This window comes from Hordeum vulgare, chromosome 3H (assembly GCF_904849725.1).
Source record: "Hordeum vulgare subsp. vulgare chromosome 3H, MorexV3_pseudomolecules_assembly, whole genome shotgun sequence".
Lineage (NCBI taxonomy): Eukaryota > Viridiplantae > Streptophyta > Magnoliopsida > Poales > Poaceae > Hordeum > Hordeum vulgare.
In genome coordinates this window covers 530,493,518-530,565,606 of record NC_058520.1, presented here as the reverse complement: position 1 = coordinate 530,565,606, position 72,089 = coordinate 530,493,518, and positions in this window count along the sequence as shown.

Sequence of the window (72,089 nt, the reverse complement as noted above, 5' to 3'; positions counted from 1 at the left end):
ATTTGTGGCATCATCATCGCATCATTCACATCATCTGCATTGCATCAGCATCCCGTTGCCGCCCGTTTTCAAAACCTGCACCCGTTATTAGTTGGGGGTTCTCTCCGTTATCGTCGTTGAGCGTTTCGAGAACAACCACACACGCACGTGCCTGCGGCATCGTCAAAACCTTGTTTTTAAAGTGTGCGTAAAACTTTCTTTGATTCGGTTGAAAGTTGATGTGTGGATTTATTTAAATTTGGGTAGGCCGCCTGTCAATTTTCATCGCGATCGGAGCTCGTTTGTTACCCGTGCCGTTTATTATATAGCGGCACTATAGCCGGTCAATTGTTGGACGTTTCGGTATTTTAAACTCTGTCACCGGGTTGCCCGTTTTCCCCCTCTTCTATGCCTAGCCCCTCTGCAAAGTGCATCGACCCTACGCGCAGCCTAGTTCGAAAACCTCCCGGAACCCGAACCCGGCGGTCATGACCATTGGATCCGGATCAACCCCGTTTTACCACAAACCGTCATCGGTTTGTTCATTGGACTCTCCAACCTAATATTTTACGACCGTCCGATCGAATCGGAGGGTCCAGATCAGCCCTAGCCAAACCCACCTACCTATTTAAGCAGTCAACCCTAGATCCTAGGCCGGATATCCCATCCATCCGCTGTCCGCCGCCACTGTCTTTATCAGGATCCACTCCAGATCCAATCCCCCAACCATTGAACCCCTCCCGATCCACTTACAGCAGCCCCAACCCCCAACCGGACGCATCCAGTGCCCGCAGCTCACTGCATCCGTGCGCCAAGGGCCTCATCGCCGGCTGCCGAAGCACTGGTGCCCGTCCAGGCGAGGAACCCGCAGCCCTCTCTCTTCTTCTTCACCCCATCTCATTCCTCTCACCCCTTCTCTCCATCTCACAGGTGCAGAACCGCCATGGCCAGCCCAACGAAGCTCCCTGCGGTCGTTGCTGTGGCCAACCTCGATGAGCCCCGCTGCCGGGAATGGAGCAGGCACCTCGGATTCCCCCTCGACCTCGTTGATGCGTGTGGGCCATCGGACCACGTCGCTAGGTCCTGGAGAGTGTCGTGCTCGGCTCCAGCCTCTGCATCAAGCAGAGGAGGGTGATGCATCGCCCTGGACTCCCGTGCATCCCAGTGAGGTGAGGACCTAAACTGCCCCTCTCTTTCCTTCTCTTCCTATCTCCTCTGCTCTAATCTCCCTCTCCTTCTCGTGCATCCTAGTGAGAGACCAGAGAAGCTCTGTGCCGATGCCATGGACAGGAGCTGCCGCTCCCTAGATCCACCTCGTGTTTCTCGACACAAGCCACCAGAAGCTTCTCCGACCCTAGGAACGGGCCCCCCTCAACCGGAGATAGCCAGCCCGCTGGCGAAGAGGCCCGTCGGAGCCGCCTCCTCATCGCCCATGCCGCCAGCCGTTCGTCCCTGATGAACTGAACCCGTGCAGCCCCGCCCTGGCAACAGAAGGTTGTGTCTTCGTTTCTTCAGTTTCGTCAGATTCGTGCAAGGTATATGTCATATAGAGTAGTACCCACGTTTTACCACGAAGCCTAGTTAGTCCAGCTGGTTGGCTCTGTGCGCTTGCATCCTTGAGGTGCAGGGTTCGAACCCCATGGCTGCACCTTTTCTTTTTCCCTTTTGGCCTCGGTGGGTAACTCCTGTGTCATTTGTTCAATTGCTATTGCGCTGCCTTCATCATACAAACATGGAGTAGGCAATCTGGTTAACCCACAGCTCTAGCAACCAGTAGGTCTCTGGTTCGAATCCCAGTCAAGCACCAATATTTTGCCATGTTCTGTATTTGTTTTGCACAGCCACACACCCAAGCACATGGGCCGAAAGCTTCCGCTGGCTGCAGCCTTTGGCATAGATTCGGCCCAGTAGTGGTTTATTTAGCACGCGTGTTTTTTTTCTTTAATTTCAAAAAAAAGCATTGTTTTTCAAAATGCTCGTAGTTTCTTAACCGTGCGCCGGATCGGAGTGAGTTATATATGGTTTTTGACTAGAATTTTGCGTAGAGTAATATTTTCCAACTCTCATGCATAATTAGAATTGTTTAGTGTGCTGTTTCCATCGGTTTGCATGTCGACGTGTTGAAAACGGTTTAGGTCATAACTATTTGTCCGTAGCTACGTTGGAGATGTGCCATATACGTAAATGGGCCAGAACGATGAGTAGAAACACGTGAACCACTTTGTTTTGCTGTTTGATAAACTTAAAATATGATTAGGACAAATCTGGACAGAATTAGAATTTAGCACGTGGGGTCGTTTCGGAGATGCTATATGTCGTTTCCGGCCTCATTTAAAATGCCTAGATTGGTAGCTTAATTTGTGCTTCATCCCTTGCCATGTTAACAACATTTTAATATTGTCGTGTTAATAATCGGGATAGAACTAAATAAATTAACGTGGAGTTTCGTCAATATGCAACTCGTTGCATATTGAACTTCACTTAATGTGTAGTGTTTGATTGTGTGAATTGTCATGACGTGACTTGCATATATTCAGCTACTCATGCATCATATGTGTTGTGCATCGGGTGGTGAATTTCGTGTGTTGATTTGTGTTTCCGGTTTGCTTCGTCTCGATAGAGTTCTGCGGCATGTCGGATTGTGAGGACCCGTTCGACTACGTCGGTTCGTATGCTTCACGGAGGCATTCTTCTTCCAAGCGGGATCTCAGGCAAGATGATCATTTCCCCAGATACCATTACTATCATTGCCATGCTAGTTTACCGCTTCTATCGTTTATGTCTCGTTGCCTACCACTTGTTAAAAGTCAGCCTCTCAACAATTCCATGATTAGCTTCAACCTGTTCGACCTAGCAAACCACTGATTGGCTATGTTACTGCTTGCTTAACCCTGTGTTAGCGTTGCTAGTTGCAGGTGCAGATGCTTCCGTGCAAAAGCATGGGTTCCTTGTTATATCACCATATTAAATGCTATTTAATTTAATGCACCTATACACTTGGTAAAAGGTGGAAGGCTCGGCCTTTCTAGCCTGGTGTTTTGTTCCACCTTTGCCCCCTTTAGTTACCGGCTACCGGTGTTATGTTCCATAATTGAGCGCTCCTAACACGATCGGGGTCGTTATGGGGACCCCCTTGATAATTCGTTTTAGATTAAAGCTGGTCTGGCAAGGCCCAACATTGGTACTACATTTGCCTAAACACCTAATAAAATTGCATAGGGACTTTCCGGACCCCGAGGATAATTTAATCAACCCCCGGGCCAGTGCTCCTCATGAGTGTTGGTCCAAAACAAAGCAGCTTATTAACGCTACCCGGGGAAACTCGGCGTTTGGCGTGGTAACCATCGCTCATCCGTCGTGTCCTGAGAACGAGGTACGCGACTCCTATCGGGATCGACGACACGTCGGGCGGCCTTGCTGGATTAGTTTTACCTTTGACGAGATATCTTGTGCATCGGGATTCCGGTGACGCTTTGGGTAATCTCAGAGTTGAGGTTTTCCACTAGGGAATCCGACGAGATCGCGAGCTTCGTGATTGAGGATTTCTATGCGGCTTGTGGTAATTTGTGATGGACTAGTTGGAGCACCCCTGCAGGGTTAAATCTTTCAGAAAGCCGTGCCCGCGGTTATGTGGCAACGTGGAAACTTTGTTTAACACTAGTTCTAGATAACTTGAAGTTAACTTAATTAAAACTTGCCAACTGTGTGCGTAACCGTGACTGTCTCTTTCGTGAGTTCCTTCTCCGATCGAGGACACGGTGGGGTTATGTCTGACGTAGGTAGGTGTTCAGGATCATTCATTTGATCATCAGTAGTTCACGTCCGTTATGCGTAGATCTTCCCCCCTCTTAATTCTTGTACTCGTAAGTTTAGCCACCTAATATATGCTTAGCTGCTGCTGCAAGCTCACCACTTAACCATACCTCACCCATTAAGCTTTGCTAGTCTTGATACCTTTGGAAATGAGATTGCTGAGTCCCCTGTGACTCACAGATTACTACAACACCAGTTGCAGGTACATGTAGAGGTTACTTGACGCGAGCGCGTTGATTGTTCATTTGGAGTTGCCTCTTCTTCTTCTTCTTCATCGATCTAGGATGGGTTCCAGGCTGGCACCCTGGGATAGCAAGGATGGACGTCGTTCTTCTTTTGTCGTTTATTTTCGTCCGTAGTCGGACCCTGCTCTTACTCTTGATGATTATGTAATGTACTGATGTGACTTTGATGTAGCTTGTGGCGAGTGTAAGCCAATTCCATATATCTCTTCTTTTTAGTACATGTGTTTGTAACGATATCCATTCTTGCGACACGACGAGATGCGCTTCTATCCCTGACGAGGCCCTCGTGCCAAATTGAGGATAGGGTCGCATCTTGGGCGTGACAAGTTGGTATCAGATCAAGGACCGACCTAGGAGCCCCCTTGATTGATCGAACTTGGCCGAGTCGAGTCTACTGAAAAACTATTTGAGTCTTAGCTATATATCGAAGAGTAGGATTCTTTTTTCTCCTCTTCTATGCTCTGGGGAGGAATCTTGACGTAATAATTTATTCTACTCCTCTTCTCACTCAAAATTTCTTTAGGATCACGTGGATATTCTTGGGATCTATATGATGCCGATGTGACGGAGTTCTGTCTTGGTGCCTCCTGTCTGACTTGATCTTCTTCCGGGGAGTTGAGCTCCAGGGGATTCTTGAGCACATCGTTATCATTCAGATTTCATAGTATCTCAGAACGAAGGATGTTCGTAATTGCTTCAATACTAGTAGTGGCGAGATAACCCCGATGTCCCCAGTACTGGTGCAGATTGTTCGGGAGTACTGCCATACTTTGTATCGTTGTGATCACGAGGGTCTGTTGTAGATGAAGGTCCGAGATTCTGGTCGTGTGTTGACGGATGTGATACAAGTGACGGGTTAGTATAGGAGTTGTGTGATATTACTCCTTGTATCCGTGTACCAGATTGCATGACCAGATATTTCGGGAATTCATAGGTGGGAATTCAAGTAGTTGCTTATAGGACAATCTTCCAACAAATGCATGATGTTACATTGGGGTTCGACATCTAGTGGATTCGTTTGTTCACGGTCGACTTACAGCGGTACACGTTGTGTTTTAAAGAGTCCTTGTAGCTTGCTACGACTCGGGGACGCTTCGTATGTCAGGTGCACTGCCTTGCACTTGATGGCTTCTGTAAATCATGCCCGTGCGATCCTGTCCACGAAAATATCGAACGAAAATCTTTCTCATGAGTTTGTTCTGGCTTGTGTCATAAGCCTCACCCTTTGTTTTGTTGGAATATGGTAATTCGTGTTGCTTCGATGTCAAGTGGTGATTTCAGATCTTTCCTAATCTGTGTTCTCATATTTTTATGTGAATGCTAATTCTTTTGCTCAATCAGTTGTCTTATCAATTCTCGTCAACCGGAGTCGTCATGTTAATTCTTTCCAACCGGTGTGCTTCTCTTCAGTGAATTCTATCCTCTCCAGTTTCGTAAGATCATTCTCTCATTCTTACCGGAGTTGTCTTATCTGTCTCAAGTTGACCTTGTTTTTTTTCCCGCCCTCCCGCCCTGTTTCTTCAGTGATTGGATTTCATCCAACTGCATTTCATTTCAGTGATGCTTCCGCTATCTCTTCTTTCTTTCGTAACCAGTGATTCATCGTGAAGATTCTCAGGAGCTTCGTGTCATATTTGTTCAATCTTGTCATCTTTTCTGGTGAATTTAATTCAGTTGTCCATGTTCATCATATCCTTTTCATACTTGTAATTCTTTCCTAGGTTGGAAATTTTTTATTAGTCTATCTTCTTGTTGTCGTTTCTCTCTATTCTATCCGGAGCGTTGAAGATATCTCAGAGTTTCTTGTTTCAGATCTCTCATTATTTCGAGGTGCTATCCTCATCAAGTTTTCATTTCTACCGGTGCAATATTCCTCTTGCTAGCAATCTTTTCTGACGGTGGTTTATTGAGTGGGCCCATAACCCACATGTTCTTTCCCAGGATCTTACCTGGCTCTTTTAATCATCTCCGGAGATCTTTAAATATTTTCAACTATGACGTAAGTATGGTTTCATCAGTCATATCCCTTCTTCAAGATCTATTTGAATTAATTCTCATATTTGGCTCAACCTTGCATTCTTCTTATTCCGGAGTGTCTCATTAACTCTTGTTGTTGTTCCTCGTCATCATTCTCACCTTGCAAATTCGAAGGAGTGTTTCTCTCAGTCTTTTTCCATTCTTGTGAAGATTGTCATCTCAGCTTCGTGTTATCCTCTCATTTGTTGTCAATCATGAGTAATCTCTTTCTTGCTATCCGGTGCGTTTCTGAGTTGTTTTTTATTTCTCGTTCCTCCGAAGGCCATCATTTCAGAAGATTCTTCGTTCTCAGCTTTCAGCTTTCATCCTCAATTCTTCTCCATTATTGTCTCTTCGTCCGTCTCTCGATTATCCGGTGCCTTGTTCAAGTTTTCTCTCAGGTGGCTCATGAGCTCTTCATTCTCATGTTTCTCCATTAATTCGTGGTGTTCCCATTCAATTGTGAATTCTTACCATTGTTTCTTGCAACATTTCTTCTATTTTGTGCTTTATTTATCTCTCTGTCTCTTCAAGATTCTTTCAAGAGGAATAAGTTGTATGCTAAATCCGTTGATTTTCGTCAATTTAACTTGATGAAGGATTAGCTTAACATAATTCTTATTCTTGTTTCATCAAATGATTTCAATTCTTCTTCCGAAGTGGCTAATGATATCAATTCTTTTCTCAACTGTTCTTATCTTTTCTTTTCCGGAGTTCTAAGTTCTATCAAGTTTCTCTCCGTGGGGCTTCATCTAAGTCTTGGTAAGGTCATAATCTTATTCTTGTCTACCTTCATATCGTTGCATCGTTCATTGGTATACGGAGGTCCTTCATGGTGGTTCATCAAGGTTTCAATCCATTCGCAAGTGTTCTTCAAGATTCTTGTTGGAGAACCGCAAGTATCCTTTCTCTTGCATTTGTATGTGCAATTGTTCTTCCTTTATCCTTTGAGGTGGTATTATAGCATTCTTGTTAGTGTAGGAGCCTCGAAGAGATTTCCTTTCAAGAATGAGATAATTAAATCCACCAATCCTTTGATTATGAGATTATTCTTAACCCATGATTTCTTCATTGAGCTATCTTGGTTTGGATTTCACCTGAAAGATTTTCCTATGGACTATGCTATCATGGTGCTTGTCATTAACCCAAGTTCTCAATGGACCCTCTTTGTGTAAGAATTGTTCATATCTTGTTTCTCCCAATCTATCCTTGTTTCTTTTAGTGGTTGTTTGTCACCTCATATTTGTTGAGATGATTTTCATAAGCCCACTACTATCTTGTTTTTTTCGTTGTTGGTTTTCCAACTACTCTGTCAATTCTCTGTCCGGAGGCTCTTCAATTCTATTGTGATGATAGTTGGCATTCTTTCTTCATTCTCTTCTTCCGTTTGAGTTAGTTCCTATTCTCTTGTTCCGGAAGCATTGTGATGTTGCTCTTTTGGGTCTATTCTGTTGTTCTATCAAGATCATGGTGCTCCCTTGTTATATTTACTTGTTTGTTGTGAATCATGTCTAATTCTCTCTTCTTACCGAATTTTTTGTCCCATTTTCCTACCGAAGTGCTGCCGAAATTTTCCGTGAATTCTTGATTCTTTCCCATATCATTCCTCACCACCTTGCAACTTTCAAGGATCATTGGTTTCACTCGTTTGTCAAAGAAGCGACTAAGTTTTTACCTCGTGTTCTTTCTCATCCTCTCCCCCCTTTCATTCTTGGATCTCGGGGCGAGATCCTCTTGTAGTGTAGGAGAGTTGTGACAGCCCGATGCCGACGTCCCAGAAGATTCCCCTTCTATTCCGTTTTCGTCGTGTGGCTTATTTTATTTGTGGCATTATCATCGCATCATTCACATCATCTGCATTGCATCGGCATCCCGTTGCCGCCCGTTTTCAAAACCTGCACCCGTTATTAGTTGCGGGTTCTCTCCGTTATCGTCGTTGAGCGTTTCGAGAACAACCACACACGCACGTGCCTGCGGCATCGTCAAAACCTTGTTTTTAAAGTGTGCGTAAAACTTTCTTTGATTCGGTTGAAAGTTGATGTGTGGATTTATTTAAATTTGGGTAGGCCGCCTGTCAATTTTCATCGCGATCGGAGCTCGTTTGTTACCCGTGCCGTTTATTATATAGCGGCACTATAGCCGGTCAATTGTCGGACGTTTCGGTATTTTAAACTCTATCACCGAGTTGCCCGTTTTCCCCCTCTTCTATGCCTAGCCCCTCTGCACAGTGCATCGACCCTACGCGCAGCCTAGTTCAAAAACCTCCCGGAACCCGAACCCGGCGGTCATGACCATTGGATCCGGATCAACCCCGTTTTACCACAAACCATAATCGGTTTGTTCATTGGACTCTCCAACCTAATATTTTACGACCGTCTGATCGAATCGGAGGGTCCAGATCAGCCCTAGCCAAACCCACCTACCTATTTAAGCAGTCAACCCTAGATCCTAGGCCGGATGTCCCATCCATCCGCTGTCCGCCGCCACTGTCTTTATCGGGATCCACTCCAGATCCAATCCCCCAACCATTGAACCCCTCCCGATCCACTTACAGCAGCCCCAACCCCCAACCGGACGCATCCAGTGCCCGCAGCTCACTGCATCCGTGCGCCAAGGGCCTCATCGCCGGCTGCCGAAGCACTGGTGCCCGTCCAGGCGAGGAACCCGCAGCCCTCTCTCTTCTTCTTCACCCCATCTCATTCCTCTCACCCCTTCTCTCCGTCTCACAGGTGCAGAACCGCCATGGCCAGCCCAACGAAGCTCCCTGCGGTCGTTGTTGTGGCCAACCTCGACGAACCCCGCTGCCGGGAATGGAGCAGGCACCTCGGATTCCCCCTCGACCTCGTTGATGCGTGTGGGCCATCGGACCACGTCGCTAGGTCCTGGAGAGTGTCGTGCTCGGCTCCAGCCTGTGCATCAAGCAGAGGAGGGTGATGCATCGCCCTGGACTCCCGTGCATCCCAGTGAGGTGAGGAACTAAACTGCCCCTCTCTTTCCTTCTCTTCCTATCTCCTCTGCTCTAATCTCCCTCTCCTTCTCGTGCATCCTAGTGAGAGACCAGAGAAGCTCTGTGCCGATGCCATGGACAGGAGCTGCCGCTCCCTAGATCCACCTCGTGTTGCTCGACACAAGCCACCAGAAGCTTCTCCGGCCCTAGGAACGGGCCCCCCTCAACCGGAGATAGCCAGCCCGCTGGCGAAGAGCCCCGTCGGAGCCGCCTCCTCATCGCCCATGCCGCCAGCCGTTCGTCCCTGACGAACTGAACCCGTGCAGCCCCGCCCTGGCAACAGAAGGTTGTGTCTTTGTTTCTTCAGTTTCGTCAGATTCGCGCAAGGTATATGTCATATGGAGTAGTACCCACGTTTTACCACGAAGCCTAGTTAGTCCAGTTGGTTGGCTCTGTGCGCTTGCATCCTTGAGGTGCAGGGTTTGAACCCCATGGCTGCACCTTTTCTTTTTCCCTTTCGGCCTCGATGGGTAACTCCTGTGTCATTTGTTCAATTGCTATTGCGCTGCCTTCATCATACAAACATGGAGTAGGCAATCTGGTTAACCCACAGCTCTAGCAACCAGTAGGTCTCTGGTTCGAATCCCAGTCAAGCACCAATATTTTGCCATGTTCTGTATTTGTTTTGCACAGCCACACACCCAAGCACATGGGCCGAAAGCTTCCGCTGGCTGCAACCTTTTGCATAGATTCGGCCCAGTAGTGGTTTATTTAGCACGCCTGTTTTTTTTTTCTTTAATTTCAAAAAAAGCATTGTTTTTCAAACGCTCGTAGTTTCTTAACCGTGCGCCGGATCGGAGTGAGTTATATATGGTTTTTGACTAGAATTTTGCGTAGAGTAATATTTTCCAACTCTCATGCATAATTAGAATTGTTTAGTGTGATGTTTCCATCGGTTTGCATGTCGACGTGTTGAAAACGGTTTAGGTCGTACCTATTTGTCCGTAGCTCCGTTGGAGATGTGCCATATACGTAAATGGGCCAGAACGATGAGTAGAAACACGTGAACCACTTTGTTTTGCTGTTTGATAAACTTAAAATATGATTAGGACAAATCTGGATAGAATTAGAATTTAGCACGTGGGGTCGTTTCGGAGATGCTATATGTCGTTTCCGGCCTCACTTAAAATGCCTAGATTTGTAGCTTAATTTGTGCTTCATCCCTTGCCATGTTAACAACATTTTAATATTGCCGTGTTAATAATCGGGATAGAACTAAATAAATTAACGTGGAGTTTCGTCAATATGCAACTCGTTGCATATTGAACTTCACTTAATGTGTAGTGTTTGATTGTGTGAATTGTCATGCCGTGACTTGCATATATTCAGCTACTCATGCATCATATGTGTTGTGCATCGGGTGGTGAATTTCGTGTGTTGATTTGTGTTTCCGGTTTGCTTCGTCTCGATAGAGTTCCGCGGCATGTCGGATTGTGAGGACCCGTTCGACTACGTCGGTTCGTCTGCTTCACGGAGGCATTCTTCTTCCAAGCGGGATCTCAGGCAAGATGATCATTTCCCCAGATACCATTACTATCATTTCCATGCTAGTTTACCGCTTCTATCGTTTATGTCTCGTTGCCTACCACTTGTTAAAAGTCAGCCTCTCAACAATTCCATGATTAGCTTCAACCTGTTCGACCTAGCAAACCACTGATTGGCTATGTTACTGCTTGCTTAACCTTGTGTTAGCGTTGCTAGTTGCAGGTGCAGATGCTTCCGTGCGAAAGCATGGGTTCCTTGTTATATCACCATATTAAATGCTATTTAATTTAATGCACCTATACACTTGGTAAAAGGTGGAAGGCTCGGCCTTTCTAGCCTGGTGTTTTGTTCCAGCTTTGCCCCCTTTAGTTACCGGCTACCGGTGTTATGTTCCATAATTGAGCGCTCCTAACACGATCGGGGTCGTTATGGGGACCCCCTTGATAATTCATTTTAGATTAAAGCTGGTCTGGCAAGGCCCAACATTGGTACTACATTTGCCTAAACAGCTAATAAAATTGCATAGGGACTTTCCGGACCCCGAGGATAATTTAATCAACCCCCGGGCCAGTGCTCCTCATGAGTGTTGGTCCAAAACAGAGCAGCTTATTAACGCTACCCGGGGCAACTCGGCATTTGGCGTGGTAACCATCGCTCATCCGCCGTGTCCTGAGAACGAGGTACGCGACTCCTATCGGGATCGTCGACACGCCGGGCGGCCTTGCTGGATTAGTTTTACCTTTGACGAGATATCTTGTGCATCGGGATTCCGGTGACGCTTTGGGTAATCTCAGAGTTGAGGTTTTCCACTAGGGAATCCGACGAGATCGCGAGCTTCGTGATTGAGGATTTCTATGCGGCTTGTGGTAATTTGTGATGGACTAGTTGGAGCACCCCTGCAGGGTTAAATCTTTCAGAAAGCCGTGCCCGCGGTTATGTGGCAACGTGGAAACTTTGTTTAACACTGGTTCTAGATAACTTGAAGTTAACTTAATTAAAACTTGCCAATTGTGTGCGTAACCGTGACTGTCTCTTTCGTGAGTTCCTTCTCCGATCGAGGACACGGTGGGGTTATGTCTGACGTAGGTAGGTGTTCAGGATCATTCATTTGATCATCAGTAGTTCACGTCCGTTATGCGTAGATCTTCCCCCCTCTTAGTTCTTGTACTCGTAAGTTTAGCCACCTAATATATGCTTAGCTGCTGCTGCAACCTCACCACTTAATCATACCTTACCCATTAAGCTTTGCTAGTCTTGATACCTTTGGAAATGAGATTGCTGAGTCCCCTGTGACTCACAGATTACTACAACACCAGTTGCAGGTACAGGTAGAGGTTACTTTACGCGAGCGCGTTGATTGTTCATTTGGAGTTGCCTCTTCTTCTTCTTCTTCTTCTTCTTCTTCATCGATCTAGGATGGGTTCCAGGCCGGCACCCTGGGATAGCAAGGATGGACGTCGTTCTTCTTTTGTCGTTTATTTTCGTCCGTAGTCGGACCCTGCTCTTACTCTTGATGATTATGTAATGTACTGATGTGACTCTGATGTAGCTTGTGGCGAGTGTAAGCCAATTCCATATATCTCTTCTTTTCAGTACATGTGTTTGTAACGATATCCATTCTTGCGACACGACGAGATGCGCTTCTATCCCTGACGAGGCCCTCGTGCCAAATTGAGGATAGGGTCCCATCTTGGGCATGACAACAACCAAGGAGGAAGGTTGTAGATACATAGAGTAACGGGCCAGGTGCTGTGACTGCAACTCTGCTCCCCAAAAGTATTCATGCCATCTGTACTCACACCAAACCATAAGTTCCTTGCGTCAACTGCAAATCTCGGGAACTCTCTCTCGATTTTTCTCCACTGCCGACCATCAGTGGTGTGCCTCAACTTATCATCTTTCATACGATTTTCCATGTGCCATCGCAACAACTTCGCATGATCTTTATTTCTGAACAGACGTTTCAACCGTGGTATTATAGGAGCATACCACATCACCTTGGCAGGAAGCCTCTTCCTGGGTGGCTCGCCCTCAATATCACCAGGGTCATCTTTTCTGATCTTATACCGCAATGCAGTGCATACCGGGCATTTATCCATATTCTCGTATTTCTCACCGCGGTAGAGGATGCAGTCATTAGGGCATGCATGTATCTTCTGCACGTCTAATCCTAGAGGGCAGACAAGCTTCTTTGCTTCGTACGTGCTGGCGGGCAATTCGTTCTTTCTTGGAAGCATCTTCTTCATCAGTACCAGCAACTTTTCGAATGACGAGTCAGTCACACCGGTCTCTGCCTTCCACTTCAGCAATTCCAGTGTGCTACCCAGCTTCTTCTGGCCATCTTCACAAGTTGGGTACAACAATTTGTTGTGGTCCTGTAACATCTGCTCGAACTGCAACCTCTCCTTTTCTGTGTTGCAACCTTGCCGTGCATCAGAAATGACCCGGCCAAGATCATCAACAGGCTCATCTGGTTCCCGTTCTTCATCCTGATCTTCTTCTTCATTGTCTTCCATTGTGGTATCAGCATACTCAGGGAACATAGATCGGTAGTTGTCATCATCGTTCTCTTCTACTTCATCGTCGTCTTCCATCATAACCCCTCTTTCTCCGTGCTTGGTCCAAACATTATAGCCCGACATAAAACCGGACCAAAGCAGGTGGCTCTGAATGACTCTTGAGGAAGTGTAATCCTTCTCATTTCGACATTCAACACATGGACAAAACATATAGCCACCACCATGCTTGTTCGCATCGGCTGCATCTCGAAAAGAATGCACGCCTTCTCTGTAAGCGGTTGTGCGTCGATCACCGTACATCCATGGATGGCTCATCTGCGTTATACGACAGTATATCAAATACAATCACGATCCTAAAAATTAGTACCGCATGGTCTAAACGAGGAAATATAGTTGCTAACCTTTTAGAATAAGTAGAAATAAAGAGGAAGAGGTTTAAGCGCGGCTCGGGCATCTCATATCGTAGTTGTGTTCGGTGAACTCAAGCGGCATCGCTCTAACACACATTTCAACAAACACCTCTAGTGCATCCAAAAAAAATGGAGAGCTAGCACACACCCACACTCTTCCATCCAAGAAAAATGCAAGGAAGAGGGGAGAGGGGGCTGTGGCCAATATATATAGGCAGAGGACTTTAGTCCCGGTTTGAGACACAAACCGGGACTAAAGGTGGCGCACATGCAGGCTGCACACCGCGTAGCCCTTTAGTCCCGGTTTGAGACACAAACCGGGACTAAAGGCTCCTTACTGGCCGGGACCAAAGCCTCGTGGGCGGCATTGCGATTTGGGGCGACGTGGCCGGTCCTTTAGTCCCGGCCCACAGGGAGGCCGGGACTAAAGGGTCCAGGCCAAAGGTCCGTTTTCCACTAGTGTACCAAAGTGATCCCGGTATGGAACACTGGACAGCGGTCAAGAATATCCTTAAGTACCTGAAAAGGACTAAGGAAATGTTTCTCGTTTATGGAGGTGACGAAGAGCTCGTCGTAAAGGGTTACGCCGACGCTAGCTTCGACACAGATCCGGATGACTCTAAGTCACATACCGGATATGTATATGTTTTGAATGGTGGGGCAGTGAGCTGGTGCAGCAGCAAGCAAGAAGTCGTGGCGGCATCTACATGTGAAGCGGAGTACATAGCTGCTTGAGAAGCGGCTCATGAAGGAATTTGGATGAAGGAGCTCATCGCCGACCTTGGAGTGGTTCCAAGCGCGTCGGGTCCAATGACACTCTTCTGTGATAACACTCGGGCCATTGTTATAGCTAAGGAGCCCAGGTTTCACCGGAAGACGAAGCACATCAAACGCCGCTACAACTCCATCCAGGACCATGTCCAGAGTGGAGTAATAGATATTTGTAAAGCACACACGGATCTGAATATTGCACACCCGTTGACTAAACCTCTTCCACGAGCAAAACATGATCAACGCCATAATGCTATGGGTGTTCGATACATCACAATGTAACTAGATTATTGACTCTAGTGCAAGTGGGAGACTGTTGGAAATATGCCCTAGAGGCAATAATAAAATGGTTATTATCATATTTCCTTGTTCATGATAATAGTCTATTGTTCATGCTATAATTGTATTAACAGGAAACAGTAATACATGTGTGAATAAATAGATCACAATGTGTCCCTAGCAAGTCTCTAGTTGGCTAGCTCGTTAGTCAATAGATGATCATGGTTTCCTGATCATGGGCATTAGATGTCATTGATAACGGGATCACATCATTGGGAGAATGATGTGATGGACAAGACCCAATCCTAAGCATAGCACTAGATCGTATTGTTCGTATGCTAAAGCTTTTCTAATGTCAAGTGTATTTTCCTTCGACCGTGAGATTGTGCAACTCCCGGATACCGTAGGAGTGCTTTGGGTGTATCAAACGTCACAACGTAACTGGGTGACTATAAAGGTGCACTACGGGTATCTCTGAAAGTGTCTGTTGGGTTGGTACGAATCGAGATCGGGATTTGTCACTCCGTGTGACGGAGAGGTATCTCTGGGCCCACTCGGTAGAACATCATCATGAGCTCAATGTGACTAAGGAGTTAGTCACACGATGACGTGCTACAGAACAAGTAAAGAGACTTACCGGTAACGAGATTGAACAAGGTATAGGTATACCGACGATCGAATCTCGGGCAAGTTCTATACCGACAGACAAAGGGAATCGTATACATGATTGATTGAATCCTTGACATCGTGGTTCATCCAATGAGATCATCGTGGAGCAAGTGGGAGCCACCATGGGTATCCAGACCCAGCTGATGGTTATTGGCCGGAGAGGCGTCTCGGTCATGTCTGCCTGTCTCCCGAACCCGTAGGGTCTACACACTTAAGGTTCGATGACGCTAGGGTTATAGGGAATTGTTATACGAGGTTACCGAAAGTTGTTCGGAGTCCTGGATGAGATCCCGGACGTCACGAGAAGCTCCAGAATGGTCCGGAGGTAAAGATTGATATATAGGACAGATGGTTTTGGACACCGGAAGTGTTTCGGGCGTCACCGGTAAGGTACCGGGACCACCGGAGGTGGCCCCGGGGGTCCACCGAAGGGGGGCAACGACCCCAAAAGGCTAGATGGGCCTGGTGCGGGAGGGAACCAGCCCCTAGGTGGGCTGGTGCGCCTCCCACACCCAACCCAATGCGCAAGTGGTGGGGAGAGGGGGCAACCCTAGGCACAGGTGGGCCTTAGGCCCACCAGGTGGTGCACCACCCCCTCCCACCCTAGCCGCCGCCCCCTTTCCCATCTGGTGGCTGCCGCACCACCTAGGGGGAAACCCTAGGGGTGGCGCACCCCCTCCCCCTCCTCCTATAAATAGAGAGGGTTTTTGGCCTTTGGGAGACAGACTTCTCCCTCTCCCTCGGCGCCCAACATTGGGGTCTTGCCCAATGTCTCTCCAACACTCGCAAAGAAGCTTGTCCTCGGCCGCCGTGTATGCCTTGGTCTGCTTGCTCTTGCGCTTCAACTCCTTCGCCCAGGCGGCTTGGTTGGCGAGCTCGTCCTTGAACCAAGGCTCTCCTTCGATGTCGCACTCGTCCTCTTCCTCTTTCTCGTAGTCCTCCGGAAACTCGTGGTCGAGTGGAAAGCCCTCCAGGTCCATGCCGACCTGATCACGCATGAAGGCTGCTTGATCTTGATCAAAGGTGGATGGCGTGAACGCCCCTCGGCCTTTCTGACTTTGTGTCTCGTCGGGATCGTAGCGTGCGTCCGGCGCACCACCCTCGAAGATCAAATTCTGCATGTCGTCCTCGTCGCCGACGACCGGCATTCCGTCGAACAGGTTGCATGCGCCCAACAACACGTTGGCTGGCATCTGCCGCGCGCGTTTCCTCGCGCCTCCGGATGACGAGCCACCGGTGTGGCATTGAATTCGATGGGCGCGGGCGTGGAAGGCGCCACCATGCTCACCTTCGGCGAGCACTCCCCGGAGAGGTGGGAGGCCTGCGGGTAGACGTAGAAGCCAGGCATCGGGGTGCAAGCCGACGCACGGGGCGAGTCGGGCAGCACCATCCGAGGGAACGCGGATGAGAAGGTGCTGGCCGCGGCCACGACGACGTTGACGAGGTCGTGCTGGTTAGGATTTAACCCTAGCATATAAAGCGCCTCCCTCGTTGCCGCCGCGACGCAGGTGTTGGTGACCTCCTGTTGCGCGGCGGCGGTCGCCGCGATGGCTTCATCCCCCACGTCCGTCGCGTCCCTGCGACCCTTCCTCTTGGCCGACTCCCATGCACGTTGTTCGGGCGTCATCGTCTTCTTCGGCTTGGGCGCAGCGGCGGTCTTGCGCTTGCCTTTGCCGGAGGGGCTGGTCCTCATGCCGGACGAGGCGAGGGAGGCGAGGCCGGCGGCGGCGTCGAGGTCATCGTCCATGGTGGGGGTGGGGAGGGAGCGTGTGGGCGGGAGGGTTTTTGGGGTAAATGGAGGGAAATGGTAGAGGCTGCCACCGACCAGCGGGCCCGGGGAGGAGGAGGCGCGCGCGTCCGTCTCATGTCCACGCCGACGCAAATCCGACTGAAAAATGGACCGGAAATGGGTCGACAGGCGGACGCTAAGCGGACACGCGTCTGTTTGGGTCAGCGTGTTGGGTCGACTTTTGTGTCCGCGCCGATCCAAACGGACGCCAGCAGACGAAATAAGTCGCCCCGTTGGAGTTGCTCTTAGCCCCGATTAACATGTTTGACTCAAATACCTAGTCGTACGCTGATTATATCCCAAATACAAAATAACACCTACATATATCCGACACATTTATAAAAAATATCCGACACATATCCAGCAATATAAAATCTATTTATTTTAGGCAAACTAAAGTGAGACCATTAGATATGTGATAGCTTTATGAAAACAATGATGTTGACATTTGTATACTCAAGAGTATGTCCATATGTAAAAAAAACACAAATTTACTAATGTGGTGTGTGGCATTTCAGAATTTTAAAAAGCATAGGATGGAGCGGTCAATTGGAGCCCTAACAATAGTTGGCAAGATTGCTTTGAATTTAAGGTATGTTGGCGGTAATGGAGCCAAAGGATAATTTCATATCACAAAAAGTTCTTATTTATTTGGGGACTTCTAGGCATCCACCGGCAGATGCGCGTTATACATCTGCCACCTTGCTAGCCGTTGGATCTACACGCGGGCAGCCGTCGATCGCTTGTCATGTCCCGCTCGTCCCTCCTCACTCATTAATTTCTGAAACAACGGTCGTGTTGCAGAAACTACAGTTGTGTTGCAAAAACAATTCCTGAAACAACTGTCACGTTTCAAAAACAATTCCTGAAACAACGGCCACATTCCAGAAACAATTCCTGAAACAACGATCGTATTTCGGAACAATGACCATGTTGCAGAAATTTCTCTTCGTCGGGAGGCGTTTGGCGGCGCAAATCCAGCATGGATGCACTCACGTCGGCGATCTACAGGCGGCGGCGCTCGGTGGTGGTGGTGGGGGGGGGGGGGGGTGGGGGCGGACGGGCCAAGGGATGAACATGTATACCTGCTGGAGTCGAGGCCGGCCACCGTAAGAGATCGAGCAGCAAGAGAGAGCAACACGAAGCGGGTTCTCAGCTGCGGGAGACGATCCTGAAACAATCGCTCTGTTTCAGAAAAACGGTCGCCCTCCTAGATCGAGCAGCAAGAAAGAGCAACGCGAAACAGGCTCTCAGCTGCGGGAGACGATATTAATACAATCGCCATGTTTCAGAAAAAGGTCATGGCTAACGCATAAGTGGGGTTGGTCTGGTCCGTCCGATCAATGACCGATCTGACAGTTGCTGAGCCAGCGGACGAGGAAACGCGATCAACCGGCTGTAGGTAAGCTTTTTCCTATTTATTTTGAGATATTAGAGTGTAATCGGAGTACTATCGAATCGAGTCCAGTAAGCTGTTTAACAACTCTTTTTGCCATCCTTGGCATTGTGATACAGGAATGTTTTTTTACAGGGTTAGGTTTTTGCAAACTGGAGTATCAAATATAATAGTCTGTGTCACAAACAAATTTTCCAGGTTTGCCAAAAAAAGTTAGTAACAAAATAACTTTCGATAGGTTCTTTATGTAGAGGCCGAGTGTTTTCCTCCTTTTTCGAAAAATAGGGGCATGAGGTCATCAATACCTTTTGTACTTGGTAAGTACTCCCTCCGTTCCTAAATATAAGTCTTTTAAGCGATTTCACTAAGAGACTACATACGGAGCAAAATGAGTAAATCTATACTCTAAAGTATGTCTATATACATCCGTATGTAGTCCCCTAGTGAAATCTTTAAAAAGACTTATATTATGGAACGGAGGGAGTATTAACTAGATTAAAAATCAAATCATAAACAAAGTCTGACGTAGAACTAACAGGCGCTTGATAGCTTGGGATGACTTGAGTTCGGTAAATCTCCTACACATGAGTACGGTAAGTGACATGATATTCTATGGATTTGTCGTGGGATCGTATCCTAAACCGACAATTAAACTATGGGTAGATCAGAACATATTTATGATGCTTACTTCATCGACGAGTTGATCTCCAGTTAATTTTTTGGATAAGTCGAGTATCTAGCTTATTGAAGTTGTTTAGAGTCTGACGACGATAAACTTGATCCTACATCATGCCTGTTGAAAGGAGAAATTATTGACAATGATGGATGATACCAATTTAAAACCTGCATTCTTTCCAAAATATCCTGGTTAAGCTATGTTGGGGTATAGGGGGCAAACTAGCGGAAGAAATCAATATGTCATTTTTTATCGGGCAATGTTAAATATTACAATGGTGTGTGTCATTTTTTATCGGGCAATGCACTCAATAATGTCAGCACCAACAACTGGTGCTCGGAGAACCGTCCGTGCAAGCATATGCAACCTTTTGTTATTTTCTGACGAGATCTAACAAATTAATCAGGTTCATACATATGAAAAATTAATCAGGTACGTTTCATGAAGTGACATTAGTTATGTCCAACTTCGTTTTCCTATGATAAAAAATAGTATTACTTGTAATCTGCATATGACAAGGCTGCCGATTTTGTCACTGGCTTTGGATGATGTTCTGTAACCTGGGACATGCGTTCCTGCATGCAGGCTTGAGCACTACCACAGCTTATTTAAGTGTTTCACTTCATCATTTTGTGTTGCCACTTTACTCTACGTGTTAGGAGTGTGACATCCCGGAGTTAATTAAGAGATAAGGATGCGATTCCTGTGCTCTGCATCGTGCAAAGAATCCAACCCGTACACATGATCTGTCACCGCCATATTGGTAAGTGAATAAAGGGGGGCTTTTGTTAGTGCATCTCATGGGAGAAGAGATAGATTAGATTAACATTGCTGAAGATCCGCATGGTGTCAGGGGCTGATGCAGTGATGCATGCGCACTTATCTGAACCTTCCGGTTAACTGAACTGCACGACAGTACATGTAAAAGATGCCAAGAGAAAACGGCGGACCACGGGGTACGTTTAGCTTCAGAGATGCGAATGGGTTGATAACTCGATACCTCTCACCCTTTAAAAAAACACAGTATAAACGCAAATGTTCATACACATGTACCCTCTTCACGATGAACAAGTTGAGTAGTCCATCTGACTCACAATATAAGAGTTTTTTTTTAGGAACCGGCACAAGCATTGCCTTTTTTCTTATAGAAGGAATGGCGAAAAGATGCAATTTACAAAGGGGTGAGCATTTTTAGGGAACATCGCAGAAATTGTAAAAAGACAGATCTAGAAACTAGTTTAGCCGATGCCCGCGATTGGCAGGCTGCCAGCACACACTAGGTCATGCTGATTAATTGCATCTAGGGCAAGTGTCGTCACCTCGCGGTGCGTCGCCCGATGTCGAGTGAACACACGCCTATTTCGCTCCTTTTAGATTGACCATAGCGTGTAGATGATTCACCCACTGTGCCTCTTGCGCACCTGTTTAGACTATGATTTCAATGTCTTGTCCCACCAGTCGGACACGTTTCCTGGCTTTGAGAGGAAGCCTGAGATTGGAACCCCTTCATTTGTCCATGTGTTCACCTGGTTTCGGACCGCGACTGTGAAGGGACAGTCCTTGCAGAGGTGAGTTGCTATTTCTGGCTGCTGAAGACATAGCAGGCACCTCGGGTCGTGAGGCCATCCCCTCACAGCCAGCATATCCGCGGTGAGGATTCTTCCGTATAGAGCTAGCCAGGCAAAGAAACTGCATTTGGGCTCAACGTTTGCGGACCAGACCTTGGCCGTGTCGAAACGTGAGTAGGAGCCAGAGAGTTGTGCGCCGTAGGCAGAGGCGACAGAGTATGCCCCAGTGGTGGTTAAGTTCGAGTGAATGATGTCCTCCACGACAGGAAGGAGGGTGATCTGACTGATCTGATTCCAGAGAGACAAGAATTCTCCCAGCTGCTGAATGGTCTGAAGTATGGCCACCGCCGTGATCCAGTTCTCGTTCACTATCTCTTTATGTACCGATCTGTTCTTTCTGGAGGTAATCTTGTAAAGCTCTGGGGCTAGAAGCTTGAGTGGGCCGTCTTCGGTCCAGTTGTCATGCCAGAAGAGGGTCTTTTGCCCATTGCCCAGCGTAATTGAGGTGCACGCGCAAAAGAGGTTCATGTCTGCTTGGTCACACGGTAACTCCGGTCCTACCCACGGCCTCTTTGGATCGGTCCATTGCAACCACGGCCACCGGAGGCGCAGGGAACGGCTAAATCTCTCCAGGTCTATGATCCCAAGACCGCCCAAATGCCTCGGGCGGCAGGCGGTCTTCCAGTTAACGAGAGAGTGTCCGCCCGAGGTCTGACATTGGTCCTCTTTTTTCCAGATGAAGGCCCGAATGATTTTGTCAATCTTTCTCAGAGTCCCCTTTGACAGGTTGAGAGCGGTGATGCGGAAGGTAGCCATGGTCGTGAGGACAGACTGTTCGAGTGCCACCCTGCCAGGCTTGTTGAGTAGTTTTCCTTTACATCCTGGAAGTCTGCCCGCAAACCTAACGATGAAGGGCTGCAGATCAATCCCTCTAAGACGGCGATAATGTAGGGAGAGCCCCAAGTAGTGTCCCCAGAACGTGGCGATCTTGGCGGGGAAGACAGACAACACATCCTGGTGGTAAATGCCGGTACATCTTATTGGCAAGACTTCAGTCTTGCTCAAGTTTGTGATCAGTCCGCTTGCCTCCCCAAAGTCTTTAGAATTGTAGAAATCGCATGAAGCTCATCCTTGTCTCGGTTCGCAAAAATGCGCGCATCGTCAATGTAAAGGGAAATCCTGCATCTGGCCCTCCTTGCACGAATGGGCTTGAGGATGCCTTGTCGGGAGGTGAGCTGAAGGATCTGCTCAAGAGGGTCAATGGCCAGGATGAGAAGTATCGGAGATACTGGGTCGCCCTGACGGAGGCCCTTTGCATGTTTGAGCTTCCTTCCGGGGTTTTCGTTAAGTAGTACCCTTGATGAAGAAGAACACACGGAGAGACTGATCCAGTCCCGCCACCGTTGCCCAAAACCGAGGCGTTGCATGACCTCAAGCAGGAAGGCCCAATTAAGAGAGTCGAAAGCTTTCAAAATGTCAAGCTTGAGGAAGATGCCCGGGATGTTCTGACGATGCACATCCTTTATGAGATTCTGGACATGAAAGAAGTTGTCGTGGATGGAGCGCTTCTACAAGAAGACGCTTTGGCATTTGGAGACCAGTGTGGGCAGGATCAGAGTCAGTCTGTTGGCTAGGAGCTTGGATAAGAGCGTTGTTCACACTAGAGTATAATATGAAAAACACTTTTATATTATGGAACGAAGAGATTAAGAAGTGTAAGAAATGGATAAAATGTAATGCAAACAATATGTTTCATTGATTCTTGACATAGGGTATTTATACTGGAATTGATGTCCCTTGGAGACACCGTTACATGAATAGGCGTCTGCGGGAGACGTCAATTACACAAAGAAGGTGCATGTTGGAGTGAACATGCATCTGCACAGAGGAGAGGCATCTGTATGGACACACATGTTCGTGCGACGCTTTGGGCATGGGCATAAATAGTAGTTACAATCTATTCCTAACACTTTCCCTTACACAAAGCTGATTCTTCTTTGTCATCTTGTATACTCTTGAGAATTCTTTGCTCACAATTGTACAGTAACTCATCAAGAAACCTTGTGGGAAATATATGAGGAGAATAGCATCTGATATGTTGCTAAAACTCCTTTAAACTCAGTGAAAAAAATTATAATAAATGACACAACATATAATGGTTATTCCCTCTTTTAACTGAATACGAGAAAACTCATAGAGTTTATAAGATAATAAACATGTCGTATATGCTTTCCTTCAAAACCCGGTGGGAAAATAGAAAGTATGACATGATCTTGTGTTGATATTACCCCATTAAAAACCTTGATGAGAACCACAAGAGTAAACTCATAAAGGGAAAACGAGTGCAATATGATGTTTGAGCATGTTATGATTCACACAAACTCTTCCCCTGATTTTTGCAAATCTCGAAGTTGTCGCATACCAATCTGATACGTCCATTTTGCATCATGATTTATTATTGATATTTGTGTTATTATTCTCCATTATTCCCTATTATTATACAATTTTTATGCCCTTTCTCTCCGAATATGCAAGGTGCATCACAAAGAAGAAAATATCTGGAAACTGAAATTCTGGATCGGTAAACCAAGAAAAAGGCAGAGAAATCATGACTCCAAATGACCTACAATTTCACGGAGATTTTTTATGAAATATTTAAGAATTATTAGTCCAAAATTATAGCAGAGGGGGGCACTAGCTTCCCACAAGCCAACAGGACGCGTCCACCCCCCACCCCTCGATGTGCCCCGATGGCTTGTGGGGCCCATGCAGGTCTCCCGACCCCCCTCTTCTCCAATATGATGTGTTTTACCATAGAAAAATCATAATAAATCTTTCAGTACGATGCTCCGCTGTCTCTAGGCAGAAACATGGACATATGCCATTTTGCTCTCCGACAGAGAGATTCTACCGGGGAAACTTTCCTCCGAGAGTGGAATATCAAAGCCATCGTCATTACCAACGCTTCCGCCTTCATGGGAGGACCAATCTTCATCAGCGTCTTCACCAGGACCATAACATCTCCAACCCTAGTTCATCTCTTGTATTAAATCTTTGTCTCAAAAACCTTAGATTGGTACTTGTGGGCTACTAGTTGTGTTGATTACACCTTGTAGTTGATGCTTGTTGGATTACTTGGTGAAAGATATTATGTTCAGATCCTTAATCATTATTATTATACATATGATCTTGAACATGTTGATGAGGTGTGAGTAGTTACTATTGTTCCTCGGGACATGGGAGAAGTCTTGTTATAAGTAATCATGTAAAGTTGGTATTCGTTTGATATTTTGATGATATGTATGTTGTCACTTCTCTTAGTGGTGTCATGTGAATGTCGACTACATGACACTTCACCATGTTATGGGACTAAGGGATGTCATTGTGGAGTAACAAGTAGATGATGGGTTGCGAGAGTGATAGAACCTTAAACCCTAGTTTATGTGTTGCTTCATAAGGGGCTGATTTGGATCCACGCGTTTAATGCTATGGTTAGATTTATCTTAATGCTTATTTCATAGTTTTGGATGCTTGCGAGAGAGGGTAATCATAAGTTGATTGTTTTTTCAAGTAAGAAAAACACCTTCGCACCGGTCCACACACATATCAAATTATCAAAGTAGAGAACGTGAATCAACTCAACATGATGAACATGACTAGACAGAAATTCCCATGTGTCCTCGGGAGCGCTTGCTTAATATAAGAGTACTTTCAGGCCTCTAATTTGCCACAAAAGGTATTGGGCTACCTTTTTGAACCTTTGATACTACTAGTACTTTTCACTTGTTACGAATTATCTTGCTACGAAACTATCTATCATTGTTACTTATAACACTTGCACATAATACTTGGCTGAAAACCGCTTGTCATTTCCTTCTACTCCTCATTGGGTTCGACACTCTTACTTATCGAAAGGACTATGATTGATCCCCTATACTTGAGGGTCATAAAGACTCTTTTTTGGCGCCATTGCCGGCGAGTGAAGCGCCTTTGGTAAGTGGAAATTGGTAAGGAAACATTTCTGGTACGTGCTAAAATTTACTGTTGGTTGTCACTATGAACGGCCACCCTTTGAGTGGCCTATTCGGGGCATCTTCGTCTCGAATGGAAGTTCAGAAAGTTGTTCCTCAACCTACTGAAAATATTTATTATGATATTCCTTTGGGTATGGTAGAGAAACTGTTGGCTAATCCTTATAACGGTTCACGTCATCCTGATTATCATTTGATATATGTCGATGAGATTTCTGGATTGTTTAAGCTTTCAGGTCTACCCGGAGACAAAGTTAAGAAGAAAGTTTTATGTTTATCTTTGGAGGGAAAAGCATTAATGTTGTATAGGCTATTGGATGATATTGGATCCTGGGACTGGAATCGCTTGAAGCTGGAATTTCATCAGAAGTTTTATCCTATACATCTAGTTCATTAGGATCGGAACTTTATTTATAACTTTTCGTGTTGTGAAGGATAAAGTACCGCTCAAGCTTTGGGGAGGCTTAAATCTATGATGCATACTTGCCCCAACCATGAGCTCTTGAGAGAAATGATTATACAATTTTTTTATGCACGACTTTCTCATGATGATCAAGCATTACTCAATTCTTGTGCTACTGGTTCCTATATCAAGGACACTATTGAATTTAAATGGAATCTTCTAAAAAGGATTAAACACAACTCTGAAGATTGGGACTCGAGAAGGTAAAGAGTCGGGTATAAAGCTTAATTTTGATTGTGTTAAATCTTTTATGGAAACTAATGCTTTTCATGAGTTTAGCAATAAATATGGTCTTGACTCTGAGATAGTAGCTCCTTTCTCTGAATCATTTGCTACCCATGTTCATCTTCCCAGGGAAAAGTGGTTTAAATATTATCCTCCCATTGAAAAATTATCTGAGGAACCTATTACATTTAAGAAGGAAGATATAATTGTTAGCCATGTTAACCCAATTGTTCCTATTGCTTACATTGAGAAACCTCATTTTCCCGTTAGGATTAGGGAACATGCTAATGCTACAAGTGTGGTTAATAAAATTCATGTTAGGACACCGAAACCTTCTCAATAAATAAATGTTGAGCCTAATGTTCCTATAGTTAAGGATCTCCTAGTTGATAATATTGATGGGCAGGTTATTTACTTCCGTGATGAAGCTACTAGAATTGCAAAACCTGTTAGAAACAAGCGAGATGAGCTCAATAAAAATAAACCAGATGTAGGCATGCATGTAGTTTTAGTTAAAACTGGAGATCATTGCTACTATGGCGTGTGTGATATCGGTGCTAGTGTTAGTGCTATACATTTTACATGACATCAAGAAATTATGCACCGTATAGCACCCTCTGTGATTGAAGATATTGATGTCACCATTAATCTTGCAAACCGTGATACTATTTCACCACTTGGGATTGTTAGAGATGTTGAAGTCTTGTGTGAAAAGTCAAGCACCCCACTGATTTCCTAGTACTTGGTTCAAAACAAGGTAACTTTTGTCCCATTATATTTGGCAGACCTTTCTTGAATACTGTGAATGCTGAGACTAACTGTGCTACAGAGAAGGTCAAAGTAAGCTTTGGTGATATGTCTCATGAATTTAATTTCTCCAAGTTTAGTAGACAACCACATGAAAAAGAATTGCCGAATAAGGATGAAATAATTGGTCTTGCTTCTACTGCCATACCTCCTACTGATCCGCTAGAACAATATTTGCTAGACAATGAAAATGATATGCATATGAATGAAAGAAATGAAATAGACGATATATTTCTTAGACAAACACCAATTCTTAAAAACAACTTACGAGTTGATATTTTAGGGGATCCTCCTCCACCCAAGGGACATCCCGTGTTTGAGCTAAAGACATTACCTGATACTATGAAATATGCTTATCTTGATGAAAAGAAGATATATCCTATTATTATCAGTGCTAACCTTTTAGAGCATGAAGAAAGGAGATTACTTAAAACTCTAAAGAAGCATAGGGCTGCTATCGGATATACTCTTGATGATCTCAAGGGCATAAGTCCCACTCTATGTCAGCACAAGATTAATATGGAACCAGATGCTAAACCTGTTGTTCATCACCAACGCCGTATCGATCCTAAGATGAAGGATATGGGAAGGACTGAGAAACTAAAACTTTTGGAGGCATGCATAATTTATCCTATTGCTGATAGTAGATGGGTAAGCCATGTTCATTGTGTTCCTAAGAATGGAGGTATAACTGTTGTTCCTAGTGATAAAAATGAACATATTCCACAAAGAATAGCAACTTGTTATAGGATGGTAATTGATTTCAGAAAATTAAATAAAGATACTAGAAAATATCATTACCCCTTCCCTTTTATTGATCAAATGTTAGAAAGATTATCTAAGCACACAAACTTTTGCTTTCTTGATGGATATTCTGGATTCTCTCAAATACCTATGTCAAAAGAGCATCAACGGAAAACTACCTTCACTTGCCCTTTTGGAACTTATGCTTATAGGCGTGTGCCTTTTGGTCTATGCTATGCACCTCCTACCTTTAAAAGATGCATCACTTCTATATTCTTTGACTTTTGTGAAAAGATTGTTTTGTTTTTTTGGATGATTTTTCCGTTTGCGGGACTTCTTTTGATGATTGCTTGAGCAACCTTGATCGAGTTTTGCAGAGATGTGAAGAAACTAATCTTGTCTTGAATTGGGAGAAGTGCCACTTTTTGGTCAATGAAGGTATAGTGCTTGGGCATAAAACTTCTGAACGAAGCATTGAGTTGGATAAAGCCATAGTTGATGCAATAGAGAAATTGCATGCCCAAAATATATCAAAGGTATAAGAAGTTTTCTCGATCATGTTGGTTTCTATATGTGTTTCATTAAATATTTCGTATAGATTTCTAGGCCATTAACTAATCTCCTTCAATAATACATTCCTTTTGTTTTTGATGATGATTGTGTAGAAGCCTTTGACATACTTAAGAAAGCCTAAATTTCTGCACCTATTGTTCAACCACCTGATTGGAACTTACCATTTGAAATCATGTGTGATGCTAGTAATTACGTTCTTGGTGTTGCTGTAGGGAAAAGAGTAGACAAGAAATTGAATATTGTTCATTCTGCTACTAAGACTCTAGATAGTGCCGAAATAAATTATGCTACTACTCAAAAAGAAATTTTAGCAATTGTATTTGCGTGTGATAAGTTTAGATCTTACATCATTGATTCTAAGTAACTATTCACACTAGTCACGCTACTATTAAACACCTTATGGAAACGAAATATGCTAAACCTAGAATTATTAGGTGGGTGATTTTACTCTAAGAATTTGACATGTATATCGTTGATAGGAAGGGAGCTGAAAACCATGTAGCAGATAACTTGTCTAGGATGGAAACTGTTCTTGATGACTCATACGTCTCGAATGTATCTATAATTTTTTATTGTTCCATGGTGATATATTATCATTCTAGAATACTTTTTGGTTATTTATTTACCATTTTATATTATTTCTGAGCACTAACCTATTGACCCAGTGCCCAGTGCCAGTTGTTGTTTTCTGCGTACTTTTCACTTTGCAGGTTTTCCATACCAAACGAGGTCCAGTTACCCTGAAACTTTTTGGTGATTTTTCTGGACCAAAACAAGATCAACGAGCATGGGAAGAAGGACAAAGGCCTCACGAGGGGCCCACAAGCCAACATGGCACGACCGGGGGGGGGGGGGGGGGTGGGTGGGTGGGGCTGATGGCTTGTGCCTCCCTCGTGGCCCTCCTCACTTCATTCTTTGGCTTATAAATTCTCATCTACCCTAAAAACACCAGAACGAGTCCCGAAACACTTTTTACGCTCCCTCAAGTCTCTCTTCTGATGGGAGGCCATCTGGAGCTCCATTCCGGCACCCTGCCGGAGTGGGTATAAATCACAGAGGGCCTCTTCATCAACCTTGTGTCCCTCATGATGATGTGTGAGTAGTTTACCACAGACCTACGGGTCCATAGTTGGTACCTAGATGGTAATATCTCTCTCTTTGATCTTCAATACAATGATCATCACATCTTCGCTTTGATCCATATGATGTAATTCCTTTTGTGCAATGCATTTGTTGGGATCTGATGAATTATGGGTTTGTGTTTAGATTATTCATGATAAATATTTGAGTCACCTCTAAATACTTATATTATTCTTATGTGCATGATTATGATAGCTTCGTAATTATCTATGATCTATTGAAATAGTTTGGCCAACTAGATCGATATTTCTTCGATGAGAGAGGTGCGATGTGGTAGGTTCAACCTGGCGAGTTTCTATAACCTAGTGATGGAAGGGGACAAGATGTGTCTTTGTGTTTCTTCTACTAAGGATAAAACGATGGGGTTTATTCATATTTCTTGAGTTTACTTTGTCTACATCATGTCATTGTTCTTCATGCAATACTTAGTTTTACTTAATACTCTAGATGCATGCTAGATAGCGGTCGATGAGTGGAGTAATAGCAATAGGTGTAGGCAGGAGTCGGCCTATTTGTTTATGGATGTGATGCCTATGTACACATGATCATTGTCGTGAATATCGCATAATTATCCGCTTTTCTGTCCATTGCCCAACAATAATTTGTTCACCCATCGTATGCTATTTTCATCAGGGATGCCATTAGGGAAAGCTATGCCCCCTGATCTATTCAAAACATATTAATAAAACCTTTATTACCTTGTTGTTGTAAACTTGTTTTTATTTTATCTTGCTATCTAGAATTATCTACACACCTCACTTGCTTGCAAATAACAAGACAAGAGGATTGACAACCCTCTTGCCCGCGTTAGGTGCAAGTTGTTTGTTCTTTTGTGTGCAACCTTAGAAGACAATTGTGGTTGATATTCCAATTGGTTCGATAAACCTTGGTTTCATAAGTGAGGGAAATACTTACCTACTTTGTGATGTGATAACCCGTTCCTCGTCATGGAAAACCCAATGCAGATCACGAGTATTAAGAACGATTTCTGACGCCGTTGTCGGGGAATATCATCACCATCTACCAAGTAAGTCCACACAAAATTTCATTCACTTGTTACTCTTTTTACTTGCTGGTGTATTTAGTTTTTGACATAAAAAACTAAAAAAACAAAAATATTTACATTTTCTTGCTTAGCTTGTCACTAGTTTGCATCCTTGCTCTCTAGTTTACTTGCCTAGCTGTGCTATCTTTATCTTTGTCACACCAAAATAGAAAGTAAAATGCTAAAATAAAGATAAATGTATCCTCATCCATTAGATAATATTTTCAAAAGACCGGTTTATGTTGAAACAATTGCTCGTGAGAGTGCACTAGATTATCTTTATGAGGTCTTGCTTGAAAATCATGAATCCGAAATTGTGAAATATATAAAGTGATTCATGATAGTTCCTTAAATGAAAAGCATGATTTCTATATTATTGAATTTGAATATTATCCTACATGTAATCATTATGAGAGAGGCAAATATGGTCATAGAAATTTACATGCTACTCACTTAACTCTCTTGATATTCAAATTGTTAATGCTTCATTCTTCCTACTTTCTTATGCTAGACACTTCTTGTCTTCATAAATTGTTTGCTTATAGAATTTTAATGCTCTCTTTGTGCTTCAGTTCTTGTCTTTTATGTGAGCATCATGTACATTTCAAGCCTATCTTAATGGCTATAAAGAAAGAGCTTGTTGGGAGACAACCCAATAGTTATTTTTATTTATTTCTGTTAGTGTGTGATGACATGATTATTACCTTTTAATGATTGTGTTTTTATGTTTAAATTAGTGTTTGTGCCAAGTAAAGCCTTTGGGATGATTTGCATGATGAGTATAATTGATACGGTGCAAAAATATAAACTTTGACGTCCAATGCAGAATTTCTCTGATTTTACTAGACGTCTTTTTAAGCTGAATTTTTTTACACAATATTGCTATACAAATTCCGCAGGTCTTCTTAATCTTCAGAATTTTTGGAGTTACATAAGTGTATGTTCATTACATATTACTACAGATTGTTCTATTTTAGTCAGTTTCTATTTTTGCATGTGTATTATTTTTATTTTGATGCTGCTATGGATTGTACCGGGGGGGGCATAAGCCATGGAGGAGTTAAGGTACAATGCCCTATTCTAAAATAAAATAAGAATCAATTTGTAATAGCACCTGAAAGTATTTCATATGTTTCTTATACTAACGGATCTCACAAAGTTTTGTTGAGTTTTATGTGATTGAAGTTTTCAAGTTTTGGGTATTGTCCCGATGGACAAAGGATTGAGGAGCAGCAAAAGTCTAAGCTTGGGGATGCCCAAAGCACCCCAAGGTAATATTCTAGGAATACTCAAGCATCTAAGCTTGGGGATGCCCCGGAAGGCATCCCCTCTTTTCATCTCAATCCATCGGTATGTTACTTGGAGGTATATTTTTATTCATCACATGATGTGAGTTTTGCTTGGAGCGTCATTTTCTTTTGTTTGCTTTTACTTTCAGTTTGACACAATCATTGTTTGCTGGACACACCTATTTAAGATAGGTACCACATCATCACAATTTGTTAGAATACTCTATGTGCTTCACTTATATCTTTTGAGCTTAGCAGTTCTTGTTCAAAAAAAACTTAACAGTTGCTCTAGTACTTCACTTATATATTTTTGAGCATGGTGGGGTGTAGATTTTCTAGAAATATTATGCTCTCGTTATTCACTTATATTTCTTTGAGAGCTGGACAAATAGTGACGATAATTTGCATGGGTCATAAGACTAGATAAAAAATAATGAGTATCCAATGAGTGATGATAAAAACCATCATGTAACACATATAGAGAAATTGTGGGCTAATGATACAAATGTGGTGATATGAAAAAGGTGTGAGTGCATTATTATTAGTTCAAATAGGTGTCTATATTAATATATGTTAAACTTCTTGTTCATCTAAAAAAATAAAAAGGCATGGTGATGATGTGTGAGCATTTCTATTCCTCCTTGAAATTCTTATGTTGTTTTGAGTCAGAGTCTCGCGATGGTTAGTTCCTACCAAGCCTCTCCCTCACGACATGTGAGTAGTACTTTGATTCGTGATAAAACTAATAAAACTTTGCAATAAGTATATGAGTTCTTCATTACTAATGTGACACCATGGACATACACACTCTCACCTCCTCATATTTGCTAGCCTCTTCAGTACCGTGCATCGTCCGTTCTCACTTTGAGTATTGGTGCAACTTTTCCTGGTGCATCCAAACCCCGTGACATGACAAGCTGTGTTGCACATAAACCTTTTTATATCCTCCTCAAAGCAGCCATCATACCTACCTATCATGGCATTTCCATAGCCATTATGAGATATAATGCCATGCAAATGCCATCATGACTTCACATGACTACTTCGTTCGTAATTATAATGCTTTGCATGATCATATAGAGCCGACATAGTATTTGTGGCAAAGCCACTATTCAGCATGTTTTTATTACATGTCATGCTAGATCTTTGGACATCCTAGTACACTGCGAGAGGCATTCATTCAGAGTCATATCATCCTATCAATTTGCATGTTGAGTTCTAAGTAAATAAAAGCGTGATGATCATCATTATTAGAGTATTGTCCTAGTGAGGAAATAAAAATGGGAGAGGACAAATGAGCCCACCGTAATAAAATGAATGAGATAAAAAGGGAGAAGGTACTTTGCTACTATCCTTTTGTTGGGGAACGCCTTTACCACACTTGTGCCTCAAAGTGGCACCTTGTTCTTCATATAGAGGGTCTCATGTTATATCATTCATACGCTAGTGGGAATAACTTTTTCATAAACTTGGCTCGTATATTCTGATGACGGGCTTCCTTAAATGCCCGAGGTCTTCATGAGTAAGCAAGTTGGATGCACACCCCACTTAGCTTTAGTGGATCTTTCATACACTTATAGCTCTTGTGCATCATTTGCATGGCAACCCCTACTCCTCGCATTGATATCTATCGACGGGCATCTCCATAGCTCGTTGGTACGCCTAGTTGATGTAAGACTATCTTCTCCACCTTTACCCCTTTGAAACCTACCACCATATTCTATTCCACCTCTATGCTATGTCCAATGTTTCACGCTCATGTATTGCGTGAAGAATAAAAAGTTGATGCACATTCAAAAAGTACGATCCAATTGCCTAACTTGAACACTGTGGTGCTTGACATTTGTATTAATGTGGTGAAGATGGATTCATGGCTTGCTAATATAATAAAGATGGATGGGGGGGGGGTAAAAACAATCTTTGAGGATCTTATACTTTGAAAGATTAATGATTTAGTGTTTATACATATAAGTATTGCTATGTTAATGTTTGTTAATTCATCGTTTCTCAGTGAGCATACATGCATAAGGTTACATCATGGATAACATGTCACATCAAAAATTATGTTTTATCATTTACCTACTTGAGGTCGAGCAAGAATTAAGCTTGGGGATGCTTGATACGTCTCCAACATATCTATAGTTGTTTATATTATCTTTCTAGAATACTTTTGGGAATTTATTTATGATTTTATATGATTTTTTAGCACTAACCTATTGACCCATTGCCCAGTGCGAGTTGTTGTTTTCTGCATGTTTTCCACTTTGTAGGTTTTCCATACCAAAAGAGGTCCAATTGCCCTGATACTTTTTGGTGATTTTTTCTAGACCAAAAGAAGACCAACGAGCATTGGAAGAAGGCTAGAGGCCTCATGAGGGGCCCACAAGGTAATTAGGCATGACCTTGGGGCGCACCCTGCTGGCTTGTGCCTCCCTCATGGCCCTCCCGACTCTGTTCTTTGGCTTATAAATTCCTATCTACCCTAAAAACACCAGAAGGAGTCCCGAAACACTTTTTACGCCGTCACACGTCTCTGGTTCGATGGGAGGCCATCCGAAGCTCAGTTTCGGTACCCTGCCGGAGGGGGGATCGATCACGGAGGGCCTATTCATCAACCTTTCTGCCCTCACGAAGATGCGTGAGTAGTTCAGCATAGACCTATGGGTCCATAGTGAGTACCTAGATGGTGATCTATCTCTCCTTGATCTTCAATACAATTATCACTGCATAATTGCTTTGATCCATATGATGTAATTCCTTGTGTGTTGTGCGTTTGTTGGGATCCGATGAATTGTGGGTTTATGTTTAGATTATTCATGATAAATATTTGAGTCATATCTAAATACTTATATGATTCTTATATTCATGGTTATGGTAGCTTCGTAATTCTCTCCAATCTATTGAAATAGTTTGTCCAACTAGATCGACATTTCTTTGGCGAGAGAGATGCGTTGTGGTAGGTTCAACCTAGCGAATTTCTATATACCAGCGACAGAAGGGGACAAGATGCGTCTTTGTATTGCTACTACTAAGGATAAAATGATGGGGTTTATTCATATTGCGTGAGTTTACTTTTTCTACATCATTTCATTGTTCCCCATGCATTACTCTATTTTACTTAATACTCTAGATGCATGTTGGATAGCGTTCGATGAGTGGAGTAATAGTAATAGGTGCAGGCAGGATTTGGCCTATTTTTTATGGACATGATTCCTATATACACATGATCATTGTCGTGAATATCGCATAACTATCCGATTTTCTATCAATTCCCAACAATATTTTGTTCACCCACCATATGCTATTTTTCATGAGACATGCCATTAGGGAAAGCTATGGCCCCCGGGTTTATTCACAAAATATTGATAAAACCTTTATTACCTTGCTGTTATTTACCTTTTTTATTTTGTCTCGCTATCTACAATTATCTACACACCTCACTTGCTTGCAGATAACAATACAAGATGATTGACAACCCTCTTGCCCGTGTTGGGCGCAAGTTGTTTGTTATTTTGTGTGAAGCCGCTGAAGATGGTCATGGTTGATATTCCTATTGGTTTGATAAACCTTGGTTTCATAAATGAGGGAAATACTTACCAATTTTGTGCTGCGATAACCCGTTCCTCTTCATGAAAAACCCAACGCAGATCACGAGTATCAATGACCCACTGCCTATTGATGGTAATTTTTGTGATGAGCAACCTTCTGTTATATATACTTCATGTAGTACTCGATAGTATGCAGATTATGATAATTACATAGTTGCTAAATATATTCCGCCTAGCTTCACCTATCAACAAAAGAATAAAAATTATGATCTACGACATTACTTTTGGGATGGCCCACATCTTTATAAAGAAGGAGTAGATTGTGTTATTAGGCGTTGTATACCTGAGCATGAATAGGAAGAGATCATAAGGAAGTGAAACTCCAAGACCTATGGAGGACACCATGTTTGTGACAGAACTGCACACAAGGTATTACAATCCGGTTTCTATTGGCCTACTATTTTTAAAGATGCTCGTAAGTATATCATTTCATGTGATGAATGTCAACGAGTTGGTAACATTGATAGACGTTAGGAAATGCCTATGAATTATTCACTTGCTATTGAACCATTTGATTTCTAGGGCTTTGATTTTATGGGACCTTTTCCTTCCTCTAATGGGTATACTCATATTTCAGTTATTGTTGATTACGTTACTAAGTGGGTAGAAGCTATTCCAACTAGTAGTGTTGATCATAACACCTCTCTTAAAATGCTTAAAGATATCATTTTCCCGAGGTTTGGAGTCCCTAGATATTTAATGAGTGACGGTGGTTCACATTTTATTCATGGTGCTTTCCGTAAACTTCTAGCTAAATATGATGTTAACCATAGAATTGCATCATCCTATCATCCCTAGTCTAGTGGCCAAGTTAGGTTGAGAAACTGAGAAATAAAACTAATTTTGCAAAATACTATTAATAAGTCTAGAAAGAATTGATCTAAAAAATTGTATGATGCTTTATGGGCTTATAAACTGCTTATAAAAATCCCATGGGGATGTCCCCGTATAAAATGGTCTAGGGAAAGGCTTGTCATTTACCACTTGAGTTAGAACATAAAGCTTATTGGGAAATTAAATAACTTAATTACGACTTTAAACTTGCGACAGAAAAGAGGTTATTTGATATTAGCTCATTAGATGAATGGAGGATACAAGCCTATGAAAATGCCAAGTTCTTTAAAGAAAAGGTTAAAATATGGCATGACAATAGGATCCAAAAATGAGAATTCAATGTAGGAGACCTGGTGCTTTTGTACAATTATCATTTTAGATTCTTTGCACATAAACTCCTCTCCAAATGGGAAGGCTCGTATGTTGTCGAGGAGGTCTATCACTCCGGTGTTATAAAGATCAATAACTTTGAAGGAAAAAGCCAAGAGTGGTAAATGGGCAAAGAATTAAGCACTACATCTCACATACGCCCATTAATGTTGAAACTAATATTATTCAAGTGATAACACCCCGAGGATCACATAACAGAGACCTTCCAGAACACTCTAGAAACCTGAAAAAGGATTAGGTACGTGATACGGTAAGAAAACCGACTCCAAAAATTCCAAATAAATATGTTATGTTGGTTTTGGTATTTTAGAAAAATTCCAAAAATAAAAAGGACTCGGGGAGACCCACGAGGGAGGCATAAACCAATAGGGCGCGCCCACCCGCCCCCCTCGGCATGACCTGATGGCTTGTGGGGCCCTCATGTGCTCTTCGAATTCTGTTTTCCTCCTGGACTCCTATTTTGACATAGAAAAATTCTTTATATGTACTCCCTTATGTTTTGACCACCACATCGCGAGTTTTTCCTCTGGTCTTGCTTCATGCATTTTCGGGCAGATATGAAAGTATGTCGTCACACGATTTAGATAGAGAGAGCTATGTCTCCCACTATGTTGCAGATCCAAAGATCTCCGGGGATATTTATCCCTACCTATGGCCCACAGATGAGGAGGAAGACACCGACTTGGAGGAGAAAAAGGATGCCAATTCAGATGAAGACGAAGTTCCACTACCTCAGCTTGGAGATATGCACGTGGAATTCAAGAGGTCAAGTCTCCCAACGGAGTAAACAAATCTAAGATCCGGTTTATCATGTCATGTTTTCCGCAGGAAAGCAAGGAGGCATTATGCAAAAATATATTGAATCTTGAGCAAGAAAACAATGACTTAAGGGAGGAAAATTTGTATCCTCAAATGTTGGCTGGAGAAGAAAAATGCCACCGCATCATCACCACCCAAGAAGGACACTTGAGTACATGGGTATGGGCACCACCTTTAGCTTGTTCCGAGCTTGGGGGAGGTGCCCCGGTATTGTATAACCATCACTTCTACCATTATCATCTATCTTAGTTCGATCCTTAGCTATTCCGTAATTTAGAGAAATAAAATTATAGATTTTCTTTGCTTAGAATTTTTTGCTTTGAGTTCTACGTACCCTTGTAATCGAGTATGAGAGTTATATAATAAATATTAATTGAGTTTATGTGCTTTAGTTGTGTGTACCCGTCATCATAGCATGGCAATAAAATAAATAGAAAAGATCTCATGGGTAGTAATGACTTCACATAGAAAAGGGTATAAGTGATAAACCTTGTTGAGAATAAACAGACATACTATTAGTCATTGTTACAATCTAAGCAAGATTATGATAGAGAATAGGAGATTCTCATACAAATACACTATCTTGGACATATTTTATGATTGTGTGCCCTCACCAAATATTATATAATGATCAAGTGTTGATGTAGGACATGGAAGACAATGTAATGATCAAGTGTTAATGTAGGACATGGAAGACAATGTAATGATCATGGTAGTTTATATCCACATAGAAGTTATATGGTCTTGGATCCTTTAACATGTTGTGCTTGCTTTAGATCTTTTGCTAGCCAAAATTTTATGCACAAAGTAGAGATACTACTTGTGCATCCATAAACTTGAAACCCACTTTCTTTCATACCTACCTATGGATTGAATAAGATCCTTCAAGTAAGTTGTCATCGGTGCATCAAGCAATAAAATTGCTCTTAAATATGTATGATCTTTTATTGCAAGGGAAAATAATTTTTGTACGATCTTGTGATGGCAAAGAAATAAAAGCGACAGAGTGCATAATAAAGTTTGCTATCATAAGGGTCAATATGAAGTGACGTTCCTTTGCATTAAGAGTTTGCACATCCAAAAACTTAAAAGCGCATTACAACCTCTTCTTCCCTTTACGAAGGGCTATCTTTTACTTTGATGTTTTCACTCCTGTGCGAGAGTCAATAAAGTTTATTCCGCTTACTACCTATTAACTCTATAGTGGAAAGCATCATGTGTTGAGGAAAGATTCAGGCTTATATATCCAGGTGGATGTAGATGATCATGATTTATTATTGTTGACATCATCCTTGAGGTAAATGAGTTGGGTGGCAAATCACTTAAGCCCCTATCTCCCTGTGTGTCCCATGGAAACATGGGCTCCAAAAATATGTCTTGAGCGTGAGAAATCATAGAAGATTAAATTATAGTTGAGTATGTGAACTTGCCAATAAGAAAGCTTTTACATAGACTCTCTTCTGAAATATGATGAATTATGATTGTCCCAAGACTAAGAACATGGTTTGTTGATTGTCAATAAGGTTTATGCTTCATACTCCAATAATTGTGAATGGATTGTTACTTGTTTATGAGGAGATATATGATAAAATACTTACTTCTATGATATTATTCATGATGCTCTCATGTCTGTATTTTATTTTTACTGACTTGTCCCTCTCAAATGATGTGGCCATTATTTTCGAGCTTGGCTTTCGCTTGAGGACAAGCAAGCTCTAAGCTTGGGGGAGTTGATATGTCCATTTTGCATCATGATTCCTTATTGATATTTGTGTTATTCTTGTCCATTATTCCACATTATCATACAATTTGTATGCCCTTTCTCTCTGTATATGCAAGGTACATAACAAAGAGGGAAATATCTGGAAACTGGAATTCTGGAGCGAGAAACCAAGAAAAAAGCAGAAAAATCATCAGACTCCAAATGACATGAAACTTCATGGAGAATTTTTATGGAATATTTAAGAATTATTGGGCCAAAAATATATAAGAGGGGGGCCACCTAGTAGCCACAAGTCAACAAGGTGCACCCACCTCCTCGGCGCGTCCTAATGGCTTGTGGGGCCCCTGCAGGTCTCCCGACCCCCCCCCCCCTCTTCTCCTATATGGTGTGTTTTACCTTAGAAAAAACATAAGAAACCTTTTGGGATGAAGCGCCACCGTCTCGACGCAGAAACCTGGGCAAAGACCCTTTTTCTCTCCGACAGAGATATTCTCCCGGGGAAACTTCCCTCGGGGGGAGGGGGGGGGGAATCGAAGCCGTCGTCATCAGGAATGCTTCCTCCTTCATGGAAGTACCAATCTTCATCAACATATTCACCATCACCATCTCATCTCCAACCCTAGTTCATCTCTTGTATTCAATATTTATCTCAAAAACCTCAGATTGGTACCTGTGAGTTACTAGTTGTGTTGATTACATCTTGTAGTTGATGCTTGTTGGATTACTTGGTGGAAGATATTATGTTTAGATCCTTAGTCATTATTATTATACCTCTAAACATGAACATGTTGATGAGGTGTGAGTAGTTACTATTGTTCCTGAGGACGTGGGAGAAGTCTTGTTATAAGTACTCATGTAAAGTTGGTATTCGTTCGATATTTTGATGATATGTATGTTGTTACTTCTCTTAGTGGTGTCATGTGACTGTCGACTACATCACAATTCACCATGTTATGGGCCTAAGGGAAGTCACTGTGGAGTAACAAGTAGATGATGGGTTGCAAGAGTGATAGAAGTGTAAACACCAATTTATGCATTGCTTCATAAGGGGCTGATTTGGATCCACACATTTAATGCCATGGTTAGATTTATCTTAATTCTTCTTTAATAGTTGCAGATGCTTTCGGGGGAGGGTAATCATTAGTTGGTTGTTTGTTCAAGTAGGAACATCACCTTAGAACTGGTTCACCCCCATAACAAATTTTCAAAGTAGCGAACGTGAATCAACTCAACATGATGAACATGACTAGACAAAAATTCCCATATGTCCTTCGGGAGCGCTTGCTTAATATAAGATTACTTTGAGGACTGGCCTTTGCTACAAAAAGGATTGGGCTACCTTGTTGCACCTTTGCTACTATTGTTACTTGTCACTTGTTATGAATTATCTTGCTACAAAACTATCTATAACTCTTACTTACAACACTTACGGAGGATACCTTGCTGAAAACCGCTTGTCATTTCCTTCTTCTCCTCGTTGGGTTTGACACTCTTACTTACCGAAAGGACTATGATTGATCTTGCATACTTGTGGGTCATCACAATCCCATGAACATATTTTCCAAATGTTGAAGTTGGGAGTGATTTCGTGAATAGACCAGCAAGATTATCGCATGATTTGCGTTGAAAAATGTTTATCTTCCCTTCCTTTTGTAATTGATGGGGGAAAATAATTTACGAGAAATATGCTTGGTGATATTTCTCTTTATGTAACCCGTTTACATTTGAGAAACACAAGCTGCATTATCATCGTAGATAATGGTCAGAGATTCAATAGAACCTTTACCACATGATTTTTGTATGTGGTTTATCATTCTGCAAAGCCATACACATTCACGTGATGCTCATATAATGCAATTGTTTCAAAATGATTGGTGGATGTGAGCACTAGAGGCTTCTTGGAAGACTTCCATGAAATGGTCGGCCCACCATGTAGGAACATGAAACCGGTTTGTGATCTAGCACTATGGTGGTCACATAAGTAGCCAGCATCAATATACCCAATCATATCAATGTCTAGATTTCTTTGAAATTGGAAGCACACGCAAAGATCATTTGTGCCTTTGAGATATCAAAAGATATTTTTAACTCCCACCCAATGACGTTTAGCGGAAGTGGTGCTATGTCTACCTAGTAAATTCATTGCAAATACAATATTAGGCCTGGTGTAATTTGCAAGATACATGAGCGCTCCAACGACACTAAGATATGGAACTTCAAGTCCTAATATCTCTTCTCCATCATCCATTGGTCTAAATTGATCTTTTTCTACGTCTAGAAATCAAACAACCATAGGAGTTTTGGATGGATAGGATTTGTCCATATTGAATTTCACTAATATTTTCTGCATATAGGCGGTTTGATGAACCAAAATACCCAAGGGAAGGTGCTCATGTTGTAATCCTAGGAAAAAAATTGGTTTTACCCAAATCCTTCATCTCAAATTCCGTCTTTAGGTGATTGTGTGCTTCATCAATATCTTGTGTAGTTCCAATGATGTTAAGATCATCAACATACACAAAAATAATGTGAAATCAAATTGTGAACGTTTTTATGAAAACACATGGGCAATCATCATTATTAGTGTATCCCCTTTTTAAACAGAAAACTCACTAAGTCGGTTGTACTACATGGAACCCGACTGTTTTAAGCCGTATAAAGACTTATTTAGTTTTACACAATACGTGTTGCGTTTTGCATTTGGATTCGGGGCTCTGAATCCATCAGGAACCTTCATGTATATGTTTGAATCAAGTGAATCGTAAAGGTAAGCGATCACTACATCCATCAACTGCATAGATAAATGATTTTGTACTGCCATAGAAATAAGGTATCGTAAAGTAATACCACGCATTACTCGAGAATATGTTTCATTGAAATCAATGATTTGTATCTGTGTGAAACCTTAGACTACAAGCCTTGCTTTTATATCTCACCACCTCATTGTTCATGTTTCTTTTATGGACGAAAACTCATTTGAATCCCACAAGGAAAACTCTAGGAGGTGTAGTTATTGCTTCAGTAAATACCTTTCATTTATTGAGTGAGGCTAACTCTATTTGGATTGCATAGTTCCATTTAGGCCAGTTGGAACGTTTCTCACACTCTACCATGGCCTTTGGATCGTGATAATTTAGAAGGTTGTCTGCAACTGTAGTTGAGAAAAATATGTCGACTCTAGTGGAAATTTCATTTGTCCTTGTTGACTCGTCGTGATTTACCAATATGATTGAGTTAAGGTTTTCTCATGTTCCGATCATTAAGTGCACACCTGAGCTGGGTTGTGGAGGTTATCCTCCCAGTGGGTGTATATTACACATTTGATGGTTATCAATACTAGGTTCATTTTCATTTACTGGTTCAGAGGGTTTCTTTCTCTGTTTCCTTTGTTGCTTGTGAGGAGTTGAATCATGTTTCGTGGTCGTACTTCTCCCCCTCTTCCTATGAACAAGGGGTTGAGTAGTTTTTATTGGTACCTCCACTCTTTCGGGCGTGTTTTTGGTAGAATTACAGGATTTTGTAACACCTTTATAGTCAGTAAATGAATGAGGCAGGTTATTTGCAATGTGTTGCAAATTAATTATTTTCAGAACTTGAAGTTTAGTTTCTTGAGTACATGGATCATACGATGAATTTCCTTGGGCATTCCAATCGATTTCTGGGCATTCTTTTCATACTTTATGTCTCCCCCTAATGCTGGGAAATGGTCCTCATTGAAGATGCAGTCGGCGTGACAGGTTGTGAACAGATCCCCTGTGAGGGGTTGAAGGTACTTGATTATCAACGATGATTCGTACCCCACATAGATCTTCAATTTCCTATGTGGGCCTATGGATGTATGTTATAGTGGTGAGATTGGCACATATGTGTGATGTCTACTACGCAACCTTCTCCTTGTAGACGTTGTTGGGCCTCCAAGTGCGGAGGTTTGTAGGACAGTAGCAATTTTCCCTCAAGTAGGTGACCTAAGGTTTATCAATCCACGGGAGGCGTAGGATGAAGATGGTCTCTCTCAAGCAACCCTGCAACCAAATAACAAAGAGTCTCTTGTGTCCCCAACACACCCAATACAATGGTAAATTCTAAAGGTGCACTAGTTCGGCGAAGAGATGGTGATACAAGTGCAATATGGATGGTGGATATAGGTTTTTGTAATCTGAAACTACAAAAACAGCAAGGTAACTAATGATAAAAGTGAGCACGAACAGTATTGCAATGCGTGGAAACAAGGCCTAGGGTTCATACTTTCACTAGTGAAGTTCTCTCAACAATGATAACATAATTGGATCATATAACCAGCCCTCAACGTGCAACAAAGAGTCACTCCAGAGTCACTAATAGCGGAGAACAAACGAAGAGATTATTGTCGGGTACGAAACCACCACAAAGTTATTCTTTCTGATCAATCTATTCAAGAGTCCGTAGTAAAATAACACGAAGCTATTCTTTCCATTCGGTCCATCATAGAGTCCGTACTAGAATAACACCTTAAGACACATATCAACCAAGACCCTAATGTCACCTAGATACTCCATTGTCACCTCAAGTATCCGTGGGCATGATTATACGATATGCATCACACAATCTCAGAGTCATCTATTCAACCAACACATAGAGCTTCAAAGAGTGCCCCAAAGTTTCTACGAGAGAGTCAAAACGTGTGCCAACCCATATGCATAGGTTCCCGATGTCACGAAACCCGCAAGTTGATCACCAAAACATATATCAAGTACTCACATGAATATCCCATTGTCACCACAGATAGACACGTGCAAGACATACATCAAGTGTTCTTAAAGACTCAATCCGATAAGAGAACTCCAAAGGGAAAACACAATTCACTACAAGAAGGGAGAGGGGGAAGAACATCATAAGATCCAACTATAGTAGCAAAGCCCGCGGTACATCGAGATCAAGACATCTCAAGAACAGGAGAGAGAGAGAGAGAGAGAGATCAAATACATAGCTACTGGTACATACCCTCAGCCCCGAGGGTGAATGATACGTCTCCATCGTATCTACTTTTCTAAACTCTTTTGCCCTTGTTTTGGACTCTAATTTGCACGATTTGAATGGAACTAACCTGGACTCACATTGTTTTCAGCAGAATTGCTTTGGTGTTATTTTTGTGCAGAAATCAAAGTTCTCCAAACATCCTGAAAATTTACGGGGAGCATTTTGGAAAATATGAAAAATATCTGCGCCAAGTTCCACCTGAGGGGGTGGGCCAGTGGGCCACAAGCCCTGGCTCCGCCACCCCCCTGGTGGCGGTGGGCAAGCTTGTGGATCCCACACAGCTCTGCCGCCCCCAATCTCAGGTCTATAAGTTCACTTTCGTCCCAGAAAAAATAAAAAGAGAAGTTTTCGTCGCGTTTGCGATACGGAGGCGCCGCCACAACCTGTTCTTCATCTGGAGGGCAGATCTGGAGTCCGTCTTGGGCTCCGGAGAGGGGAAATCGTCTCCATCGTCATCATCAACCTTCTTCCCTCTATAATTCCATGAAGCTCTTCGTCGTTCGTGAGTAATCTATCCGTAGGCTCGCTGGGCGGTGATGAGTAGGATGAGATCTATCATGTAATCGAGTTAGTTTTGATGGGGATTGATCCCTAGTATCCACTATGTTCTGAGATTGATGTTGCTACTACTTTGCCATGCTTAATGCTTCTCACTAGGGCCCGGGTGCCATGATTTCAGATCTGAAATTATTATGTTGTCACCAATATATGTGTGTTTTAGATCCGATCTTGCAAGTTGTAGTTACCTACTATGTGTTATGATCCGGCAACCCCGGAGTGAAAATAACCGGAACCACTCCCGATGATGACCATAGTTTGAGGAGTTCATGTGTTCACCAAGTGCTAATGCATTGGTCCGGTTCTTTATTAAAAGGAGAACCTTAATATCCCGTAGTTTCCTTTTGGACCCCGCTGCCACGGGAGGGATGGACAATAGATGTCATGCAAGTTCTTTTCCCTAAGCACGTATGACGACACATGGAATGCATACCTACATCACATTGACGAACGTGAGCTAGCCACATATCTCTCCGTGTTATAGCTGTTGCATGATGAATATCATCCAAACAAATCACCGACCCATTACCTACGAGTTTGTCCTACTGCTGTTGTTACTTGTCTTGCTCTGCTGCTGTTACTACTGTTGCTACTGCCGTTACTTGTCTTGCTCTGCTGCTACCGTTGCTACTACTGTCGCTTGCTACTGTTGCTACTTGCTACTGTTGTTACTACTGTTGTTCCTTGCCACTGTCGTTACTCGCTACTTTGCTGTTACTACTTTGCTTGCACATACTAATCTTTCAGGTGTGGTTGAATCTGACCCATTCAGATGCTAATACTCGAGAGTATTCTCTCACCTCCTGTGTGGCGAATCAACAAATTTGGGTCGAATACTCTACCCTCGAAAACTGCTATGATCCCACGCACTGGTGGGCTGTCAACAACATTCTTCTAGTTTCGATTGCCGGAGAGTGCTATCAACATTCTTCTGGTGCCGTTGCAAGGGAAGGTCTACTATTACGGAGTCAGCATTTTTTTGGCGCCATTGCCGGGGAAGCACAGCTGACATCAAGCATTTTTCTGGCGCCGTTGCCGGGGAGGTATTGCTATATTCTCTGGGTTACTTGGGATTTATATCTGCTGATCACTGTGAAGAATCTGAAGGATCCGAAGACCAAAGTATTGCCCTCAACTACGAGAGGAGGTAAGGAATTGCCATCTAGATCTACACTTGATTCACCTTCAGTTATGAGTAAGTTTGTGACATCACCTCCTGCTAGAGATCTTGATATGTCGCCTATGCTTGATGATGCTATGCTTGATACTGCTAGAGATGCTATGCTTGATACTATGCCTGATACTGCTTTGCGTGATATTGCTAGAGATGCTATGCCTAATACTGCTTTGCCTGATGATGCTAGAGATGCCATTTTGCCTGATGATGCTATGCTTGATACTACTAGAGATGCTACTTTGCCTGATGTTCCACTGGGGGTATTCCTTGATGCTCATATTGCTAGAGTTACTGCCAATGCTCGTGATGCTTCTGAAACTACCGATACTATTGAGTTAGAACCTGCTTTTGCTCCTGTTAGATCTAGCTCTCCTAGATATGAATTGCCTGATATACCTGAGGGTTACGCTATGGAGGGAGAGGTAGCTGACGATTTTCTTGCGTGTAAGGATGCCTATGACGCTGAGAAATTACTTCTCAAGTGGAAGGAAAAATCTCTGAAAGCTAGGATGAAATACGACCCGAAGTTTGCCACTTCACCTATCTTTATCACCGATAAGGATTATGAATTCTCTGTCGATCCTGAGATAATCTCTCTAGTCAAATCTGATCCTTTCCACGGTTATGAGTCGGAGACGGTCGTAGCCCATCTTGCCAAACTACACGATATAGCCACCCTTTTCACTAATGAGGAGAAGATCCGCCACTACTATATCCTTAAACTGTTTCCTTTCTCTCTAAAGGATGACGCTAAAGCCTCGTTCACCTCTCTTACTCCTGGATGTTTGAGTAGTCCCCAGGATATGGTCTATTACTTCTGTGAGAAATATTTCCCTGCCCATAAGAAGCAAGCTGCCTTGCAGGAAATATACAACTTTGCTCAACTCCAAGAAGAGAGTCTTCCACAAGCTTGGGGGAGGCTCGTCCAGCTACAAAATGCTTTGCCTGATCACCCTCTTAAGAAGAACGAGATACTTGATATCCTCTATAACAGACTAACCGATGGTTCTAGAGACCACCTAGATAGTTGTGCCGGTTGTGTTTTTAGGGAACGAACTGTAGAACAAGCTGAGACCCTACTGAATAACATCTTGATCAACGATAATGCTTGGACTATTCCCGAACCACCTCCTAAGCCAACTCCAAAGAAAAGAGGTATTATATTCCTCAGTCCCGAAGATATGCAAGAAGCCAAGAAATCTATGCAAGAGAAAGGTATTAGATCTGAAGATGTCAAAAATCTACCACCTATTGAAGAGATCCATGGTCTCGATAACCCGATACAGGTAGTAGAAGTGAATTCTCTACGTAGGTTTGATGAGAGTGATATTCCTTTTGACAAACCTGCTAGCCTATGCTTTGATGAATTTGACAACTTTGTTGCCAAATAACAGAGTTTCAATGATTATGTTAGCAGATATTTGGAACAAAGTACTCGTATGCTTAGCCATTTAAGTGCTTGTGTAGACAGAAATGTCAATGATCTGAAGCTTCTGAGTAAACATGCCTCTATGATTACTACTCAGGTAGAACAAGTACTTAAAGCTCAGAATGACCTGCTCAATGAATTAAGTGAAAACTATGTCAGAGTCATTACTCGAGGAGGCAAAATGACTCAGGAACCTTTGTATCGTGAAGGTCATCCAAAGAGAATTGATCTAGATTCTCAAGGAATCAATGCTGATACACCTAGTCATCCTAAGGAGAAGAAGAAGGATGATAGAAACTTACATGTCAGTTCACCAAATACTGTCACACCTGATGAACCTAATGATATTTCTGCGTGTGATGCAGAAAGACAATCTGGTGATGAACATGAACCTGGTGACAATATGGACAGTGATGTTCATAATAATGCTCAACCTAGCAATGAGGAGGATGTGGAGATTGAACCTATGATTAATCCTGATAATCCACAACCAAAGAGATACGATAAGAATGACTTCACTGCTAGGAAGCATGGTAAATAAAGGGAGCCATGGGTTCAGAGATCTATGCCCTTTCCTCCTAAGCCATCCAAGAAAAAGGATGATGAGGATTTTGAGCTCTTCGTTGAGATGATAAGACCCATCTTTCTGCAGATGCGGTTAACTGATATGCTCAAGATGTCTTTGTATGCCAAGTACATGAAAGATATCGTGACTAATAAACGAAAGATACCAGATCTTGAGATCTCCACCATGCTTGCCAACTACACTTTTAAAGGTGGAACTCCTAAGAAACTTGGTGATCCCGGAGTGCCCACTATACCTTGCTCCATTAAAGGAGACTATGTAAGAACTGCCTTATGTGACCTTGGAGCCGGTGTTAGTGTTATGACGCTTTCTCTTTATCGTAGACTTGAATTGGATAAGTTGACACCCACTAAAATTTCTCTGCAAATGGCCGACAAATCAACTACTTTCCCTATCGGCATTTGCGAGGATGTGCCTGTTGTGGTTGCTAACACCACTATCTTAACAAACTTTGTTATCTTGGATATTCCCGAGGACGATGCCATGGCTGTCATCCTCGGAAGACCCTTTTTAAACACTGCAGGGGCTGTTATAGATTGCAACAAAGGCAATCTCACTTTCCATGTCAACGGTAATGAGCACACGGTGCACTTTCCGAAGAAACGATATCAAGTACATTGCATCAATGCTATCGAAACGACTTCATCGATTCTTACTGGGAGCTTTGAATGCCCTATTCCTCATGTCAAGATGAAGTATGATTTGCTTGTTGGGGAGATACATATCCCCATTGAGGTGACTTAGTGTCTATTCGAAAATTCTCCGTTCTCTCTTGAGATTCGAGAAGGTTTTGCCATGAGGATTTGATCAATCCTATTGACGGATTTCTTTCGATGATCATGAAATGGATGAATCAAAGAGTCACGTACCTCTATTTTAAGCTTTCATTTTCTTTTGCTTAGAAGAAAAATGATAGGATTAGTTTAGTTTTTCCTGTTTTCTGTTTTAGCGTCCCGGAGAAAAATACCTCAAAAATAAAAGTTCTCCGATGGTCCTGAAAGTTTAGTATGATTTTTTCTAGAATTTTTGAAAATTATTGGGCCTGAGAGCTGGCCTGGGGGCCAGACCAGTGGGCCACAAGCCCTGCCACCGCCACCCCCGTGGTGGCGGAGGGCAAGCTTGTGGGGCCCACAGGGACCCCCTCCACTCATTCCAGCTCCCAGCCTCTTCTTCCACCCCCAGAAAAAATTGTTTCGCAGCTCAAACCCGTGTTCTTGCTCATTTGGCTGTGATTTTCGATCTCCTTTCTCAAAGCACCATTCTCCGAACCGTTTTGGGGAAATTACTCCTTGGTAAGTGACTCCTCCATTGGCCCAATTAGTTTTTGCTCTAGTGCTTTATCCTTCGCGTATTCTTGCTACTTTGGTGACCCTGTTCTTGAGCTAGAAATGTTGATTTTAGCTGGTCCCAAGTAGTTTTAGCGCGTGATACGGTCTCTAGGCACTAGTAGGAGTAGTTGCTTCAAGGTGTGGTGGGTCTTCATTCACTTTTCTCTTGAACTTCAAAAATTTCAGCAAAAGGAAATTATGTTCAGGAGGAAGTTTCATGGTGGTTCCTCAAGTAAGAAGGGTCCTCGTCTTTCTTTTCGGGAGCCCGAACATTTTCAACTAAGGGACGCACCGGTACAACCATGTGAATGGCCTTCCGATGAGTTCATGATCGAAGCAGGTTTCAAGGATGAGTTTGATACACTTGTCCGCAATGCCGGGTTACAAGAATTACTCTCAAATAAATGTGAACAGTATGCTATGCTCACTGCCTCCTTCGTGCGTAGATTTAAGTTTTTAGTTGCCTGTGACTCATCCATACTGTTTGATCTGTACGATAAACCCTATATCGTGGATTTGGAGGATTTCAATAGGATTTGCAAGATACTCGATGGGGGTAGTATTAATGATCCTTCTAAGTCTTCGGTCAGAGACTTTGTCTCCAGTATAACTGTTGGAGAAACCAGAGATATCACGCAAGCCACCATAGGAAGCATCCATTTCCCTGCCTTGCACTACCTTGCCCTCTTCATAGGTAGGTGCATTAACGGCAAGGGTGCACATTGTCACCTATGCGCTTCTAACCTTAGTATCCTTAAGAGCGCAGTAACAGGTGACAGGAGCTTCAATATGGGAGCTATAATAACAAGGAGGCTGAATAAAAATGCCAGTGAGGGGGATTTATTTGGTGGAGTTTATGCTACACGCTTAGCAAATTTTCTTGGAGTATCCATCCGTCCAGAAGACCCTCCTCTCTGTACAGCTTACCTTGATCGTGTCGCTCTAACACGCTACCAGTTCCTTGAGAGAGATCATGGATCCCTCCTAGACCGCTTGATATTTAACCGGCAGCGTGTTTTCCATATTACCCTTCCTGATCCTGCTTTCTTTGACTTTCAGGTAAAACGAAGATACTACATAACCATAGGAGAGGCAGAGGAGTACGAGAGGGAGGCGACGGCTGCTCGACTTCGTGAGGCAGCTATTCAGGCAGTGGCTGCAGCACTCCCGTATAACACCCATTATGACTTTGGGTTTCACCAGGATCATCCATGGCAGTAGACCAAGCTAGGCCAAAAGCCTAAGCTTGGGGGAGTACGTGTTCTCACCGACTTTACATTCATGCTTATGCTTTCACTCTGTTAGCCGGTGTTTACACTTTGCCACTGTATTATCCATGCTAGTTTATTTTCGTTTTCTTGTTTTCTTTTTTTGTGTCCTTTTGAGAAAACCCAAAAAGATTTTTCTTTCTTCTTTTGCTTGTTGGGAGCTTTCCCGTGTAAATAGTTTTCTTTTTCTTTGTGTCAAGGTAGAAGATATTTGTTACAATGTTTAGTGGTTCTTGCATGCTTACCTATTTAGCTTTCAAAGAGCCATATTACTTTGTCTTCTCCTTTGTGTTTGCCTGCAGATTCAGCTTAGTCCAATGCACGAGCACTCTTATTATTGTTCACATCGTTCGATCGTGCAAGTGAAAGGCAATAATGATGATATATGATGAAGTGACTGAGACTGAAAAGCTGGTATGAACTCTATCTATTTTGTTTTTGTAAATATGACTAGCTTATCGACCCAGATTTAGCTTTGTTGTGAGAAAACCATGTTTGAAATGACAACATAGAGATCATAGTTTCTGATGCCATGCTTATTTAGCTGAGAGTTTATAATGGTTTGTCTTGATTGCCAACATAGATTTTGAAATGACTATGATGTAGTATGATAGGATGGTATTCTCCTTTGAATGTTTCAAGTGGCTTGACTTGGCGCATGTTCATGCATGTTGTTGAAACAAAATCAACATAGCCTCTATGATGTTCGTGTTCATGGTGATTTATATCTTGTTCATGCTTGCATTCAATGTTAGTCAAACTCATTGCATCTTGATGACTGTTGTCGCTCTCTAGTTGGTCGCTTCCCAGTCTTTTGCTAGCCTTCACTTGTACTAAGCGGAATACTGCTTCTGCATCCACTTCCATAAACCCAAAAGTTTTTCCATGAGAGTCCACCATACCTACCTATTTGCGGTATCTACCTGCCGTTCCAAGTAAATTTGCATGTGCCACTCTCTAAACCTTCAAGAAATAATCTGTTTTATATGCCTGAACCGCTCATGTGGTGACAGGGGGCTATTGGTATCTTCCATGCGAGGAGTGTTATCCTCGACATGTGTTTATTCACTATCATTCACGAGAAAGGGGCCAGTAATTGGAATGCCCAGTTCCACGCTTAAATCGAAAACATAGCTGTAAAACAAGACTCCCCCCGGATTGATGTTAGTATGGATGGTACCCGAGGACTCGGCTAGCCGTGGAGTGTGATTGATTGGTGGTGGGGGAGTTAAAACTTTACCTTTATGTTTGGGAACCGCCTATAGCATGAGTAGCATGGAAGATATTGAGAACTCTTGGTCATTGCGTTGACAATCAAAGCATGCCTCCCAAAATTATTATCTCTATTTTCAAAGCTTGAGCTCTGGCACCTCTGCAAATCAATGCTTCCCTTTGCGAAGGGCCTGTCTATTTATTTTCCTGTTGAGTCATCCTCTTCTTATATAAGCACCAATTAGAGAGCACCTTTGTCATTTTTTATGCTTTGCTTTTGATTGATATTGAGTATGACTATGACTGGATCTTCGTTGCTATGAATTACAATGTTTACTGAGCCCTTGATCTTTGAAAGTGCTCTGCATTTATGTTTTGCGGTCTCAGAAAGAGCTAGCGAGATACCACCTATTCATATTGCTTCATGCTTGTTTTGATTGAAGTGTTGGTATTCGAAACTCATTATTATTTGCTCGTTAGCTGATTATGCCATTGATATTAGTTTACCGTGGGACCTTTGTGTCACTTGCTTATGTGGTTAACTTTTGATCTTGTTGAAATTCTGGTTATGAGTTAGACATAGTTGCAACAACAAGATCAAATAGAGTTTGTCAAAGTTTTTCTTTCTCTCTCAGTTTGTCAACTGAGTTGCTTGAGGACAAGCAAGGTTTTAAGCCTGGGGGAGTTGATACGTCTCCATCGTATCTACTTTTGCAAACTCTTTTGCCCTTGTTTTGGACTCTAATTTGCATGATTTGAATGGATTTAACCTTACTGACGCTGTTTTCAGCAGAATTGCCTTGGTGTTATTTTTGTGCAGAAATCAAAGTTCTCAGAACGTGCTGAAAATTTACGGGGAACATTTTTTGAAAATATGAAAAATACGTGCGCAAAGATCCACCTGAGTGGGTGGGCCACAAGCCCTGCCACCGCCACCCCCTGGTGGCGGTGGGCAAGCTTGTGGGGCCCACGTGGCTCTGCCGCCCCCAACCTCAGCTCTATAAGTTCATTTTCGTCCCAGAAAAAATAAAAAGAGAAGATTTCATCGCGTTTGCGATACGGAGGCGCCGCCACAACTTGTTCTTCATCTGGAGGGAAGATCTGGAGTCCGTCTTGGGCTCCGGAGAGGGGAAATCGTCACCATCGTCATCATCAACCTTCTTCCCTCTCTAATTCCATGAAGCTCTTTGTTGTTCGTGAGTAATCTATTCGTAGGCTCGCTGGGCGGTGATGAGTAGGATGAGATCTATCATGTAATCAAGTTAGTTTTGACGGGGATTGATCCCTAGTATCCACTATGTTCTGAGATTGATGTTGCTACTACTTTGCCATGCTTAATGCTTGTCACTAGGGCCCGAGTGCCACGATTTCAGATCTGAAATTATTATGTTGTCACCAATATATGTGTGTTTTAGATCCGATCTTGCAAGTTGTAGTTACCTACTATGTGTTATGATCCGGCAACCCCGGAGTGACAATAACCGGAACCACTCCCGGTGATGACCATAGTTTGAGGAGTTCATGTGTTCACCAAGTTTTAATGCGTTGGTCCGGTTCTTTATTAAAAGGAGAACCTTAATATCCCGTAGTTTCATTTTGGACCCCGCTGCCACGGGAGGGATGGACAATAGATGTGATGCAAGTTCTTTTCTGTAAGCACGTATGACGACACACGGAATGCATGCCTACATCACATTGAAAAACGGGAGCTAGCCACATATCTCTCCGTGTTATAGCTGTTGCATGATGAATACCATCCAAACAAATCACCGACCCATTGCCTACGAGTTTGTCCTACTGCTGCTGTTACTTGTCTTGCTCTGCTGCTGTTACTACTGTTGCTATTGTTGTTACTTGTCTTGCTCTGCTGCTACCGTTGCTACTACTGTCGCTTGCTACTGTTGCTACTTGCTACTGCTGTTACTACTGCCGTTCCTTGCCACTGCCATTACTCGCTACTTTGCTGTTACTACTTTGCTTGCAGATACTAATCTTTCAGGTGTGGTTGAATCTGACCCATTCAGCTGCTAATACTCGAGAGTATTCTCTCACCTCCTGTCCGGCGAATCAACAAATTTGGGTCGAATACTCTACCCTCAAAAACTACTACGATCCCACGCGTTGGTGGGCCGTCAAGAACATTCTTCTAGTTTCGATTGCTGGAGAGTGCTAGCAGCATTCTTCTGGTGCCGTTGCAAGGGAAGGTCTGCTGTTACGGAGTCAACATTTTTCTGGCGCCATTGTCGGGGAAGCACAGCTGACATCAGTGAACTACTCCCTCCTCGTCATGGAGATCACCGGGATGATGAAGATGGCCACCGGAGATGGATTCCCCCTCCAGCAGGGTGCCGGAACAGGCTCCAGATTGGTTTTTGGTGGCTACAAAGGCTTGCGGCGGCGGAACTCCCGATCTAGGTTTCTTTTTGGGGGTTTCTGTATTTATAGGAATTTATGGCGGTGGAATTACGTCGGTTAGGCCCACGAGGAGGTCACAAGCCTGCTAGGCCCGACCTAGGACCGGGGGGGGGGGGCAGGCGTCCTAGGCTTGTGACTCCCTCGTGGCTCTTCTGGCCTTCTTCCAAAGCTTCGGGGGTCTCTTTTGGTCGAAAAAAATCATCGCAAAAGTTTTATTCCATTTGGACTCCGTCTGAAAAAGGGTCAAAAACGCGGAAAAAACAGAAACTGGCACTTGGCACTGAGTTAATAGGTTAGTCCCAAAAAAGATATAAAATAACATATTTATGCATATAAAACATCCAAAGCTGACAAGATAATAGCATGGAACCATCAAAAATTATAGATACGTTGGAGACGTATCAATGTGGCACATCCGAGTTTACACAAATGGGAAATATTTGGTAGAATTCCATGTACTAGTTGTAGAGGGGAAGTGTTGTGATATGCAGTTGGTCACAATTGAACTAAGTCAGTCGCTTGTAAAACTACGTGGCCCAACAGTAGGTTGGTAAGTTGCAATTCATAAGTAAGGGTCATGCAATGAGCTTAATTGTCTTAATTACAGATTCAGCTGATCTATTTTGAGTGTTGACATATGGGACCGAGTGTTGAACTTCAATGCCTAATGCAATGCAATAATCATTGAAGGCATGTGAGCAGAATTCAACATCGTTTTCCATTCGAATTGATTTAATTCGATTCTTGAGATAATAAACTTGTAATTTAGAAAGTTGTCTCATTATTTTAGCAAGTGCATGGTTTCGTATAGATAGTAAACACAAGCGACACCATCGTGTGGATGCATCTATTAGGACCATGAAATACCTAAAAGGTCCACACAATGGTTAGATAGGACCACAAATATAGCCTTGAATTAGGTTGTCATCGAATTTTAAGATATGACGGTCTTAAAATGAGTTTCCAGTAGCGCATGCAGTGCACATAAAATCCGAAGATTGTGGAAATTTAGTTTCATTTAAGTCATGACCATTGGAATTGCACATAATTTTCCTCATCATCCCGATGTCGGGATGACCAAGGCAATCATGCCAAGTTTGGAATGCATGCACATTCTAAAAAATTACCTTATACGCAATGTGTTCTACATGAATTTTCTCAAATATTTGTTTGCCATATCCATTGTCTTTTGTAAAATGGAGATATTCCTCTTTGTTGTCTTCATGGATTTCAATGTGGAAGCCATTTGTGCAGATATCTCTATAACCTATGAGTGTACGGGTTTAATTGGGATACAATAAAGCATCCTCAATTACAATTTGTGTACCCATAGGGAGGGTAAATATGACATGTCTCGTGCCAACAATTACCGCATCACGTCCAATGATTGTTAAAATATCTCCATTTAACTTTGTGAAAGTTTGGAAATACTTTATTTCCCTAAGTATAGAGTTTGTGGTACAACTGTCCACAAGGCACATTTCCTCCTCCTTTGGATTAACTCATGTAGAAATCTCTATATTGACATGTGAGATTTTTAGTTAATGAAAACACTTAATTGGATATATGGAATCCATACAAATTTTATTGATATCAAAGTGTTGATACAATATGTAAAAATAAGTTTTTACAATATAGGATGACAACAACAACAATAATAATGTGTTATATTACGATAATTTGGTGGATGTAAACAAATAAAATGTCTAAATGGACTCAGTTGTTTAGTCAAAGTCCCCAAACATGTTGGCGGCGTATTCAATCATCGTATTTTCCGTGTCCATGGAGTCCCGCCATAGATGGAATTCCTTGTTGTTATTTGGTGCTCCTTGAACATCTTGCGAACAACCAACTTCCATGTTATTATCATGTTGAGCATTGAAGTGGGCTTCATATCTTTCTCCTTGGGCAGGTCTATTACGTCCCATGGATTGCAGGTAGAGGTTTACTAGATGTCTTGGGGTGCGGCATTTTTTGGTGACATGCTTGTAGCATCAACATTTCTAGCAAAGTTTAGATTTGATAAACTTATTCTTTGTTGTGCCCTTTCCCTTGTTTGAATTTTTTGGCTTCTTATTCTTTTTATGATTACTCTTACCCTTAAATTTCTTGTTTGGGGCTTTGAAAGAACCATTGAACTTAGTGTTTTTCTGAAAATTTGCATGTATTTCAGATAGAGGAGCAACCCCAACCGGCAGTTGATGACTATTCTTTAACATAAGTTCATCGTGTTTCTCAGCCTGGAGGAACACATGTATAAGTTAATAATAAACTGTATAATTTCGGGCATGCTATTGTTGTTGTTGTATCATGTCAGCCGGGAGCATAGTTGATGGAGTCTTTTCTATCTTTTCTGCTTCAGTGGCCTCCTTCTCGCAAAACATCAAGTTTGATCAAATTTTATGAATCTCATGATTATAAGCTCCAATGGATTTGAAATCTTGGAGTCTTAAATGGGCCCATTCATGATTAGCTTCACGTAGTATAACTGCATTTTGCTATTCATATCTAGTCTTAAGTGATTGCCACATATTGCTTGGAGATTCCTCCATCAAATATTCACATTTCAGATCTGGATGGATATGGTGTCTTATTGTGTATAAAGCACCATATTGTTGTTTCCCGGTTAAAGGTGCAATCCCTCTTGAGGAGGATCTGCATGAGGTATGAGTGGAGCTCCAATTCCACGGGATGAAAGACTGATTTTAACATCCATAGCCCATGTGGGGTAGTTGTGTACGTTGAGCGCGAGCTCTTCAAATTCTTTGACGGTCATTCTGCCCTACAAGATTGGGAACCAACTATTTGATCAATTTCCTTGTATGTAAATTAAAAACCATCATGGTCATGTTGTAATAAATTTTGCAATTGATGTGAATTCAAGTACAGACTTGAACTTTGTTTAGTTTAGACCTTAAATTATCTATCATACCACTTTGGAGACAATAACCATTTTTTATGGAGTACATCTCACAGCACTAAGAAGCATAATCTAACCGGTTCTTGGATGGTGTTGATCTTAGTACCTTATGTTATGCTTTGATTTAGATATATGAGAGAGCACATTGAAGGTAGTCATAATATAAATTCTCAACAAAATGTAGACCTCACAATAATTGTGGATAATCTGCACATTATGCAGTATATGCCACATTACCTTATGATCTCATATATAAATTTGAGGTAGTCACTTATAATTTTGCATGTTAATTCTATTCGAATTAAGTCTATTTTGTGTGCTTTATAGGCATTTTTGGACTTAATTGATGGGGAATTATTTGAGTTACAAAAATAAATAGAAAATGGTTTTCAATTAAAAAATGATATTGTGCCATTTGTAGATGTTATAGGGATTGCAAATTGCAAACACATTGAACATACAATCATTTGTAGACATACAATCATTTGTAGACATAATATGGTCTAAACATCAATACACAATTTCATTGACTACAATACATAAACACAGTGAGATACACAGTCTAAAACATGACAATTACTTAATTACATCACTAGTAGTTGAACCTATGTGAGAATTCCCAAATTTACGAGGCTAAAACATGACAAGCACTAAAACGGTACTAGTAGTTGGACTAATGCATGAAATCCTGATAATACAAGGGCTTTTTAGCAAACTAGCCTATAACCCTTGGTTTTTTTATCTTTTCTGCTAGCCGTTTTAATCACGGTCCACAACCCACAAGGCCTTTCGGCCCAAGCCCATGGGGGCGCTGAAAAAGCGGATAAGAGGGACATGGAGGTGAGGCGGTTGGGGTCAACCCCCCCCCCCATTTCACCGCCACCTCCGCGGGATCCCGTTGTCCACCTCCTTTCATGACGACCAGCGCTGGTGAGCTTCAGGATGAGGACATCTCCCTCGAAGTGTAACCAGGGAGGAGGAGGCATGCGGGAGCCCAAGAACCGGAGCGGAGGCCAGGGCAGTGCTGCTCCACTGCCATCGCGAGCCTCCAGAGGCAACGTTCATGGGCTTGCCGTGGGCGGAGGCGATGGGGGTGCGGGGGGCGAGGAGCATGATACGTATCGAACGTATATATAATTTTTGATTGTTCCATGCTATTACATTATCAATCTTGGATGTTTTATAAGCATTTATATGATGTTTTATATCTTTTTTGAGCACTAACCTATTAACCTAGTGTCGAGCGCGGGTTGGTGTTTTTTGCATGTTTTTGGCTTTTCAGGAATACTGTACCAAAGAGAGTCCAAACGCAATTGAACTTTTTTACGATTTTGTTTGGACAAAAATAAGACCTCGAAGCTTCAGAGGTAGGGATGGCACCCGCAGGGTATGGTACGGGTGTAGCCTCCCCATACCCTTACCCGCCCCGTTTGATATTACCCATCACCCTTACCCATACCCGTCAACGGGTACAATTTTTCCCCATACCCGTTACCCGACAGGGTAGACGGGTACCCTCGGGTAAAATTACCCATATTTGTAAAACATCAATTTAAATAACTTATAGTTATAAACTGCGTTGTATCATATATATAGTTTACAAAGATAGATTATAACTACAACACATACTTATAAAACAACATCATATAGTCATAAACAACAGCACATAGGCATACACTTTCAATTCATAAATTATTGACATCGTGTAGATTGTAGAGATAATTTTGAGTTTACATAGATTTTATATGGGTACACGGGTATATGGGTATGGGTTATATGATCCCATACCCATACCCGCTCTACCCGATGGGTTTTAGGTTTTCCTATTTATATACCCATGGGGAAATTTTTGTCCCATACCCTTACCCTAATAGGGTTTTTACCCGCAGGGTACATGGGTAATGGGTACCCATTGCCATCCCTATTCAGAGGAAGACCGGAGGGCACAAGAGGTGCTCCCAAGCCAAGAGGGCGCGCCGAGGGGGTGTCCGCACCCTGATGGCTTGGGCCACCTCCCAGCTCCTGTGGCCCTGATCTCTTCGCTATAAATTCACATATTTGGGAAAAACCCTAAAGAGCCTCCTAGAAACACTTTTTCCGCCGCCACAAGTCTATGTTCCCGTGTATGCCCATCTGGAGCCCTATTTCGGTGACCTGCAGAGGGAGGGTCGATCATGGAGGGCCTCTACATCAATCTTGCTGCTCCCATGGTGATCTGAGTAGTTGACCACAGACCTACGAGTACGTAGTTAGTACCAAGATGTCTATCTCTCTCTATGTTCTTCATTTCCAAGATCGTTGTGATTCCTGTGGTGATCTATCTTATGGAATCACTCTTTTGCGGTGTGTTAGTTGGGATCCGATGAATTGTGGGTTTATATTCAGATTATTCATGAAAAGTATTTTCTTTATCTCCGAATTCATATATGCATGATTATGATAGCTTAGTATTTCTCTCTGATCTATCGGTTTGGTTTGGTCAACTAGATTGATTTATCTTCAGCACGAGTGGTGCGTCGTAATAGGTTCAATCTTGTGGTGCTCAATCCTAGTGACAGAAAGGGACATGACACGTATTTGTATTGGTGTCATAAGGGATAAAATGATTCGGCTTATTCATATTAGTTGAGTATAATTTGTCCACATCATGTCATCTTGCCTAAGACGTTACTTTGTTTCACTTAATACTCTAGATGCATGCTGGATAGCGGTCGATGAGTGGAGTAATAGTAGTAGATGCTGATAGGGGTCGGTCTACTTGCTTACGAACGTGATGCATATATGTAATGGTCATTGCTATGAATAAATATTGCATGATTATCCGCTTTTCTATCAATTTCCCAACAATAATTTGTTTACCCGTAGTATGCTTTCCACGAGAGAGAAGTCTCTAGTAAAAACTATGTCCCTCGGTTCTCCATAAATCAAATTCTAAAGACACTAAAAATATTGCTGACATTTATTTACTTTATTTTGCATTTATATTTATCTATTATCTATCGATCACTACTTATCACTCGCGAGTAACGAGTTTAAGGGCATTGACAACCCTCTTGCCCGTGTTGGGTGCAAGTGCATGCTCTTTTGTGTACAGGCAATGAAGACACGCGTTTGCTTGGTCCTCCTATCGGTTCGATAACCTTGATTCTCATTAAGGGAAATAATTATCTCTACTCTGTTGCATCTACCCTCCTCTTCCTGGAAAATCCCAACATAGTTTACAAGTATAAGAGGACGATACCATGTCCTCGATCTTTACTCCGGTGGCAACGTTGAGGTCGAGCATGGTGGCGCTGGGTTCATTGTCCACCGTGGGAGTGGTCGGCTCCTGCTTCACAATGGATTTGTGCCACTGCTCCTCTTCTTTGTTCGGCATCGCCTCCCACTCTATCATGGCGGGTACAGGGCCATAGCTTGGAGGGGCGAAGAGCTCGTCTTCATCGGCACGGGTCGGTGTTGGAAGGTCCGGTTAAACGACCTCCGTTCCTGGTGGTGGAGTGGCCGGGGGTGTAGGGCACGGCCCGTACCCGTGCACGGGGCAGAAATCTCGTGCAGGGCAAGGTCCATATCCGTGCACGGGATAGAAGGCCACGCCTGCATCCATGTCGTTGTCAAAGAAGATCACCGGCGGTGGCGAGGCCATAGCGGCTTCGAAGTCATCGTCCTCGCCCAGGAACGATGCTACTGGGCCACCAAATATCCAATAGGACGGCGGAGCGACATAGGCCGGCATCGAAGGTGCCTCATAGGCATGGTGAGTGGCTGTTGGTGGGTTGCTTTGCCCTGCCTGGTCTACCGTGGCGGGGCCAGAATGGCCCTGACGACCATGACAATCACAACGACCACGACGGTCGTTTCCTGGGCCCCAACGACGATCCACTCTGACATTGTGGCGTGTGGCAGATCGATAGAATTCCTGTCCGATGAAGCGAACAAGAGCGGAGGTGATTTTGTGCAGATTCATACCTGCCACTGCCATCTTACCTTCTAGTTTGTCTTGATGCTTGTAGTTGGTAGAACCAGTGCTAATAACATGTAATAAATTGATCAAATGTAATGCAAACAGTGTGTTTCATTGATTCTTGACATATGGTATTTATACAGGGATTGGTGCCTCTTGGTGGCACCGTTACATGAATAGGCATTTGTAGAAGAAGTCGGTTACACGGAGATGGTGCCTATTGGAGTGAACATGCATTTGTACATAGGAGAGACATTTGTAAGGATAGAAATGTCCGTAGTGCCAATCAACGAAGGAAATGAAGGGTTGGCTGATAGCAAGCGTCGGAAAACTAAGCACCTTTTTAAATAAATAAAACATTATATCCTAATCATGTTGTTTAAATAAGCTGAAAGCTTCCCATATCACTACTAGAATCATGTGGTATTAAAATCTTGCTATGCCAATTTATATAACAAAAAAGTATCTGCCAAAACTGTTGGCTATTGGGTGTTAGCGGCTTGGCGTGTTGGGCAAAAAGGAAACAGGTCGTGGTGACGGGCATAGTCACTCTACATGGGTTGTGCGCTGGGAGATAAGCTAATGAGTTGGACCGATGGAGTAAGATCGGTAGTACTAAAAAAAGTTGACCGATGGAGTAAGATCCGCGTCCGATGCATGCAGATGGACTCGCGTAGGAGGAGGTAGCTCTCTGGCGTCATGGTGACATCGATGACAGAGTGGCTACACAAGGTAGAAGCCTCAATATCTGCTCTGAAGACGGACCAGTGGAAGATGGCGGCGACTGCACACGAGTGCGTCAGATTGGTTTTGTGCCCTAGACCCGGTATGTGGCAGATGGCTAGACCGGCTCGGCTGAGGCTTCCGGCTTTTGATGTTAGGCTTAGGTAAGTGGTCTGGGTATGTGACCCAGCTAGCACCCGTTTATCATATGAATAGGAATAGCGACAGATGTTGCGAAGATGACGGATTCAGACATATTGTTGTAACACTTTGTAAGGTCTTCAAAAATAATCAATAAAATGACCGCATGCATCTTCCAGATCTAGAGGCCGGGGGTCATCCTCCTTTTCTAAAAAAACTAAAAAAAGTTGACTTGTTGAAGGTCACGCTTCAGCATGTTGAAGTCTGCTCAGTAGAATCGTCCGTGCATGTCCGTGTAACGCTTTGGGCATGAATAGTAGTTACAATCTATTCTTAACAAGAAGTAAGCGGTATTTCTCACTTTCGTTTTGAAACATGGTATAAGCGCACACGTTCGCAACATGCACTCATCATGATGAGCAAATTAAGTAAAAAGTAAGCAACACTTCATTTTCTTTAAATAGAGTAAAAACATGGATGTTCACATGCATGCACATTCTTTCTTTCTTTTTTTGAAAAAGAGAGCTTCTCCGATTTCATATAAGAGAAATCACAATGTCTTAGGATTACAGCTAGAACAAGCAAAAAACAAAGAACAAAGAAGGACCAGTAAGCGCAGCCACTAAGAAATGAGGGAGCCATCCCTCCCCCTTTCCAACGGGAGCTCCGGCGATGAGTTGTTGTCGTATTCCTTCTTCATTGGTGGGTTGTTATCGAAGACCTCCGGGGAGCTGGTCAGCTTGCCGACCTCTATCCTCCTGGCACAGAGTCCCTACCAGCTAGCTGCAAGGAGGCCATCTCGTGCTTCTGCTTCGTCTAGAGATTCTTTCACAACGCATTACCACTCGCGGTCATGGCATATGTGATGCATGTGGAGCGGACATGTTGTGGTGTGGTTTGTAGTGGTAGTAGCCTCGTTTATATGCATGTAAGGAGAAGCGGCAGGGTGTGCCAATGTGGGCGCAAGAGTTGATTTCTGTGTGCCTATTTAATGCCAACATGCGTACATACTGGCTGACCGTTAAATGCGGTAATATTCGTTTTGTCCCGTCCTCTCACGTCGCTCCAGCGTTGAACATGCACAAAGACGGAGACGCGACACGAGCCACACTATTGGTCGGGAAACTTGACCAGTATCGCTGCGACGTGAGAGGTCACATCTGTTGTCACCTGACATGAATGTGGCACTGACACTCTCGAGCGGCATAAATGGGCGGCAACAACTTCGCGTGGGAGAGGTTTTGGATGTGTCCGAGGAGTTGGATATGTGTATGGCAGCGATCCGGATGCCCGCAAAGCCCCCATCCCCTGGTTTACTTCTCGTATGCGGATAAACAAGGGACGGACCCATGAACGGATGGGGTATCACGTTAAATGATAAAACACGCCCGGAAATCATGGTCCGAACAGATGAAGACAGTTTAAGGGTCAATGTTGGAGATGCCCTTACACATCAAGTTGTAAAACTAGTTTTGTTGTAGTTACCCAAGTGGGTTTGTTATATGTCTATATTAATAGGTCACGACGACCTCAAAATGTGTGAGACACTCATGTATCTGGATTTTCACATGGTAGCACAACTAGTCCGGATGTGGCTAATCTCCACCCGACTCAGATGAGCCCGGGAATGAACAATAAAAGCATGAAAAAATAAAATAAAATAACCGTTTTTTGGCATGCAAGATGTTTTTGTGTGTGATGTTTGTGTAATTTTTTATGTAAGTTTGGACATTTGAGAGGAGCTCGTTGCAAAAAGAAAAATTCCGAATGTTTAAAAACATTTAAAAAACATTGGTCAAAGCTGGTTTTATCCTTCTTGCTACAAGCTCCTCGATGTTCTAGCACCCCAAAATTTTGCACACACATAAAGTATTTCAACATCTTGGATGGCAAAGAAACTGTTCTTTCTGAAAAAAAAATTACTATTCACCGGATACACATATTGAGACACCATTTTGAATTATCAAGCTAGTAATCTTATTTTTCTATCTAATAACAAAATGTAGCATATAGTACAAGACAAAGTGAACTAGGTAAACTAGATAATACCCACCATGTTGTTGCGGGAAGTGTTAACAAATAATTTGATGTTTTAAAAATAAGAAAGTTTATGAAACATAGTATAATTTGATGATAATTTTTTTTAAAGAAATACTGTTTAGAGTAAAATCCATTGTTTTATGGAAATTCCAAAAATGAGTACGATACTTGTTCTGTTAATTTATTACCTTGACAATATATCATCGAGGCGATATGTGAAGAAAACAACATTGAGTAGAGATAGTTGAGACATCGTCACCCTTGGCTATACCTGAAGCAATGATAGCAATTATAGATGTGCATTCATAAGAAAGTGGTTGCATTGAAAAATAAAATTTGAGTTAACTCGTAGTTTGATTTTCTATATAAAAAAGTTCCTTGTAATTCATGAGGCCCACTGTTAAGTAAATCAAACCCCTCGCTCGATCAACCATGTGTAGCGTACTGCACCCATTCACTGTAATATACCCAAGTAGGTCTAATTCTTTTTTACTTGTCTTGTCTTTTGCGCAACCATGGATACTTCATCATCAGGTGAAGCTTAGTTCCGTCATTAGAAAGGTTTCTTGGAACACTAGGTTTCGAGGGAACGAAGACATCTATCGCAATTTTATGGCTTGTATGAGTAAAAACATGGACATGAAGTGCAAGATAATGAGAATGAGAAAATATGGGTGCTTGGGATTTCGAAATCACACGATCACATTAAAAACATGTGAAGACTAAACAAATGGTTGAGCAGGGACTCGTGTTGGACATTTGGAGTGGATCATATGATGTCAGGACATAAATAGATAGCAAAAGAAACCTGGAATGACGTACTTGCTGGAGAGGGCACAAAAATGTTAATGGTTATTTGTGATAGATTGCATGCGCATGGAGAGTTAGTGGGAGCATGTGAATGAAGAGTTAGTGGGAAAGAGTTTTTACATGGTGGACAGAAACTTTTCGCTCACGAGTTTATTCTTTTTTCTGCTGGTTGATATGCCTTTTTCCCAGGCAGTCGTAATTTTTCAGAATTTTTTAGGTACCAGAAGTATACGAAGTATACAGATTGCTACAGACTGGTCTGTTTTTAATAGATTCTGTTTTTGTTGAGTTGGTTGCTTTTTTTGATGAAACTATGGATAGTATCGGGGGATACTAGCCATGGAAAAGTGAGAATACAGTAATCTAACACCAATATAAATAGAAATCAAGTTTGCTACAGTACCTCAAGAGGTGGTAGTTTGTTCTCTTGTGCTAATGATATCACGAGTTTCTGTTTAAGTTTTGTGTTATGAAGTTTTCAAGTTTTGGGTGATGTTCTTACGGACAAAGGGATAAAGAGTGGAAAGAGCTCAAGCTTGGGGATGCCCAAGGCATCCCAAGCCAAATTCAAGGACACCAAAAAGCCTAAGCTTGGGGATGTCCCGGGAAGGCATCCCCTCTTTCGTCTTCAATCCATCGGTAACATTACTTGAATCTATATTTTTATTCACCACATGATATGTGTTTTGCTTGGAGCGTCTTAAATCGTAGGAGTCTTTTCTTTTTGTTGTGTCACAATCATCCTTTCTGCACACCTTTTGAGAGAGACATGCAATTATCATGAATTTGCTAGAATGCTCATCGTGCTTCACTTATATCTTTTGAGCTAGATAATTTTGCTCTATGTGCTTCACTTAGATCTTTCGAGCATGGCGGTGCGTGACTTTGTAGTTGGTTTGTGCTATGAAAGTAGTCCCAAAGGTTATAGGTACCCAAAGAGGATACAAAAACTTCCATCTTCATTTGCTTGAGTAGAAAGAGAAGTTTGATTCCTCTCAATTAGTTTTGAGACGTGGATTTGGTAATATTAAGAGTTATGTTAGTAGGGTGTTGTGAATCTAGAAATACTTGTGTTGAAGTTAGTGATTCCCGTACCATGCACGTATGGTGAACCTCTATGTTAGGAAGTCGGAGCATAATTGATCTACTGATTGTCATCCTTTGTGTTGCGGTCGGGATCACGCGATGGTTAACACCTACCAACCCTTCCCCTAGGAGTATGCGTTTAGCACTTTGTTTCGATTACTAATAAAAACTTTCGCAACAAGTATGTGAGTTCTTCGTGACTAATGTGAGTCCATGGTATAGATGCACTTTCACCTTCCACCATTGCTAGCCTCTCTAGTACCGTGCAATTTTCACCGGTGCACAAATCCTCCATATGCCTTCCTCAAAACAGCCACCATACCTACCTACTATGGCATTTTCATAGCCATTCCGAGATATATTGCCATGCAACTCCCACTGTTCCATCTCATGACTTGTGCCGTCACTCTCATATTGCCATTGCATGATCGTAAGATAGCTAGCGAGATGTTTGAACGTCATACGCCAAGCTAGATCGTTGCACATCCCGGTACAATGCCGGAGGCATTTCCTATAGAGTCATCATCATTCTAAGCTTTGAGCTGTGAGTAAATAAAAGTGTGATGATCATCATTATTAGAGCATTGTCCCATGTGAGGAAATAAAAAAAAGGCCAAAGTTTCCCACAAAAAAAGGGGAGAGAAAAAAGAGAGGCCCAAGAGCCCAAATAAAAAAAAGAAGGGACAATGCTACTACCTTTTTCCACACTTGTGCTTCATAATAGCACCATGTTCTTCATGACTGAGAGCCTCTTGCTTTGTCACCACCAGATACTAGTGGGAATCTTTACTATATAACTTGGCTTGTATATTCCAAGGATGGGCTTCCTCAAATTGCCCTAGGTCTTCGTGAGCAAGCAAGTTGGATGCACACCCACTAGTTCTCCTTTTGAGCTTTCACATACTTATAGCTCGAGTGCATCCTTTGTATGGCAATCCCTACTAATTCACATTGATATCTATTAATGGGCATCTCCATAGCCCTTTGATACGCCGAGTCAATGTGACCATCTCCTCCTTTTTGTCTCACAACCACCACCACACTATATTCCACCTATAGTGCTATATCCATGGCTCACGCTCATGTATTGTGTGATAGTTGTAAAAGGTTTGAGAAAGTAAGAGTGCAAAAACAATTACTTGGCCAATACCGGGGTTGTGCATGATTTAAATTAGTTGTGTGGGGATGATGGAGCATAGCCAGACTATATGATTTTGTAGGGATAACTTTCTTTGGCCTTGTTATTTCGAAAGTTCATGATTACCTTGCTAGTTTGCTTGAAGTGTTATTGTTTTAATGTCAATAGCAAACTATTGTTTTGAATCTTACGGATCTGAACATTCATGTCACATGAAAGAAGTTACAAGGGACAACTATGCTAGATAGCATTCCACATCAAAAATTCAGTCTTTATCACTTCCCTACTCGAGGACGAGCAGGAGTTAAGCTTGGGGATGCTTGATACGTCTCCAACGTATCTATAATTTTTTATGGTTCCATGCTATTATCTTGTCAAACTTTAGATGATTTGTATGCCTTTTATATATTTTTTGGGACTAACTTATTAATTCAGTGCCAAGTGCCAGTTCCTGTTTTTCCGTGTTTGTGACCCTTTTCAAAGGAGGATTTTAAACGGTGTCCAAACAGAATAAAACTTCCGAAAAGATTTTTTTCCGGAACAGAAGATACGCGCCAGACTTGAGAACCAAGGCAGGGGCCAGCAGGGGACCCCACAAGCCCCCTAGGCGCGGGCAGGGGGGCCCGCGCCTAGCAGGCTTGTGGGCCCCCTGTGGCATGTCTGCCCTACCTCTTCCGCCTATAAATCCAGAAAAAATCCAAAACCGCGTGAGAGATCCACGAAAATACTTTTCCGCCGCCGCAAGCTTGTGTCTCCGCAAGATCCCATCTGGGGCACATTCTGGTGTCGTGCCAGAGGGGGGATTCGGATACGGAGGGCTTCTTCATCAACACCATGACCTCTCCGATGATGTGTGAGTAGTTCACCATAGACCTTCAGGTCCATAGCTAGTAGCTAGATGGCTTCTTCTCTGTCTTGGATCTTCAATACAAAGTTCTCCATGATCTTCATGGAGATCTATCCGATGTAATCTTCTTTTGTGGTGTGTTTGTCGAGATCCGATGAATTGTGGATTTATGATCAGATTATCTATGAATCTTATTTGAGTTTCTTCTGATCTCTTATATGCATGATTTCATATCCTTGTAATTCTCTTCGAGTTGTGGGTTTTGTTTGGCCAACTTGATCTATGATTCTTGCAATGGGAGAAGTGCTTGGTTTTGGGTTCATACCGTGCGGTGACCTCACCTAGTGACAGAAGGGGTAGCAAGGCATGCATCGTGTTGTTGCCATCAAGGGTAAAAAGATGGGGTTTTCATCATTAGTTTGAGTTTATCCCTCTACATCATGTCATCTTGCTTAAGGCGTTACTCTGTTCGTCATGAACTCAATACACTAGATGCATGCTGGATAGCGGTCGATGTGTGGAGTAATAGTAGTATATGCAGAAAGTATCGGTCTACTTGTCTCGGACGTGATGCTTATATTTATGATCATTGCCTTAGATATCGTCATGACTTTGCGCGGTTCTATCAATTGCTCGACAGTAATTTGTTCACCCACCGTAATATTTGCTATTTTGAGAGAAGCCTCTAGTGAACACTATGGTCCCCGGGTCTACTTCACACCATGTTTTCAGCCTTACTCTTTTACTTCGTTGCACTTTCCGCCTTCAGATCTCACTTTGCAATCAATCTTGAAGGGATTGACAACCCCTTTATAGCGTTGGGTGCAAGCTCTTTTGCGTTTGCGCACGTACTCTGGACTTGACGTGATTCTCCTACTGGATTGATACCTTAATTCTCAAACTAAGGGAAAATACTTACTGCTCCTGTGTTGCATCACCCTTTCCTCTTCAAGGGAAAAACCAACGCAAGCTCAAGAGGCAGCATGGACCAACTTGATGATGGGTATATGTTGCATGTTAAGATAAATATGGTAGTGGGGGTGAATCTCTTAGGTATATAGGATGTGATACTGGTTAGCATCAACCTAAGAGCATCGCAAATTCGGACTCCTATGCGTCCACAAACTATCCGAATCGCCCTTCATATCTCGTGCCCGGTAGCTACATAACTCAAATCGAGATGCTCGAATACATGTGAATCCATGCATATCCATCATACATGTCAATGTCACACGTAACTAAAAAAATGGTACCAAAAATACATAGTTCTTACATAAAATTTATTGTAAGTGCACAACTCAAATATTAGCTATTTGGTTTCCATTGTGGTTCCATATATGCTCCACAAGATCACTCGGTAGCTGCGCGTGCACCTCGTAATTTCGGAGATAATGATGCATCTACAGAAAGTTCATAAGTTGATCTTCCGGGGTTTGAACTTCTTCTCGAGGCACCTCAAAATCATTGGTTTGATCATCACCATCACCCGCGTCCTCGATAATCATATCGTGCATAATAACACAACAAGTCATCAGCTGTCACAAAGTTTCTGATTTCCCCATCATTGCAGCTCCACCAAAAATTCCCTAACAAGATTGAAGCACTCTGAATGCCTTCTCTACATCATTCCTAGTTGCTTCCTACATTGTTGCAAAGTGGCTTTGTTTGTTGCTGTGTGCTTCGAATATGATCTTCACAAACATCGTCCACTAAGGATAGATGCCATCGACAAGATACTATCCCATGTTATAGACACACTTGTTGACAGTGTATTTGCACGGTGGCGATTCCCCATTACAAAGTCTCCTGAACACGGGAGATTGTTGCAGCACGTTGATGTCGTTAGGAGAACCCAACATTCCAAAGAAAGCATGCCAAATCCATAAGTCATGTGATGCCACTTCTTCCAGTATGATGGTGGCCTCTTTGGTATGACCTTGATACGTTCCCTACAAACTTTGGGGAAGTTCTTCCATTGCCAATGCATGCAATCAATTGATTCGACCATTCCTGGAAACCCTCTGGACTCTCCAATAGCCAACAAATTTCCTGTGTCCTGCACATTGGGTTCTCCCAAATACTCTGCAACTAGCACCTGCACCACTACGCGGGGAAACTTGACAGTAGTCTTCAAGCATGTTCTCTCCCTCATGCAGACAATCTCTCCAACGGCATCTGCGATAATACCAAGTGCAAGCATCCTCAGAGTCACCATGCATTTCTACTTAGCAGAGAAAAAACGTTGGCCGCAACAATCCCTTGTGAGCTTGATGTAGTCATCGTCTGTCTCCATTCCCTCCACATTCGCAAAACAATGGTTTTCGCATGCGAAAACAGCGATGAAACTATGGATAATCCGGAAGAGTTGGGCCGGAGCAAAATAGTCCTTGTGTAGTAGTTGTGCTTGCTAGAACCTATGTCGGTTGATCATTCTTCTCCCCTCGATTGAGCCATTAAAGTTGCAAATATGTTCCACGTGGTGGTCCATTTCCTCTTGCATACTCATGAGCATGATCATGTTCACTTCTTCGTCCAAATCCAATGAATCGAAGTACACATCTTGAATCATTTTATCAATCTAAGTTGGTCCATACTCGTCGTGTGATGAAGTATCAGAATTCAACGTTTTCCCTACAAACAAATCACAAAAACCGGGTCGGTAATTGTGACGAACACACAGAGCACAAGCAGAAGTCCGAGAGTTGTCGGATGTATTGCGGTGGCGTCCGGGCCAGTGATGATGTTTGCGGCGACGAGCATAGGAGAGAGGAGTGTTGTGCTAGTCCTAGCGGCTCTAAGGCTTGGAACGGCTGCAGAGCAAGGGTGGTGGCCAAGATGTGAGACGTCCGATGCAGAGGAGGAGGAAGAGAGGAGAGAGCAAATAGATCCGATAGGTCGAGCGGGTGGATTTGATGCAAATTTTTGTGGGGTAGATTTGTTGGGTTTGACTTAGTGGACGCGTTCAGACGTGTCCGGGCATCCCCATATTCATCACATATTTGGGTTGGATATTAAGGGTGTGAGTCAGTCCGAACGTTTGAGGCATTTTTGAGGAGCCCGTCTGGATCGATTTTTTTGACCGATCGACGCTTGAGGCGGCTTTGGAGTGCCCGACTATAGATAGTCTAGTGAAGCAAAAGAAATGTCACGTCCAACTTGGTGAAAGTGGATAGACTTCACTCTTTTTAGAAATTTCAGAACAAAATGAATCGAATCTAAAATTATTTCACAAAATAACCCTTTCGCGTGACGCCCGGTACTGAAACTCCATGCGAGATAGCATGACGACTTGGCCTGGAGCACCATGCTAGACATCACAATGCTCGTAGTAGACATAGCTATGGCACCATGCTATCAACTTGAGACGAAACGCTATTTGGCATGACGCATTAGCCCATGATGTTATGCAAAAGGGTTAGTTTAGGACATCTCCAACATCGACCCTCAAATCACACGTAACTGTTCGGATCGTGCGGTTTGGATGACAGAAACCATTCAACGTGGCCCTCTATCGGTCTGTTGGACACTTCGGACATGTGTTTTTTTGCAAACCAGAGACAATGTGGGGGGGGGGGCTTTCAGGGTGTCCGGACCAATGCCATGCCCGCTCGTGATTATCCTGACCCAGCATTAACCCCCTCCCTCACCTGTGCATGTTTCCCCACCGAAACAATGAATCACGCATCCATGCCCGGCCAGAGCGAACATGACCTCTCACTTCTGTTGGCATTGAAGCGGCACGCCGTCCAAAAGAGCGCAACTCGTTCCACTTCCTGGTACAGACGACTCCTTTGCATTCAAACGACACCCTGCCATTCCTTCTTCCTACAATAATGATATGTGGTTGCCGAGGGACCTACTCCGGCGTCACCCATCCGTCTGTGTGCCGCCCACCATTAACCACACCGTCAATGCCCACTTTTATCCGCCCGGAATATAAACTCCAACCCCGTACACAACCGTAGTCATCCTTCTCCGGTTCCTTTCTCCTCAAAGCACCACGCTCGCCATGGCCTCCTCGCGCTCAAAATCCCTCTAGGACAGCCTCTCGTCCGAACAGAAGAGGGATATAACGGACATTGCTACGAGTCGGAAGGCCGATAGGAAGATGGAGTGCGACGACGTCCCAATGGAGGATGCGGTCAAGGACGAGCCGACACCACCCCCTCGTTGATGCATGCCGGCCACATCATCGGTGAGGCCCGTGCGCACTACACTAACATACTACGAGAGGACAAGGAGGCCAACTTCTGAGAGGCGCAGGCTGACCATGCCTATAACCTCGGCCTCCTTGAGGAGCACCAGCGCACGGAGGAGCTCCTCTCCACCAGCATGTCTGCGGGCACCCACATCTTGTCGGTCGGGTTGGACATGGACCTGCCCAAGCAGGAGGCGTTGCTCCAGTCCTACCGCTTTGCCCGCTAGATCCTCCTAGACCATTGACGGTACCGCCAACGTTAGACGGAGTTAGAAGCCGCCTACAGGGAGTTTGTCGAGGCGATGGATGAGAATTGTGGGGCAAGAGCGACGGCGAGGGGGACATCGCGAGCCCCGCCTTGACCGTGCCACGCCGCCACGATCATGAACACGACATGTACGCGGGCGCCGTCGGCAACAAGAAAGAATAGTGCATGGTGGGTCACCGCCGCTCGGGTCCCTAGAAGGCAATCGCTTCTTCCCTCCCGTTGAAGCAAGCTTGGTGGCCTAAACACCGTCGGTCGATTAGCCGCTTGACGACGACGTGAAGACAGACAACTTCACTTTCTAGGGCTCTGGAGGCCGAACTGGAGAGCGCCGAGGCGAAATTGAAGAATGCGAAGATTTAGTTCTTAGGGCTCATAGCTGGACATGGGGAACGGACCTCGACAACATTTAGTTTAGGTGATTAGTTGAAGTGTGTCTGAAATTATATCTTCAGAATGTGACGAGTTCTGCTTTTAGTTGAAGTACGTGCGAAATATAATAAATTTGGAGGCATTTATATAAAATCCGTGGTATTTGCATGAATCTTTTTCGGTTTATACGGAAATCCATGGTATTTGCATGGATTCCGTTCATTTAGTTTGAACAGTGGTTGAAATGTGTGCGGACAGTGTTGAATGACAGTCTTTGTCATCAATG